The 60,948-nt window shown below is 38.7% G+C and overlaps 1 protein-coding gene across 2 annotated transcripts; it reads right to left on the bottom strand.

Annotated features, from left to right (window-relative positions):
• Positions 1 to 849: 849 nt before the first annotated feature.
• Positions 850 to 30,397, bottom strand: LOC145788642 (uncharacterized). Of its 2 annotated transcripts, XM_082874047.1 has the most exons (13): positions 30,099 to 30,397; positions 29,453 to 29,642; positions 29,295 to 29,369; positions 23,612 to 23,718; positions 23,043 to 23,103; positions 20,296 to 20,355; positions 20,128 to 20,202; positions 16,829 to 17,068; positions 12,088 to 12,142; positions 3,299 to 3,421; positions 1,607 to 1,827; positions 1,398 to 1,461; positions 850 to 1,102 (listed from the first exon to the last, which is right to left on the bottom strand). In XM_082874047.1, the coding sequence occupies exons 1-12, from the start codon at positions 30,128 to 30,130 to the stop codon at positions 1,438 to 1,440; spliced, it is 1,263 nt and encodes a 420-aa protein (XP_082730173.1). In that variant the 5' UTR covers positions 30,131 to 30,397; the 3' UTR covers positions 850 to 1,102; positions 1,398 to 1,437. The 2 variants fall into 2 exon arrangements, with proteins under 2 accessions (XP_082730173.1, XP_082730174.1); XM_082874048.1 differs by lacking the exons at positions 20,128 to 20,202; positions 20,296 to 20,355 and having other exon boundaries at positions 30,099 to 30,269.
• Between the last annotated feature and the right edge of the window lie 30,551 nt (positions 30,398 to 60,948).

Below are 60,948 nucleotides of genomic sequence, written 5' to 3'. Positions count from 1 at the left end.
AGTCCCTGCAGTCATTTTGAAGGATCACAATCCCTTGTAGGGGGGACTAAGTTTCAGCTAGGCTCTTAAAAGGTTGGCAATTCCGACACCGCTGAGGCTGCAAAATGGTGTTTCATACAGAATCTGGTTCCTCTGCATCTGGACAGCTAGGCAGCTCGTCAATACTCAATAGTTGGTTACACGATTGTACTGCTTTGCCAAAAGAAAAATGTTCCTAAAGAAGAATGTTCCTGACCGTTTCCATTCTACGAATATGAATGAAATAGCCAACCTAAAGTAGAGATTCAATAAGCAACTAGAAGGGGTTCAAATAAGGTGATTCCTAGTCAATGAAGATTAGACGTGACGCCTGAGTTTGAGTCTTTTATCACTACGCAATGCACTACGTAATGCAACTCACCGCCCCCCCCCCCCCCCCCCCCCCCCCCCCCAGTTTGTGTCTTTTATCACTACGTAATGCAACTTTCCTTTCCTACTGACTGAAAAAACAAATAAATAATAAGTTTGATAATTGCCCAAATGCAGGAAAGCCTAACATAACAATCCACAAAAGCAAGGGAGATATCAAGGTGTTTCAAGCCATGTTTCGAAAGCAATTCCTTTCCTACTGATTGAAAAAACAAATAAATAATAAGTTTGATAATTGCCCAAATGCAGGAAAGCCTAACATAACAGTCCACAAAAGCAAGGGAGATATCAAGGTGTTTCAAGCCAAGTTTCGAAAGCACATTCATGAGGAAAATTAATGTACCACATACCTTTATTACGTGGCTTTGGCTCAGGATCAATTCGAACGTCATTTATACATGACAATAGCGTGAAATCCAAGGGAATGGACAAACAATGAAATGATGAACCCGGTAACTGCTAAAATAGATACAAATTACATGACACTAATTTGTTTTGTTTTGGTGACTAATCATTTACAATATCTTTAATACAGTCATAACCCCCATCATAAAAGTAACCCACCACCCAAAATATTCAAGAAAGAGGAAAGAAAAAGAGCATACAACTTTAAATGCAAAAAAGGCTCCTATGCTTTTCTCTGGCAACAATGTAAGTAGTTCTTCCGCTTCCAGGATAAATTCTCCCGTTTGTGCTTCAAAAAAACAAGCAAGTTAATGAATCATTGCCCTGATGAGCTGTGTCTAATTTGTAAATGTTTTTTATTTCATGTTTTCCTCTTAAAGCTGTGTTTGGATTTAGGAAGAGATTTGTCAAGGGAAAAGAAAAGGGAAGGAAAATGTGAAAAAAGAAGCTTATATCTCATTTACATTTCACTTCCCTTTCCTTTCCTCCTACACAAATCCCTCTCTAAATCCAAGATCCGAACACAGCCTAAATGCATAAACTAGACAAAATTTCCCCACTTAATAAATAAATAAAGGTGGAACCTCAGGTTGTCTTCTGTTTCTCATCTTGTAGCCCTACGCCCTACAAGTTCACTGGAGGGCTTCCCTGAGTTTGGCAACAAGAAGAAAGAAATCAGTAAAACAAGCATAGAAGTCATTTCACAAAAAATAGGATAGTCCCTATATGCAAATTGGCTTTTACATAAACTAATTTCGGTTGAGTTTTTCAGAAGTTTTAAAACTGATCTGACCTTAAACAAAAGATCGGAAGCAATGTGCTCCCATGGTAATGATACAGACATTAAGCAGCACTTCAGAGGCATCATCTCTTCATCAGGACCTCGGGTGGCAGCAGCAGCCGCATAGGCATGCTTTGCTGCCACAGATGCAGCATTTGCTGCTCTACGAACAATTGTAGCAAATCCACTCTTAGATGTAGGTGAAGAAGGGCCTGAAACCTGCTTGCTTTGATCTGATGCAGTAAAGCCAAGGTTCGGAAGATGACAATCCAGAAAACACAAAATTTATAGCATCAATCTTACATAAAGCATCTAAAACAATCTTACATAAGACTTTCATATAGTACTACTTCACAATGAATCAGAACACCAGAAATAAATGTCTTCACTGTAGGAAGGAAAGATTTAAAATGTAAACCAGTCCAGAGATTGTGGAAGAATTGTAAAGAGAAAAAGAACAGAGGAGGAGTATTCAACCATCTAGAGTGCTGATAAATGAAAAAAAACTTTTAGATTATGTACTAAAAGATGTAAGTATATAAATTAAAGTGCAAAAATGATCAATAGATAGAAAGGAATCAATAAAAAGTAGCCACCGTGTTCCATATTAATACAAGGTATATATACACAAAATTCATTATTTCCTCTATTTTCTATTCACAAAGTACTCAACCAAGGAAATGATCATGGACCAACTGTTAAGTAACCAATTTTCCCAAATGCTTAAGCTATTAGGACATGAGCCCAGCAATATATATTATCAAGCTATTCAACACCCTCCCTCATGTGCAACCGCATCTTGCACGTGGACAGACAAAGAGAGAACCAAATAGAAGGAGAAGCAAACAACCAATCTGAGAAGAAGAAACCAAACGGCAACAGAATACCAAATGCCAACAGAGAGATTGAACCCAAGACCTCTCTCAGCCAAAGCTAAAATATAATGTTAAGTCACAATTTTCCCAAAAGCTTAAGCTATTAAGAAATGGGCACAACACAACAATGTATATCAAGCTATTCAACACCAACAACCTCTAGTTCTTACATACTAATCATACTATTAGACTGTCCTAGCAGTCATCACTCTAAAATGAGAAAAACTGACTAACCTCTGAAATGAAACGTTAGCAGGAGGGTTCAACAAATATTTACACACAAAAAGTACTTAATGAACGAAATGATCATTGACCAACAACTACTTCTTAGATACTAATCTTACTAGTGGATTGTGTCCTAGCAGTCTTGAAACCCAGTAGATTTCTGTTGCAACAGAAATGGCAGAAAACTCTGCCAACATGATCCATGAAGTACAAAATGAATAGTAAAAGATAAGCAATGTCACCAAAAGTTCAGTAATAAAAGATTAAGTACTACAAATTTAAACCGTAAAACCAACTGGAGGTGGGATTCGCTATATTTATTGAATAAGAAAGTAAGTTCAATAAATAATTTTAACTTAAATTCCAATGTCACAATAGGTGCCAAAAGAGTCAACATTCAGGCCAAAGCTTCATTATTCATCATCGAATATGAATCAATTCATATTCATGTAATCATGTCTAGTGACAACATCACCACCATTCATAATTAAGGGGGAGAAGAAAAGACCCTCTAATATGCTTTATGTACTCCCTCAAGGTTTGTGTCAGGTGGGGGGAATAAGATGAAGGGACCTGCATAATAAGAAAAAAGTTTGTTAATTACCTAATACACCGGAAACAGCAACTTCAACCTCCCCACGTCCACCAGGGCCTTTCATGTAAATTCTGTCGGCTTTCTCAGGGGAATGTCCAAGTGACAGGAAACTCCCAAATCCAGACTTCCCAGCTGTAATGGGGGGAGAGAGATAAGCACAGATAAAGAAAGAATAATGCTGATATACTATACAGAACATTTCAGCACAATACACAATCCATAAATGCTAACTAAATCAAACTCCTGAAAAGAAAAGTCATAACTAGTATTTTCATTTATATAATCGTTAGCTTTTTGATAAAAAAACGAAAATTTCAAATTCATTATGATATAAACTCAAGTGAGGTAAACTGTTAACTATTGAGTTTTTGATCAATCAAAGGAGCTGAAAGATATTTCCACATTGATGGGATAATAGGCTGTAACAGTGTTTTAAAAGGCTCTAGGCACACCGAGGCAATAAGATCTCCTATAGCCTAAGCGCGAGGCAAGGCGAGGCGCACAGCCCACCAAAGCAAGGCGCAAATAGTAGAAGAAAAGCAAAATTATAAAATAGACGAACTTTTCAACATAACAAATATATATAGAATTAAGTTGTGCCTTGCGTATTGTGCCTCACCTCGACCTATTCGAAGTGCAAGGCTGTGCCTCGGTGCGCCTCGCGCCTAAGCGTGCCTTTTAAAACACTGAGCTGTAAGCAGTTTTTCTAGTTTGTTTGTTTGCTTGGTTTTTTTTTTTTTTTTCCCTTTACTTTTCAGATGGACGGGTTAGAAGCTAAGAAGCATGACACTATTAAGATGTCAAGTCTGTAAAAGACCACCCCCCCCCCCCAACATGTGACGGACACGAATCCAGACATATCTTGTTGGCTTTGATTCTTGAATATTTTTAGACAGAGAGAAGCTTCAGAGACTGGGGGACAAGTGTCCATCTTCTTAGACACACAAGAAACACATCGTAAGTTTGAAGAAAATATTTTGAGAGCCAATAATTGAAACCCAAACAATGTGGATTTATACATTTTTTTGGTAAGATGATTTTTATTAACAACAAAAGAAAATTCATAAAATACAGCTCAAAACACATGCCTATAGACTCAACCCCAAGGCAATGCTCTCACAGAGAAATACACAAGATTCAACCTAGCCAAAATTAAATCCAATCACAGCCCAATTGGCTAGGCAAGGAAAGAAAATAAAATCTGCTATCACAAAACTAAACAATCATTTGACAGCATGCTAGAAAAACCCCATTACCTGCCACCCATAAAGATCCCACACACACTACCACACAGCATCATTCATAAACACATCCTAAACATGGTCATCATGATAAAATGAAACAAGAGTATAGGATGCAAAATAACTCTAGCAGCACCCAATCCTTTTAGCGCATGTAAAAACCAACACATTTACAAGCTCCCTGACAACAACAAAGCCCGCCAAACCTGAACAAGTTCAGCGGCACACAAATCGGTCCAAATAACTGGAGACCAGCTGCAATTCAATTAAAAAATCCCCAAGATAACTCTGGAAGATATCGCGTGTACACTCTAGTTAACATTTCTGGTCAAAGTCGAACAAGTACAGTACGCTCAGTCAACTACTCTCACCTAGACCTAGTTACACATGGTGGCAGGTCACCAGATTCCCCACTACCTACATTGAAATGGCCACAACAACTAAACAATCCAATCCAATCATCTCACTCCCCAGAAGGCTCCATTCAGCACTGCAGCTTCAAGACAAGTCTTTCCAAAGAAACTAATAAACAAAACAAATCAATTTGAAATCCAGAATATGAAGCACTTACTTGACCCATGGTTCAGAACTTTTATCTCAGAAGGATAGAACATTTCCCTTGCTACCGACTTTCTCCACAATCACAATATTGTCCACAATGTCATTCGCATTTACATTTTCTAAAATTTGATCAAGTGTTGGAATGTTATTTCCCACATTTTCACATCGTAAAATATTGTTCATTTCCTTTATAGACCAGCCCTCCACCTTTGATCTCTCTATTGGATGGGTTACAGATGGACAATGTTCCACACAAAATGTAATAGTGATCATTGCTCCAATCAAAGAGGTCAGCCTTCCTTTGTATAGAAGAGCTCTTGCAGCGATGATTTCCTCATTGATCTCTGAAATTCGAGATTTCGATCTGTGGGAACACGAGAAGTTGTACTGTCATGAGCACGTGGATTACTTGGACCCACATGCTCTGGTTGCGTCTACGTCCCTTACTCTGTTGTCTTGCAACTGGGAAGGAACAGGAGAGGCAGATCAACCATCGTGGCTAGCCCAACACCAAAACTTATTCCCAGCCCAAGCCCCAATACTTAGGGCAGCTACTGTTGCTATGGCTGTGCCTGTTGCTTCTCCATCCGCGGAGCTCTAACCTCAGCACGAGTAGCCCTTGTTGTTGCATCTTTTTGTGCTGGAATTTTAGCGGCTGACACAGTCTCACTTAGCCACACTGGTTCTTGATATTGCTACTCTGTTAGGGAGGTAGGAGAGTCGCTGAAGTGGGCACGTGGATTACTTGGACCCACATGCTCTAGTTGTGTCTGCGTCCCCACAACTTTGTTGTCCTGCAGCTATGAAGGAACAGGAGAGGCAGATTGACCATTGCGGCTAGTCCCAGCACCAAAACTTCTTCCCAATCCAAGCCCCAATACATGGGCAGTTGTTGCTCTTGCTGTGGCCGTTGTTGCTTCCTCCGTGGATCTAACTTCAGCACGAGTAGCCTTTGTTGTTGCATCTTTTTGTTAAGAAATTTCAGCGGCTGATACAATCTCACTTAGATTACTTAGCCCCATTGGTTCTTGATGTTGCTGCTCTGTGAGGGAGGTAGGAGAGTCACTAAAGTGGCTGGGATAAGTTAACTCAAAAATATCTACACCCTCTGCGCACTGCTCTAGCTGCAGCGGCTGGTGCGGTTGCTACTTCCTACCTTGATATCTAACCTCAAGTCTCATCGCTCTGGCTATTGCATAGTGTTGCAATGTTCTTGGTATTGCGTCCCTTCTTTGGGGTGTCTCTGGTGGTAATGCTATGGGTATTGCAACCATTGTTCGACGGGGTACCTTTATTCTCAGATATATTTCATGTCTGCGGCCACTTTGCACCATGTAGAGTGAGTTGACATGATCAAGAAGTGCATTCATAACTCGTACAGTGATTTGCTGGCAATGATCAAGAAGTGCGTTTGTTCTCAAATGCATTCACTTGGTTTTCAAATATACAAACCTTACAAGTATCCACAAGGTTTTGTTCTAGGTTTTCAAGTAAAACTCTTTACACACCAATACCTGGTTCCATTAAGTTGCATCACTCGCACTATTAGGAGTCACTTAGTTCATTTTCATATCTTTCAAAATTTTAGTTTTGCTTTGTACGTCATTCTTTAAGATCTATTAATGGTTTCTTCTATTTTCACTTCATCCTATTTTAAGTATATATATTACACCTTGCAAAATTTGAACTCAACAGCCAGAAAGCCATCCACCATCCAAGAGCTCTACCCGTTCTTTACATGTAACCAAGTTCATGGTCTCAAAGAAGATAATATATCTTCCTTTTTATTAATCCTCTTTTAGGGTTTGGTCTCATTTCATATAAAAAGGGCGACTCAGTGCACGAGGCAACCTAGCATTTTTCATTTCTTTTTAAGGGTAAAAAATCACACTTCTAGGCTAGCCCTATATATAACAATAGATATACAACACCACCTCCACTTATACAACTACCTCAGTTTTATACTTAGAATTTGATAACTTTTTCAATTTTTTTTCCTCCGTGATTTTCAAAACACACCCATGAAGTATCCACTTTCTAGTAGTTGAGGTACATAACTTTTGATACATAAATTTCATTATCATAACATTATTAAAATCAGCAAACAAGTAAACATGTTCTCTCTCTCTCTCTCTATATATATATATATACACATAGATACATGCATACGTTTTGTACAATAGCAATAATAAAGGTAAACAGACTAGCTGCCTAGAGATTGCATACACCTAACCATTTCATCCTGAAGTCAATGAGGTGGCTGATAGGAAAGTGACCATTGCAAGCAAATCGCCGTCCGAGCTATGAACACACTTCTTGATCATGTCAACCCATTCTACATGGTTCAAAGCGGCCGCAGACATGGAATATATTTGAAAACAAAGGCACCACATTGAACAATGGCTGCAATACCCATAGCATTACCACCAAAGGCACCCTAGAGAAGGGATGCAGTACCAAGAGCATTGCAACCAGATGCACTAGCGAGAGCGATGAGACTTGAGGTCAGAAATCAAGGTAAGGAGCACCAACCGCACCAGCCGCTGCAGCTAAAGCTGGGCGTAGAGCTACCACAGCACGAGGCACTGCTACTGCCCCAGTCGCTATAGCCAGAGAAGGGTGCAGCGCTACTGCAACATGAGGCAGCATATCTACCGCACCAGCCGTTGCAGCTAGAGCAGGGCGCAGAAGGTGTATATATTTTTGAGTTAACTGATCTCGACCACTTCAGCGACTCTCCTACCTCCCTAATAGAGCAGCAACATCAAGAACTAGTGGGGCTAAGTAATCCAAGTGAGAGTATTAGCCGCTGAAATTCTAGTACAGAAAGATGCAACAACAGGGGCTACTCGTGCTGAGGTTAGATCTCTGCGGATGAAGCAACAACAGGCATAGCCGCAACCCTAGCCACATCAGGCTGAGCCACAATAGTAGCAGCAGGAGCAGCAGTCCCAAGTATTGGGGCTTGGGCTGGGAAAAAGTTTTGGTGTTGGGGCAGATCGCGATGGTCGATCTGCCTCTCCTGCTTAGGGGGACGCAGATGCAGCCAGAGCACGTTAGTATCCACATGCCCACTTCAACGACTCTCCTACCTCCCTAACAAAGCAGCAACCTCAAGAACCAGTGGGGCTAAGTAATCCAAGTGAGACTATGTCAGGCGCTGAAATTCCATTACAAAAAGATGCAATAACAAGGGCTACTCGTGCTGAGGTTAGAGCTTCGTGGAGGGAGCAGCAATAGGCACAGCCACAACTACATCAGGCTGAGCCGTAGCAGCAGCAACAACAACAGTAACAACTGCCCCAAGTATTGGGGCTTGGGCTGGGAATAAGTTTTGGTGCTGGGGCTGGCCATGATGGTCAATCTACCTCTCTTGTTCCTTCCCAGCTGCAGGATAACAGAGTTGGGGGACGTAAATGCAAACAGAGCATGTGGGTCCAAGTAATCCACGTGCCCGTGCATCTGTCTGAATACAGGTCACCTATAACCAACTTGACTAATTTGTACAAAGAAATCCCTAGTCTATTCTCTTTACATTAGTAGGGATTGTAACAATGAGTTCATAAAGTATTGTGTCACATTGTTCATGTCTATCCTTGTTATTGAAGTTGAATTGCTATTTCTGTTTCTGAACTATAGCAATCTTTCTTCTTTATTCTTCTTTTTTTTGGTATACATTGATGATACATATAATTTGCTCCAGTAGCGGCTGCACTTGGTGGTGTCATCTTAGAATCTAGACCACATCTTGTGGATATAGTGACTGAGGTTTTTGCTTAGCTATTTGCCCCATTGGGACTAGGTTGGCATATCAATCAATGTTGGACAGTGTAGCTAAGGTCATTCATCGTTGCGTTGAAACAATTGGTACATGGTTTAGTTGTATAGGAGTCCAAGTACCTCTCTTGGCTTGATATTGTGCCCTTTGCTTGGTTGCTTAAGCATATTCAAGAGTTAAGAGAAACTTATTTTTAGTATTTTTTGTTCTTACGAGCAATTCATCTTAGGGGTAGAATTGTATTTTTCCTTAGCTACCACACCAAAGGTAGCTTTATTCACTATGTCAGTGGCAAGGGAGGCCAATTTGACCATTGATTTTTTTGTGGAAGAGGAATAAATTTTTGCTCATTTGGTGCATGTGTAAACATTCGGGCAGTGAATCATATATATATAAAGGCCCGAGAAAAGAATGGTTGAAGAGGAACAAAGCCGTGGCTTCATTTGTCAGGTTTAAATAACAAATCGTAAAGGCTAGGCTTGAAATTGTGAAGACCATTATAATTTTGCAAGTCCATTGTAGCGAAAGCTCTCTTTCACTAGCATATCACTATCATTTTAGGTGGCATATTTACATATTGGATTTTTTTAGGTTTATGTCAATCTTGGAAAATAATCGTGGTAGTTCGCAAAATGGGAATGGGGCATGCATACATAGGCCTTTGTGGCTAGAGTTTTCACTAATGAGTCAAGTCTAGTCATCAGCCGCACAACAAGACCCATAAAGGTAAAGACCAACAATTAGTAGCAACAACCACTGAGCCCACAAAAAATTGGCAAAAGGAAAACAAAACAATAAATGAAAGCAACAAAGAATGGACTCCACCAAAACCATACTCAGTCAAATATTCACCTTGAGCCTAAGAAGCACGGATACGAATACGGATGCGGATGCGGATGCGGACATGGGAACATGGCATTTCAAAAAAATGGGGACACATGACTGGGACACAACAATAAAATATATTTTTATTTGTTATCTAGATTAATATTACATCCACAAACTATCAATATTAACAAAACTAACTCCAATTCTATATATATATTTAAAAACACTTTTAAATTAACACTTATAATTTATATATATATTTTTTTGCATGATCTATAGTATTTAAATCTAAGAAAAAAATAATAAATATTCAACATCCAAAATTTATCAAAAGCACTAAAGAAAATGGGAGAAAAGACAAGTTGGCATGTCCCTAGTGTGTCCTCAACATGTCCCCTAAAAATAAATTAATTAAATAAAGGGACATACGCGTCCCTACCGTGTCTGCATGTCGGACACGGCTACAACATTTGTTTTGAAGTTTCGGTGCTTCACAACGTTGAGCCATGATGGTGTCACGCTTGAGACAGAACCTTCAAAAGCTACCCATCACCACGGAAAAGGAGAAAAGATGTACTAAATGGAGGAGACTAACAATAAGTACTAAATGGAGGAGACTAACAATAAGCACTTCCAAAGAAAAGATAGGCCATAAATGGTTAGTAGATCAAAGCTAAGTAGACCAAGATTCAGAATTGTAATCTCACCCAAATAATAAGAACTGAGGATAGAAGAGACCATATAGATGAACAAAAACACCCTAAAATGACCAAAAAAATAAGCTTTAGGGTAAAACAAACCATCCCCAAAAATAAATCAAGAATTGGGGAAGCGGGCAAGGTGGGGGCTCTCCATAGCAAAAGATAGACAGTAATACATCCATTTTCCCCATGACAAACAGCCGTGAAAGAAGCTTTAGGGAGAGAAGCTCTCAACTCTAGACAGAGAAACCCCAAGTGGATTTATATCTATTAATCCTTCCTCCTTTAATTTTTTAGAAAATAAAATATAAATGTATTTGTGACATAGAAAATGAAGAAATTGTTATTATTTTCATGTACCTATACAAAAATATATATTTATTTGTTGCCATGTCCCTGTTGTTACGTATCCTTGTTTTTTTGAAATCATTGTATCATGTGTCCACGTGTTGTATGGGTGTCCTGTGTCCATAGTCATGCTTCTTAGATTGGAGGAGAATTAAGTGGGGGGAAAAGTTTCGGAGCATACATTATTTGTCACTAAAGAATCAAGTTTCAAATACATTACACTAATCAATACTGCATTCAAAGCCTAAATGAGTGGTCTAGCAGTCTCGAGTAGTGTTTTAAAAGGCGCGATTAGGCACATGCCTAAGCGCAAGGTGCAATGAGGCGCAACCTTGCGCTTTGAACAAGTCGAGGCGAGGCGTAATACGTAAGGCGTAGCTTAGGCGCTGAGACGAGGGCTTTTTTCAAGACATGGGCTTCATGAGCTTTACCTATTTTTTTACTCATATTGATGATTAAGTGCTTTTTTTGTGGGCATACTCAATATAAAATTACTAAACGTGGTCAAAAGAGAGCAGAAAGTGATAAAAGATTTAAAGTTATGCTTTATATCTTTTGTTGGATATTATATTTCTAGTTTTTAGAAGACTGAATGTTATATTTAAAGATTATTGGAAATGCTTATGATTTTTGAATTTGGGAAGAGAGTTGGGCTAAAATAGCCCACTAAAAGACAAAATAGACTAAAATAGCCAATAAGATAAAATGTCACATCTAATCCATAATCATTTCACTTTTTTTCTCACAACCATCAAATCAACTACAAAAAAAAAAAAAGAACAACCAACTTTCCAAATACAACTATTTTAGCCAGGCTAAAATAGCCAAAAAGCTAAATAACCAACTAAAATAGCCAACTTCCCAAACAAGGCCTATCTATATTTGTTATGTTGAAAAGTTTGCGTATTTTATAATTTTGCTCTTCTTCGACTACTTGCGCTTCGCTTTGGTGAGGCACGCGCCTCGCCTCCCGCCTCACGCTTAGGCTATAGGAAACCTTATCGCCTCGGTGCACCTAGATCCTTTTAAAACACTGTCAAGAATTCTGGATAAAGGGACTTGTTTTGGAGTAATTTTTTTTTATTGCTAGATCTATCTTTTACAGCTTTTCAGGCTTAGTTGCTGAATTACAGCTATTGCTGATTGATTCAATCTCAGTATCCCTTTTGAGTTTTTTCTTCAATCATGCATCACAGCTGCTTTAATACAGAACCTCAGGACATGTTTTCACTAATTTAGTGCCCAACATATTAGATGATGAAGAAAGATTGTAATCAATAAAACCAATAACTGTCCTACGACCTGAAGTTTAAAATGAGTAGGATGATTACATAAATTTACCTTCATATGCATCTCGAACCATTTGATAGCTGACAAATCCTGAGAAAAGAGTAAGCTGCAACCACAAACTACCAATCTATTACGATGCTAGCCATTTTCCAAACACAAACGACTATTTTAGAAAAAGAAAAAAGAAAATATGAGCATTTTATGAAACCATGTAACCGATAATAAGATTTTAGAATTTCAAGTTGTGGCAAAAATGATAAAGTAAATTCTGCTCCTAAACACTCAAAAGTTGTTTTTTGATTAAAATATTTATAAAAATAACCGTGCCTAAAAAAAAGAGGTTATATCAATCTATCTATTATTATTTCAAATATCTTGATGTCCAAGTTCCTCACATAGTATCACAGTCTCAGTTTCCCTGGTTTAGCCGTTGAAACAAATACTAAGAATGAGAATGGTGTATTAGAAATCCTCAATGACATTGTATCATAATAGAGGAACAAAGTGTGTTCCCTTTCTATTGAAATGGCCAAAATGTTCCCATTTCATAGAAACTATAATCTATAAAACTCTTAGATCACCAATTATCCCAAAAGCTTAAGCTGTTATGAAATGGACCCAACAATGTATATCAAGCTATACAACACCCTCTCTCATGTGCAACCCCATCATGCACGTGGCGATGCAAACATTCACACATCAGGAAAAGAAAGAATGCAAATGAAGACCAAATGAAAAACAGAGAGACTTGAACCCAAGATCTCTCCCAACTGGAGCTCTTATACCATGTAAGCTTAAAAGAAGAGAAAAACCCTAACCTGGAATTGAAACATACTGCAATGCATTGAAACTATCAAAACACACCAAAATAGTAAGCGTTTTTTTCTTCTTCTTTGGGTGGTGTGAAGCAAAGTTCTGCATCACCTAGGTACAAAGGGGATGTGTAATGCAAAAGTGTATGGCACCACTTGCTTTACAAGCTAGCTTTTAGAGTTGAGTTTTACCCAAGACTATGTCACATGGTATCGGAGTTGGATATAGTGTGAGGATGGACAGGGTGCATGTCCCAAACCCTGCACGCTAGGTTTGAGGGAGGGTGTGAAGCACGGGTGAAAGGGGGGGGGGGGGGGTGTCAGGGAGGGATGTTGCCCTTGCAAGTATTTGAGAAACTTCATGTGAATATGCATGTGATGCAGTGATGTGCAGGTGTGTGTATATGTTTAGGCCCTGCAAAAAACTTTATGACCCTACAGAAATATAATTATCCCACATAGTATGGAAAAGAGTCAAATACATGACTAAGATCTTACAAAAGAACGGCCCCGTAAGTAATATTTGGTAATAACTTTTAATAAATTTTGTTAACGTGTGGTGTTAGAGCACGTGTTAAAATTTTAAAAATGTTATACATTTTGAATGAAATTACACACACTAAAGAATGCATAAATTTTTTAATCTTTCTAAACATGTGCTCTAAGGACTCACGTTAACAAAATGAAAATTTCAATTAGACCGTAGAAACTTTCTAGATTTAGATTTTATAATTGTATTTTTTTAAGTTTGATTACTTGGGAAATATATATATATATATTTAAGGCCCCGTTTGTTTTCAGAGGTAGAATGGAGGGGATTCATAGTGAGGGGATTAATAATGAGAGGATTGTTAATGAGGGGATTGATAGTGAGGGGATTAAGTAAAATTGTGTTTGTTTTGATGATAGTTGTTAGTGTAGGAATTTTTAAATTATTTTTATCTAAAATAATAAAACAAATAAAAAAATATAAAAAATTAAACATTAATGTTTAAAAAAAAATTCCCAATATGTAAAAAATAAAAAAATTTATAATCTCCTCACTATTTTTCTAATACCACCTCCACCTCCACCTCCACCTCCACCTCCACCTCCTCCATCCAATCCCCCTTCCAACCTCCATCTTAATCCCCTTCTTCATCCTAATCCCTTTCCCAACTCTACAAATAAACACAACACTAAGGTCAAGTCTGGCATGAAGTCAAAAAGTCAAAAAGTCAAAAAGTTACTTAAAAAGTTAAAAAATTAGCACTATTGACCAAAAATCAAAAAGTACGGCTACATAACTCCCAATCCTAATTTTTCCCTACACATTAATTTATACAATTTTTTAATACACATTTTTTCATAAAAAATCAAAAAGTTAACCCAAATAACTATATTTTTTTCCTTAACTTTTTAGCTCAAAAAGTCAAAAAGTGTACTTATTTAGGGCATCTCAAACAACCCCTAAATAACCCCACCTCCATCCTAATCCCCTCCCATCCATTACACTCCAAAACAAACGGGGCCTAAGAACAATATTATACATAATCTCATTTATTCCCTCAGTTTTCCATACAAAATAATGGGGTGCACATTTATAAATGAATATGAGACCCACTCACTTGTGTCTTGGAGTAAGAAAAGAAAGTAAAAAATAAGATTATATGTAGCATTTTTCAATATTTAAGTTTGAGACAATATTTTCTTATTTGGACCATTGTAAAAAATTAAAAAATAAATAAATAAATAAAATTGTTGGCCAGTTAAAATTATTTTAATTTGCCATATAACACGATCTGTTTTATTCTTGACTTCCCCACCCCCCCCCCCTCTCTCTCCCATATTTACAATCCTGGCTCCGCCCCTAGTGTGAAGGGAAGTCCTAAATCACCCGGGCACAAAGGGAATCTGCAATGTATAAGTGTGAGGCCAACCTTACTTCACAAGATAACTTTTGGGAGTGAGTTCTATCCAAGACTGTGTCACAATTTTGACACCCATTAACGAAAGTTGCTTCTATTTTCCTTTTTACGTTATAAAAAAATAAAAATAAAAATAAAAATAAAATTCAATTGAGAATATTAAATATTTTTGTTCTTATTTTCAATATATTTGTAAACCTCATTTAGTTGGACCCTTATCTATGTCTAGAATCACGCATACTTGTGTTTGATAACATTGATTTGTTTAACCTTGATTTAGAATTTTTCGTTCAATATAACATTAACATGTCCTTTATGTGAATTATATGACAATAAAAAATGCACCCAGTTAAGTTCCCCATTGGATTGGGGCCTCAGAGGGGGTAGAATAGATTTTAGTTTTTGTCTCCAGACATTTCCTTTGTGATTTTTTTAGATTTTTGCTTCTCTTATGTTTCAAAGTGTTTCTAATTCCAAGCTAACCAAAATGACACATTGAAATGAAATTTTAACGCTTGTGCAGTGTATATGAGCAAAATCCATTCATTTTCAGAGAATTAAGACGCAAATTTAATGAATATTCATCAGTAGGGAAACCGAAAATTTTAGACAACAAATATTAAAAAAGCTATAAGTTGGGTTAAACCCCATGTAAGTTGAGAAAGGTAATGTGAACAAAGCTGTGACTGACTACTGAGATATATATTCTATGGAGAGAGGGGACAACTGCTACTGAAACTATGTTATTTAGTCTATTAGTATCCGTTGCCCGTATTGACGTTCAATCATCGGTGCAATGGATTGCCCCAATTTTTGGAAGACAATAAATAGAAGATTCCAAGGCAAGACACTAGATTGGAATGTAGTACATTGTGGGTACTTGTATCAAGCTCAATACGTGGCAAGCCCCACAGATGCCACATCACCAAAACCCCACCCACGTGGCAGACCAATAAGGCACCACGTCGGGCATGTCGTATGTTTGATACATGGCGAGCCCTACGGGCGCCATGTGCTAAGGTAACCAAGACTATATGCTTAGCCTAAGCGGGAGCATATATACAAGCCCAAACATATCTAGATATGAAGAGTCCTGCAACAGGCAGCACCATGGCCCCACAGAGCCCATGGTCCTTCATACCTCGCTCCGAGACCAAACAACAATACAATCAGCCCCCGGTTCACTTGGACTTGGACTGATAAACAATGGTCTCCTAAACATTGAAATAAGCTCCCCGCCCATTCTCCTACTTGGTCGCTTAGAAGCGAGCCCCTCTCCTAAACATTGTGATAAGCCCGCAGCCCATCCTCCTACTTGGTCGCCTGGAAGCGAGCCCTTGGCTCTCCTAAACACTAAGGTGGGCCCTAGCCCATTCACCTACTTGGATGCCTGGGTTGGGAGCAGGACCCAGGCACTACTGCTCGGGATCATCAGAGGATACTGGACTGGCGGCTGAGGTCATGGGATCGTCGAGATGGTTGTCTTATTGCTAAGACAACTCCATCTCGACTAGGCTTGGAGAAGAGGCAACAATGACTTTACCTTCATGTCATCCGATGCATATATAAAACGTTACTTTCCACCTGCCATGAAACGTTGCTCTCTGGCTGCCGTTGAGCCACAGACGGCAGAAGGGCTTATATCACTCCTGGCAGAGTTGAGGAGAACGAGCCACTTGTCCAACAGTTTGCTTGGGCTCCAATACTCCTGTGGCTTATATAACGTATCGTATATGCAACAAGAAACAACAACAATACAACCAAGTCTCATGCTTAAACACCCCCTTTCACTTCACATTAGTGTTCAAGTTCTATCACTGCCAACCTCTCCCTCTCCAAGTTTGCCTTGATCTCCTCCTCTCCACCTCTGGTGATCTCAGGCTATTGAAGTGCCCGCCATCTTCCCGGACTACCTCTAACCACACCTCTCACCCACATACATCTACTTAGTTTGTAACAAAGAGAGGGGGAAGGGGAAAAAAAAAAAAGAGAGAGAGAAAAAAGTACATTTAGATTTCAAGAAAAAAGAGAAAGAAATACTGTGATACAATTACACTAATGAATATATCAAACCTTTGTTTTGTTTGTCTGTTCAGAACCAGTGTCCGTTCTCAAAGATGATATATCACTAGAACTGCAATCTTGTGCTGGCTTTTCACTAGGAAATGCTGCCCCACCATCTGCACCAGTGTCCGTTCTCAAAGATGATATATCACTAGAACTGCAATCTTGTGCTGGCTTTTCACTAGGAAATGCTGCCCCACCATCTGCATTTAGAAGTACACAGTAGCAGTGATCTGTATCTGTCAATACCTGTCAAATAAAAATTCCAGATGATAAATGAAAAAATGCATGAATGAGTACTTAATTCAAACATGTAAATATATAGATTTCAATCTTGAGCTCATTTCTTTGTACCCTTGAAAGGAGACACTTGAATAACTTAGGACTCATGTCTTCATAATGAATATAAAAACTTCGTGGTTAGTAAAATGAACCAAATAAATGTGGACTCCCAACAAATTTTTAAAAGGAAAAGGCCTTAAATATGCCAGATCGGCCACAATCAGAAGAGCATAGAAGTTATAAAACCTCTTTGTCATGACATCCACTAGTTCAAGTGGTATGAAATCCTTTTTATTTTTCCTTTTATTTCATATTCTCTTTTAGAATTTGCATATCAATAACCTATGAAGCATGGATACTCCAAAATGGGCAGTGTATGAGTATCGGATATGGATACGCGTCCAATACGTTGAGATATGTATTGGATACGGCAAAAGAGTAACCAATTTTTTTATTTTTTTTGAATTTCGGATACGTTTTAGATACGCAAGGATACATTAGAAATACGTTCCGGATACTTTCGGGATACGGTGGAGCAAAAAAGGTGAAATTTTTTGTGGGTCAAAATGTAAATAATGCAAACTTAAATTAAAAAACACAAATCAATCAAATCCCTCAATCCATATACAAATCATAAACCAGAAAATAGGTAAAAAAGACCCTAACCTATCCTTCTTCTTTCTCGGTCATCGAAGAAAAGAAGCAAATTTGGCAAGGAAGGAAGCAAATCTATTAAGGAAGGAAGAATTTTAGTCGCCCAATCTCGTCTCCATCTCAATTGACCACAACGAACACCGTCTATCTCACTCTTCTCACTCTCTCTCTCTGAATAACTTTCTCATCTCAGCTTAATTATCAAAAAAAAAAAAAAAAAAAAAAGAAAAAAAAAAAAAGAAAAAAAGACTTTCTCATCTCAGCTTGAGATCTCAGGGAAAACTGGTCCGAAGGAAACTCCATCAACATCTACCACACGAAAAACTCAAAGATGGAAGTTAAAATGTTCATTTCAAAGCCCTACAAATTTATTAAATTGTTCTAATTGATTTGGGAAAATATTACCAATTGATTTGGGAATATGTTACTAAGCCCACAAGCCAACACATTACAAATTTATTTTCTTTGCACACACGTTAGAGAAGATCTTGCCATTCAATTCAAGAACAAGTTGTCAAATCCTTGAGTCAAAATTCTTGAATAGAAAAACCAGAAGATCATTCTCTTGTACAAGTCCTCCAGAGATTGCACTTGTTTTTCTTTAAATTAATATATTCAAAATTGTCATTCTATTTTTCTGTTTATTTTGTAGACAAGAAAAATTTGAGAAATGGAGTAAGGTTGCGTAAATCTTGCTCTCCCTAAAACCTACTCTAATAGGAGCCTTATGTACTAGGTTGCCATTTTTTTATTTTGCAGACAAAAAATTTGTGTGTAGACATGCTATGGTTCAACTCACATTTTTCTTATTTGATAACTAAGAACTATGGTTCAGCTCAAACCCCAGCACATAAACAATATATCATCTTTATGCACAACATATCAAAATTTTGAAAGGCCTTACCGAGGCTCACCTCAAGGTGAGGCTGTGGCAAAATGCATCAAGACTTCGATTTTGGTTATTCTCCCCAAAGGCTTGTGCATCACAGTTTGAGGCATGCGCCTTGTACTCCTTTTACGCATAATCACATGAGGAATATGCATATGAAGAGCTTGTCTTAGGCTCTTTTTAACTTAGTCTAGTAGATGTTTTAAATAATATATACTTAGTCTAGTAGATGGTTTAAACTGTTAAGTTACCAATTTTCCCAAAAGCCTAAGCTGATTGGAAATGGGACCAACAATGTATATCAAGCTATTTAACACCCCTCCTCATATGCAATCCCGTCTTGAACATGGAGAGACAAACATAGAACCAAACAGAACAAGAACCAACCAACCAAATAAAGAGGAAAAAACCCAAACGGGTACACAATACCAAATGCTAACGGAGAGACTTGAACCCAAGACCTCTCTCAACCAGATCTCTGATACCATGTAAAGTAATCAATTTTCCCAAAAGCCTAAGTTGTTAGGAATGGGCCCAACAATGTGTTTCAAGCTACGTAACATAAACAATATATATATATACTTTACAACTATATTTCATAGGAAAAATTAAGTAGATAACCAATCAAGAAAAAATACATAGTTAATGCTCAAGTGAGAAGCTCGATCACTAAAGCTAAGAATGTCGATTTACTTTCAATGAGAGCAATCTTCCTTCTCTGCATTGCAACTTCCAACATCTTGAGAAGAAAAATATTTACACATTCATATTTAATTTTTTTCCAATTTTTTAAAATATTTAATTTATTTACTAAATAAAATTTAAAATTCAAAATGCATGCACCTCGACATCTCAAGGCTTACACACTTCGCCTCACGATGGGTAAAACACCTGATGTTACACATTTGCCTTAAAATTTTTGCAAAAGATGCACCAACGAAACAAATTTTAAACATAAATTCTATTTGTCTTGCCTCCTTGTAATCTCTTTGAGTACTAAAGAGACCTAACATTCTTCCACAACACAACCCTATCCCGCCTCAATAAAATATTTATAAATAAAAATAAAAAGGAAATATTAATTTCATAAAGTAGATATGAGAAGAAAATCAAAGTTGTCTGCTATAGGCCGTCTATTCAACCAGGGTATGTTGCATATCATTAGACCATGCAGGGTGATATAGTTTACAAAAGATGACACTGTTTGGTTCAGCCGTTAATCTCTGCTCAAGAGAAGTGCTTCCATTCTCTTCAACATGTGCAAATGAGAATTTCATGTAGACCTTGGTTCCTTCTATTTAATGGACTAGAATAGACTTGCATGAAACAGTGTTAATACTCTAAAAATCATCCTCTGGTGAAGCCATCAAGGTTCTAATTGATACAACTTTAGATGCACAATGAGAAGAACAAACACATAGGAAGCCAAAAGGACCATATACCACAATCTTCTATCATTGCATATAATGGATAAACATATTACCACTGCATCAAAAGTAGAATCAAAGTCATCAACTGCAAAACATATATCTGGATACGCAGGTGTTGTTTCTACTTCCTGGATACATCGCATTTACTGTGTCAGATTAAAAACAAGAAGAAATTAAAACATATACAAGGAATCCTGGTCATGTTAATACCAGAAACTTACCTTTGTCGAGTCCAAATGAAAATCAACTCGACTTGGTGATGCATAAACAGTCTTTACAACCTAAGAGATAAAGCCATGGAACATCCTTAAAACAATGCCTTAAACGCACTGAGATTAGCTTTCAAGTTTATCAAGAAATTCAAAGAAAACAATGTGACATAGACAATGATGGAGTTGACGTTGCTAGACATTGGATGTAGTGATAAAATGGTAAAAAAAAATAAAAATAAAAATAAACTAAAAGATGATAACATGTTCATGTTTTTCATTTTAATTTATATTATTTTTTTACAGATGGACAGAGGACTCATGGAGTAGTATATGGGCATGAATGAAGACAAAAATCCATTGTGTGTTTGGATGTTTGCATTTTGCTTCAATAATCGTAAAGTGGACAATCGTATATGTTTTGTATCTTAAATATTGGTACCAATTTGGACTTTCTTTTTGTTTAATGCATTCATATTAATATTTTGGATAGTTAAATCAAATGTGTACAGGCTACGGTTTTAGTTCAATTAAAAAGACTTTGTTTTGTAAAAGTAACAAAATCTGTTAAATAAGGGTAATAAACTGATACAGAAGACGCGTGAGAACAAAAAGGATGATAGGCAGTACAAATTTGGAAATTTTTTAAAAGATATTTTATTTTCAGGATGATCCGTCACACTACTAAATCACATAGACATTGATATATTGTCAATTTGTCATAGTTAGTATTAGTACTTTTCCTTGCAGAAGAAATCCACAAGCAACATCCACAAGATATGAACAATATATTTCCTTTTTTTAATTTCTTCTTTATTTCCTTAGGGGGTGTTGGGAGGTTAAATAGATGGCATGATTGAAAGTCAAGATTTGATCAGACACCCGCTCCTCACCCTTACAGTTGACTGCTTCTAGGACTTGAAGTACTCGAAAGTTTGAAACTCCCCTGATGAGGTGCAATCTAGGTACCACTGAGTCACAAAGCCTGCAACTCAAACAAATTTCTTCCTACAGCAAGACCACTCTCTCTGGCTATGTTGGCAAAAGAAAGATCAAAACTGCAACTCAAGCTCATCTTTCTTTTCTTTCTTTCTTTCTTTCTTTTTTTTAAAATAATAATATTTCCAATTAAATATTCGCGGTTATAAATTTATAGGGCTTCATTTAAAAGATCTTTATAAGGCTTGCTCCTTGCAAAGATTTTTTTGGTCAATAAATGCTAAAACAGCATCAATGCATGCAGAGAATGCAATCAAACTTTATTCATCATGACGTAATCTCACAAATCTAAACAGATTAGTGTTCAGATCAAATAACATGTTTGTAACCTATTACTAAGTACAGCATGTAAAAAAAAGAGTAAACTGTAAAAGGGATTTATTAATAATAGTATGGGGGTGAGCAAGGGATTGGAGTTCGGCTACAATGAAAATAAAATTCAGCTCCTATAGGATCTTATATCTTGATTGTAGAAACCCCAGCCATGTATACTAACCACAGAAAGGAGGCATGCACATTGCATCTTACAAGTCAATCACAAAAACTTCTTCAAGCTACAAAAACCGAGTATTAATGGAGAAGACTTAAACAAGCTCGATGACAGATTCCTCTCTAATTTAAGTTACAAATGGTCCCTCTAGTCTAGGCCTCTTTATCAATAATGTACATTCTTTGAAAAATTTGCTAGATGATTGAGTGGATAGATGCTCATTTCATAGGCATTGAAGATAGTCCATGGACCACAAAGATGAAAGAGGCTACAAATAGTGCCAATCAGGAGTAGTGAAGTTGCACAGCACTTATAAACACTTTGGAGAGAATTTAAACTATATTCTAAGAGAAGTTACTGAACTTAAAAACATTAAATTATAGAACATTTATGTATCCCGCTCTTACTCTTTATTAACTTGTGATTAGTTGTAGAAAGATGACTGAAAGGTTTTGTTGTATAAAGATGTTTAACCAGCTGCATAAATGAGGACGAATGTCAATCCATACACAAATGCTATAAAGCACCGACACTTCAAAACAAGTGTCATATCCGTGTTGGACACACGGACACTTCGGGGACACGTATCTTGCCAAGTTTTCTTTTCCCACATTTTATTTGAGTGATTTTGATGAATGTTAAATGTCTATTTTTTTTTCTTAAATTTAAATACTTAATAGATCATCCATAAAAAAAAGATATAAGTGTTAATTTAAAAGTGTTTTTTTTCTTTTTTTTTTTTATAAAAAAAAAATATAGAATTTGAGTTAGTTTTTGTTAATATTGATTGTTTGTGGATGTAATATTAATCTAGATAGCAAATAAAAATATATGACAACATATTTTATTGCCGTATCTCCGCCATGTCCATGTCCCTATTTTTTTAAAATCGCCATGTCCCGTGTCTATATCCGTGTCCGCATCCATATCCGTGTCTGTGTTTCTTAGCACAAATGTAATCAGTGTGTCATCATTTTAGTTGTAGCTTTCTTCTTGTGTAGCCTAGATTTCCTGCTACACGTTGGAGCAAATGATTCACACTAACAGAAGCTTTTTTATTTTATTTTTTCTTATGATGGTAACAAAAGCTTGTTTATACAGATTGAATACATTTGTAAACACTAGAAAACAAAATGTTGAGAGATTGCTCAATATACACACTTTCTTTTTATTTTTGTTTTTGGTCTTGACACATACACACACACTTCTCATATCGGGTAACTTTAGACATCTTTTTTAAGGATAAAAATTTTAAGTTAATTGCAGATACCTTGTATATAGAAGACAATGGTGCATCTTCGCCAGACTGGTGATTTCTAAGGACCTGATGACTAGAAAAAATAATGAAATTTAGAAGAATAAGAAAATGGAAACTATTGCACACCAAAAAAAAAAAAAATAGAGACAACCCTTAATCATAAAGTTCTGCAGCACAAGCCATGTTTCTGATGACGCAAAATAAGCAAACTGGAATCAGCATGCCAAGACACCAGAAATGAAGCAAGTTTAGCATCATCTTCCACAGAATCCTAGATGTTTATGATTATTCAGCATCCTTCTCATCAATCAAAAATACCATTGACTGAGACATGAATTTTTTCCACAAGGATTCTAAACCCTCAAACCAAAACCAAAGGAACGGTCATGACAAAATTCTCTATATTTTAAAAGATTCCCAACTTTAACTGCACCTACCTCTTCCATTTAAGAATGAAGGTAAACAAAAATACACATCAAAAGAAAAAAATGTGTTTGTACCAAAAAAAAAAAAAAAATGAGAAAAGGCTTTTGTAGTCGGAACAATTACATGATGCAACCAAAAAAGAAAAGGAGACTTACCTGCAAATTGCTACAGTTACACTGAACGAAGTGTGAGCAATCAAGTTCAAGTAAAATGAGCGCCTCCAATCCACATCTACTGAATTCTTATCGACTAAATCATTAAACTGGTAGAAACGAATATAACGTCATGGTCTTAAATGAACAGTCAAAATATCCAGACAATTAATATAAAGTTTGCTCTTTCATTGCAGATATATAAGGAAGACAAAATGTTACATGGTTTTAAATGTCCTAAAAGTTCCATTAATTAATCTCATTTTCAGAGTGGCATAAATTCAATCCAAAACCAAACATTTTCTTTTGCTAACTAGAAGTTCAATATCAAAGCTAGCAATATAATCATCACGCAAGGCTGTCATTTAAAATTTTATTTCCAGATTGATGCACTATTTTCAACCAACTTATCAAGTAAAAAAAATAAAATAAAATAAAAAATAAATTATTAAATACTATAATAAAAAAATTTGAAAAATATAAAACCAAAGGTGCAGAAAGCAGACATACAAGCACTAAGAGCTTATAATATTTGAGTAAGGAACTAGGCAGATGAGCGACAGCTGACATCATAGAATAATAAAGAGATTTACCTACAAATTATAAACTTTGTTACTAATCAAGGTATCACTATAATTAAAAGAAATCCTAAGCTTTAGGCCAACTGTAATTTTTCAAAATGAACTAAAATGCAAACAAAATCTAAAAACATGAATTTTCCATTGAAAATTAGTAGAGGTTTGAATAAAAGGAATAAGAGAAGAAGTAAGGGAAGAAAAGAGCATAAAACAAATTAGGGGTTTGGTCTGAGAGATCATTGACTCATCCCAATACCCATATTTATAAAATATAATTTCGTCAAATTAGTACTCTTCACCCTAAAACAATAATGAAATTAGCAAGATAAAACTCCTTTCAAGTTAGAGCATAGATATCTCTCATGGCCAACTTGAAAACAATGGGGTGAAACTGTGAAAGACTTTACTTCTAAATCCTTTGATGAATATATTGCCATGAGATCTTCACATTGGCATCTACAAACATGGCACCGCATGTCAACCTTATAAGGTGGTATGCAAGCCTATGATGCAACTCCATATGCTCCCATTTGGGGTCAAGCCACATCAACCAAGGATAGCACACAGTGCCATAGCTCTAGGCTTAAGGAGATGAGACACCTGTCACATGGCATATAGCACCCCCCAATTTGGCTAAGGATTCTCTACTTGAGTGTACTGCCTCTCTCATGCTCAACATGCTCAAAGTCCCCTCAGTCTAGGCAAGCAGCCAGACCAAGTGTGTTCCAACTCCAAAATTGTGTGCTCTCCCTTCAAACAAGCGCCTTCTCCATAATGCGTGCTCAGTCTACTTGGCTCGCATAAATAGCCCCACCGAGACACCCTGATCTCATTTATACTTAGTTCCAAGAATGAAATCCTAATAACAACTATCTACACTAGAAGCAAGCTCTAGCTACCTCCGACTGAGACCACTAGAGAACTTGTGGCTTGGAGGTTAGAGCTTGGAGGTTAGAGTTAAGGAATTGTCAGGGTTGCTTAGCCTGCCTCTCTCGGGGCAGCCCTGCCTTCACCAGTCTTAGAGAGAGATGGAAAAGCACAAGAAGACAAGCTATTGACTAAGACATCACACCTAATAAGGAAACTCTCCTAATGCAGCCCCCAAACTTAACATACCTACCCTCTGGTATCTTATGATACAACCCTCAAGGCCTAATCATGGTGCATAAGGTAGTTGAAAAACCTCCTGATTGCCAAACCAAAGAGGTTGAGCCATCAATCAAGGACTGAGCTGTCCCCTGGCTTGACCATCCTATATAAGGGAACTTTCTCCATGCATGCAGAGCAACCTATCATCATCATCTTTTTTATCTTCGACAAGAAGAAAATATTTCCATCTGCTGCCACTCCTCTCTCTCCTTGACAACCTTAGCAGCTTAGATTCAACCAAATTTTTTTTATTTCCTCCCCCTCCAATGTCCACTGAGTCATCTCAGTGCCCATTATCTTCCCAAAAGGTCCCACCAAGTCACATTAACTCCAACACCCATGTGAGAAATAATTGACTCATCCCAGTACCTATGTATTTGTATCAAATAATAATCCCAAAATTAAAATAGTACGCTTCGTCGTAAAACAAAATAATAAAACTAACGAGAAAACAAATTTAAATCCCATTTGTCCTCAACTAAGTGCTTAACTTGTAATTAAATATATGAACCAACATTTCAGATGTTAAAATAAAATTAGCAATGTACTTCTCTATACATCCTAATTATATATGGGATATATAAATTGCAACAATGACCTAGAATACATCATTAGATATACTAACAAGGTTCTAAAATTAGACTAAGAGGGGCAGTACTAGACTTGTTGTCTGTATAAACGTGAAGATTTTCATTTCAAGTGATAGTGAGAAGATTGAGAAGAACAAAAGAACTTCCTCTGAAACTTAGAGCAATGTCAAAACAGACATTATTGCATTCAAAGCATGACAAAAAGAACAATCAGATGTGGAGTGAAGCTAGAAACCAATTGAAGATTAGTAATTAAAAATGGCACATCAACATGTAACAAGAACATCAAACATTATTGGTACTCATTAATCCAGGGTGCTAGGAGGGGTAAGATAGAAGACAAACCTAACCTCTGCTATTATTAGGCAAAGAATTCTCACACTTGGCAAATAAGCACATATTATCATTTTCATTATTAAAGGCACTTTTCTGGTGGTTTGATTTCATTTAATATCCTGTGGTTTCTTAAACAATAATATAAAAAATGCATCATCTCTATTTATAACCCAAATATCATGTTATAATGGTACTTAGGGTTGCAAATGAATCGAGTTGTCGTGAATAACACTGACCTTCAAATGAGCCAAGCCTGATCACTATGTAACATAGACATAGATATGAGATACAAACACTACAAAGACACGACACAAATATGTTGATGCAAGAAATCTATAAAAAAAATAAAAATAAAAAAAAGACACAACATGACAACATGTTAATATGTTGTGAATATTTTGTGTATCTTTCATAAGAAAAACATGTAATATAATTTACTATTTGTATATTTCTACTTAAAATTGCAAATAGTATTTCCAAAAATATTAAATATATTGCATACTCTAATTGCTTGCTTTCTTACTGCCTTAGTTTATTAATGTATTCTTTAGTGTCAAAGTGATCCATCACATACTTCACTTCATGTTGTTCATGAATGTCAAACACTGTCATATTCAAATATTCACCAAACAGGCCATGCCCAAAAGGGTCTGAAAAGTGTCATCGAAGTTTCCAAAATTACAGATTTTTTATTTTTTTAAATAGGGCACATTGAAGAAGTATCACACACGTTTTAAAGATTTACAGAGAAGTGTCAGTGTCTAACATGGACACAACTCTTCCCTAGAAGTGTCCATGCTACTTAGTTTGAGCATGATTTTCAAACTTGATAATCAAATGAGTTTAGGTTAGTTATGGTTGGCTCCTTTAATTAGTCAATAGCATGTCCCCAGATTAATGGCATCAAGCCATTTAATGTTATTAATACTTTTAAGAACTGTGGCTGACATATAATATCTTCACTATTAGTATTTCATGGTAATATAAAATCTTTGATAAAATTACTCCCTCCATCCCAAATTGACGCCATAAAAATATATTATTTTTAAGTTCTCATTTTCCTTGTCAAACAAACAATTTGGGATGGAGGGAGTAATAAGTATGGAAATAAGTCCTAGATGCTAGTAGAATACCAAAAGCTGTTGTTTTTGCGTTTCTTCATTAGTGAACTTCTTGGGCACTGGTTCACTTGCATTGTTTCCTGTCATCTCCTTATTTATTTGTTAATTCATGTATTTCCTCTTAATATAGTTTAAATTCACAAGATCTAATGCTTTTCTGGTCCAATTTTTGTTAAAATTCATAAAAGACGCATACAAGGTTTCCTTGGGTATAGGGTTAGTTGATTTCTCATATGTTATCTTCGTTTTTCTTCTTTAATGTAAATGAGCTATATCAAACCAACCTTAGGTTCACTTGAACAAAGGTGAAAGTGAGCTTAAACCAAGTTTAAGCCAAGCTTACCCATTTTCCTTCAAGCTCAAACACCATTCCACTTGTGCTGAGCAAAGCCCAAACAACTAAATATTTGGATAGTCCCTGCTCATTTGAGCCCACAATGAAACTTGTTTTTGTCTCACCTAAGAGAGAGAGAGACTTTACCTAACATCAAATTCCTTTAGAACTAGAAAAAACCAAAATTTTTATTGAAGTTTCAAACAGTGGATAACAAAAGGATTTTCTATATATGTTTATACATGGAGCACAAGATCAAAAGTAGTTGCTCGGATCAAAGCTTGTAGTTCCAATGCTTTCATTTGCAGACAACTGTTTTAAGTAAATATAGGTCCATGTGCAACACAAGCCCAGCTCCCATTTTCTATTCATGTCATTCTGTGAAGCATTCTTGTTGGCACCATAAATTAACTTCTCTTCAAGTGATGGATTGTAGGAAAAGTTTGGGATAGGGAATCTAAAGAGAATAATAGTCGAATTGAACAAGTACCCACAAACAAAGTAAGTACAGTCAAGTTCCATTATCAACAATAAAGCTTAGGCCTCGTTTGGGAACAGGCTAATTTAGTAACTTTTTGGCTTTTTAGCTAAGATATGAGCTAAAAAAAACTAGTATGTTTGGGATAACTTTTTGGCTTTTTACGAAAAGATGTGCAAAAAGTAGAAAGAAAAGAGAATCTTTGACTTTTTGGTATGGGTTGTTGGCTTTTTGGTTTTTTTAGTGACTTTTTGACTTTTTGGCTAAAAAAGCCACTTGCCAAACGAGGCCTTAGTGATGTTACTCAACACATGATGCTGAAAAGTAACAAAAACGGGAATCAATTGGATGAAATCCTTTCCGCTTGTCTCATATTGATGACGTCCAACAAATTAAATAATTGGCAGTAGAATGAAGTGCAAGCCCCATTCAAATAAAACATCTTTGAATATAAGAGATTAGAGAAGAACCATGCAGTTAAGAAAATAACAAATTTTGAGATTTTGCAGTACTTGCCAAGTTTTTTAGATATCCATTATTTATAAATCTAATAGTGAAACACCTTAAGCATTCAAACCATAGTTACTCAAACCATGGGGAAAAAAGGTTAGGTTAGTTTCTTTCAAAAGTTAGTTTGCAAATTAATCCATGAGGAATTGGTCGTCTTGAGTTACATGTACTTTATGCAGCCTTAGTGAGAACATTTTGGCAACCCATTCTTTCTATGCCAAATTACCTACTTCTCCCTGTGCTTTCAGTAAGAGGGCCATAATAAGGCTATTGTGGGTATCCTATTTCTCCATGTATTTTCAATGAGAGAACTATAACAATTTATGTACTTGGAAGCAATTTATGAAAAACATATCTCATTGTGATACCTACTTTGAGAAGACATATATGCATTTTGAGTCATGCAAGGCTAGTGTCATGCACACACCACGAGAGAAATAAAAAAGAGGGATAATATTGCAATTTAATTAGACTACGAAGAATTCTAAAACATGTATACAATCATATCCTGTAAGTAGTTAAGCAATTAATACAGGAGTTCATTCCAGCATACAGGGTAACCCTTGAATTAGTATACATGCTGCTGTTACCTTAGGTGCCCACCTGCGCACAAAGTAAGGAGAGTTGCCTTCCATATTATCACTGAAACCATGTCCATGCAAGCTCTGGAATAACATAATTCAATCAAGGATAGGCAAAAAAGTCATTTTACAGTGAAACAACGTGCCGAAAAGAAAGAAGGGCATACCATTTTCCGAACAAAGAATACAAGGTCATCATCCTGGCGACCCCTCGACTCCCTACCACAAATGAAATACAAATCCATGACGTCATGCCAAAAGCGTGGATCTGTTTCAACATCTGAAGCATCTTCATCATCTACATTGGTCTTCCCTAACAACTTTGAGTGCTTCTTCACCATACTCAACAGCTCATACCTGTCAAACCAACAGTTCGCCCAAAAAAAAAATATTACAAAAATAAAAAAATCAAAACATATAGAATAGAAATAAGACCATCAAAATCATCCCTGAGCTGAACTTCCACTTTCGAATTCAAAGTTGAACAATTATTCAACAGAATGTTTTCTGAACATAGTAAACCTACAGAGATCAAGTTAATCTTTTTTTTTTTTTTTGAAACTAAACAAGGAAATTAGGGTTAATAGTAAAGCGCATTGCATGGAGGATCAATTTAATCATAGACACAATTGTTGGCATAATCAAATTTATGAATGCAATAAGTTGAACAATATCGATTTAGTGCCTAACAGTTATTCAATTTCGAATTCAATGTAATAAACCGTCATTTGATTGAAAGACCAAAATTGCAATTCACATACGAAATTAAACTGAATGAAATCGAGAACGAATCGAAATGAATTGGAAGACTACCTAGTAGGAGTTTCTTCTCTATCACCGAACATGTCTTCTTGGCCTCTTGCTCCTCTTTCTTTCCAATTCAATATTGGGGGGTTTCAGTGATCAAAATCTCCAATTTTAGGGTTTAAAAGCCCAAGAACTGACGAGAAAGACGACAAAGGTTTCTGCTAGGCCAACCGTCAGACTCTTGGAAGGGGAGTTTTTTTTTTTTTTTAATATTCAAAAAAAAAATAATTTAAAGAATTGATCAACTTTTTAAATTATTTAAGAAATTAACTTACTTTTTTAAAATCACATTTTTAAAATGCGATTTTAAATTAAAATCACATTTTTAACATATAATTTTAACTTGAAATTGCATGTTGAAAATGTAATTTTATGATGGCATACACTATTATCGTGGCAAATTGAAATTGTATTTTCAACATACGATTTCAAATGAAATTGTATCTTCAACATGCGATTTCATCAGTCATGCAATTTCAATTGTTAGGTACCCGTGACTTGTGTTTGAAATTGTTAGTTACAACATAGCTACTTCAAGTTGCTATAAATATATACTAGTATGTGAAAACTAACTTAGTTGTATCCACAGATTGTTATAAGATTATATATAATAATTCACTATGAGATACATTGTCAGTGACTTATATACCGCAGTAGGTCGCCATTGGGTTTCAAATAATGATTTTGAATATCTATTAAACCCTAATCTTCGTTACACAATGGCCACTGTGAATACCATGAGAGCAGAGTGGCAATATCAGTCTACTTAGACGAATATTCTTTAGGTGTTGTGTGAAGAAAAAGAATATTCGAATTCCTCGTAGGAGGTCGAAGAACATGTCCATTGATACTCCACAATTGCTACAAAGAGCGCTACACAACATTCGTGAAGAAGTTAACAGAATGTCGATGCGTTTAAATCGTTATCACTTTTGTCAACTCACAATTGAGCGCGTTGAACATGGGTTAATGCATGAAGCATAATTTTACTTGAATGCAAGTATGGTGGAACAAGTATTATTCGATGTTGAGATGTCAAATGAGGAATACAAATAATAAAATTCCTTTGTAATAATCCTTCAATCGAGTTATAATATTTTGAATATAATCGTAACTATTCTATGTGTATGTTATGAAATCTTTTTATATTATTTTATGAGTTTCAATATATGTCTACATCATGTTCGTATAACTTAAAGCCATAGTATTTGATCGATATTGACTCCATATATTTAATAAAATTTTATATTACATAAACAACTTAAAGTACTAAATACTTAATATAGGGATTAAACACAGAATATAGCACTAAAAAAAAAAAGTACATCAACATACACAATAACAATTTAGAAATGACACAACAAACAAACATTTTCTTAAATAGAAGTTGTTTAATTCTTCATTCTTCATCTGACATGTAGTAGTCGAAGAGATATTTTTCGTTGTTTAGGACATTGTTGCGCTCGATTTTTGTCAATTGTTAATTGCATGCCTCTGCTATTTTGGTGGCCAATTAAAGCATGAAATGTCGACATATCCACATCAACATTCTATTGTTCTCATTTTTTATTTTGTTAAGCGTTTTTTCTTAGTTGCCCATATTTCGTCTAGACATGGTTAATGAACGATGATGAGGTACTTTTGCCCCTAAATTATATAAACCATTAAATAATCTCTCTTGCTCTGCTAACCTAAAAGGCCATTCCGCTTGAATACCAGCATAATAGTCCTTTGGACTTGAGTATGTTTTGCTCTTATATTCATAAGTGAATGGAGATAGTAGCCAAGTGAATGATGATGTGAACTGCCTGAGCTTTTGGAAGACATTGTTGATATAGAATATTAGACTCAAGATATACAACTAATGTTATGTTTTCATATATCATAGTTAGGGTAGCGCTATTTATAGACACATATAAGAGATTAATATTTAGTGGCTCATTTGAAATCTTATGTTGAAAATACAATTTCAATTGTTACACTTTTATATTTCTTGTATAGAGAAATTAAATAATAAAAGAAAAACCCCTTACAATTTGATATTGATAAGAATTCAATGTTACCAATGAAGTCACATATTGATAATATGATTTCAGAGTTTCAGGCAGAATTATCATGAAGATTCAATTTCACACAAAACTACTACATACAGTGTACTTTGAAATCACTGAAGCAATTCACGGGTAACAATTGTAAAGCAACAAGTTAGCTTTGCAAACAGTGTATTTTAAAGTCTCTGGTGTAAGTTAGGGGGATGTCCTGAAATCGCATGTTGAAAATACAATTTCAATTGAAGTACCATGTTTAAAATGCAACTTCACTTGAAATTGCATTTTCAAAATGTGATTTCACCTACTAGGTAATATCAATTGTTAGCTACTCATGACTTGCTACAATGATTCCAAAGTATGGTGTTTGCAATTGTTAGTTACCCATGACTTGTTTCTTGTTGTCTATATAAAACATATATACTCATTGAATCATAACAACTTAATTTACATATAACTATATCCAAGTTCCATACATATGGATACAAATAGTTATCGTAAACAATCACCCAATCTAGATTATGCAGATGGCTACTTGATTCTTTCAGAGATCGACGTTGTTACATGGATAGGTTCCCGCTATATAGTTTAGAACGTTTGCGGGACTACGATTGTACTCCTTTCAAAAATAAATACATGGCTAGATATGCAGGAGTTTCAACTGCCTTGTTTGCAGAACGAGTCAAATATGAACACCATTCTACCGTAGTTCTGACTTAAATATTGAAATCAGATTCTCAACATATGACTTCATTGGTAATATGTAAGATTCTTGTCAATGTCAAATCATGAGGGTTTTTCTTTTATTATTTAATTTCACTGTAAAAGAAATATAAAAATGTTAAAAAAAAAATATGTATGTGTAATTTTTATTTATATGGCATTTTTTATGTTAGTTTAAATCTCATTTTGAACATGCAAGATCATTGCGAAATTGGATTTTGAACATGTAATTTCAATTCTCCCCTGTGACTTACTACAACAATTTCAAATTACACTTATTAATAGCTTTGCGTGAAACTGAATCTTTATGGTAGTCATTCTGATCTATTTTGACTCAAACCTTCAAATTAGATTTTCAACATGGGAACAAATAGTACACTATTTGTATTAGGTGAAATGAAATTTTCGTGATAGCCATTTTATTATAGTTCTGACCTAAACACTGAAATCAGATGCTCAATAGTGACTTCATTGGTAATATGCAAGATTCTTGTCAATATCAAATCATGAGAGTTTTTCTTTTACTATTTAATTTCTTTGTAAAAGAAATAGAAAATATATAAAAAAAAATTATGTATGTGTAATTTTTATTTATATGAAATTTTTTGTGCTAGTTTAAATCTCATTTTGAACATGCAAGATCATTGTGAAATTGGATTTTGAACATGCGATTCAATTTTCACCCATGACTTACTACACCAATTTCAACTTACACTTATCAATAGCTTTGCGTGAAACTGAATCTTTATGGCAGTCATTCTGACCTAGTTCTGACTCAAACCTTCAAATTAGATTCTTTATATATGAACAAATAGTATACACTATTTATATTACTTGAAATTAAATTTTCGTGATAGCTATTCTGCTCTAGTTCTGAGTTAAATACTGAAATTAGGTTTCCAACATATGACTTCATTGGTAACATCCAAGATTTTTATCAATGTCAAATCGTAAGGATTTTTCTTTTATTACTTATATAACTCTCCAAAACAATGGTGAACCAAAACATGCCAAACTCAAACTCTTCAGCTATTTAATTTTCCATAATTTCAACATTTTCCTTCTACCAACACTGTATTTCAACATTTCAAGAGACAAAACTTTCACGAATCTTTTTCATGAACATTACATTGGTAGAATATTCATTTAACGAAAAATCATTTATTTTTATTTTTTGTATATATATATATATATATTTATTTTTTGTATACATTCTTCAATAATGTTTTGTGTTCGACGATTTTATTTTTATTTTTATTTTTAATTTTTAATTTTTTTTTAGTTTCAGTGGTAGGAAAACAATACAATCTTGCAATATACTACAATAGTGGAATAATTAATGATGAGTGTGGAATTGCATATGAGGATCCTGATCCAAAATGGGTACAAGTTAATCGAAATATTTCGTTTATCGATTTTCGCAATCAATTAATCAATGCTACAAGGATAGACCACAATGGTGGGAATGTCCTGATTACATTACCTCATGCTGTCTACTACAAATTACTTGAGATCACAGATGACGATGGTGTCGAGGGTATATCTGATATAATTGACTCAACTCCTGCTTACAACATTGCCAAGTTATATATCACCGTGGAATCCATCAATGTTTTTCTTTATACATATGTTAATGTTAATGTGCAACTGAATAGACACCCATGGATGTGTATTTCTCAATTAATACACATGACCATCACTTTGAGCCTACTTACTTTGCATTAACCGATCATGACTCCTATGGTGATCATTTGGAACCTACTTATCGGCATTGACTCTGATGGGGTAGAAGATATTCAACCACGGTCTACCAATGAATTGTGTACAACAACCACATGTACTGTACAAGAAATGATTGCAAATGACATCCACATCCCATTGGATGATGGTTTGGATCTTGAAGACGACGATGCTGATGACGGAGTTGGTTTATCAACTGAAGGGGAACAGATTGACATGCCTACTTTTCATTAAGCCCCATCTCCAATGTTTACTAAGGATACATGGTCAAATGTTGATGATCCCTCCATACCGTTGGTAGTTGATGTCACTGGTTTATGGGATACAACAAAGGAGTTAACCAAAACGTTATTATTTCAAAATAAGGAAGACTCGCAAATTGCAGTAAACCATTACAACATGATGAGAAACACTTACCATGTAGTGGTGAAGTCAACAATAGACTTGTGGAAATTGCATTGCAAAAATGGGTGCGAGTGGAAGCTTAGAGCATGTAAGCGTGTCAAACATGGTTTATTTAAGATCACTAAATGTGAAGGACCTTACACATATGTATCTGCAACGCTTACACAAGATCATGCAATGTTGAACACAAAGTTGATTGAGCACGAAGTGCGAGATCTCGTAAAGGCAAATCCATCAATCAAGATCTCTGTACTGAGAGCTGGTATTAGGCAAAAGTTTGGTGGTTTCTTACCATCTTATAATAAGGCCTGGAATGCAAAACAAAAAGCCATTGCAAATATCTTTGGAGATTGGAATGAATCATACCACATCTTACTAAAATGGATAAAAGCTATGATGGATTCCAATCTAGGAACTATCGTTTCATAGAAAACAATGTTGGCAGATGCTGCAAATAACGTTATATTCAAATGAGTGTTCTACGCATTCAGTTCTTCTATTGAGGGTTTCAAACATTACATGCTAGTCATCAACATAGATGGAACCTTTTTAACTGAAAAAATATAATAATAAGTTACTAATTGCAGTTTCATGGGATGCAAATAATCATGTATTTCCAGTTGTCTTTGCTGTTGTGGAGGAGGAGAGACTAGATACTTGGTCACGATTTTTAACATGCATTAGGGAGTGCGTGACACAACGGATTGGCCTTTGCCTTTTATCTGACGAACATGGATGAATCTTATCATCTGTGAATCGCTCACATTAGCGACACCATCCAAATGGTTATCATCATTATTGCATTCACCATCTTGCCAGCAACTACCATGCAAAGTATAACAATGTGATATTGCGAGACATGATCACTTCGGCACCTTATGAGAATCAAAAGAAAAGGTTTGATTAGAAAATGAAATCAATTAGAGACTTAAATTCCAAAGTTGCAGATGGATTTGATCATGTACCACTTGAACTGTAGGTGCTAGCACATGATGGTGGCAAATGTTATGAAGCTATGACTTCCAACCTCTTTGAAAGCTTCAATGGAGTGTTAAAGGGTGCACAACATCTTCTAATCACATCGTTGGTACAACTAACCTTTTATAAATGTGTTAGTTATTTTCAAGAACGATGTAACAAGACCAATGTTGAAATGCATGCTAGTGAAGTTTATAGTGCTTTATGCAAAACAGATGCTTACCAAATGGGAAAAAGTCCAAGGGTCATTTAGTGCGGAGTTTCAATATGAAATTGGGTATTTTTGATATTCAAACTACAGTGAACCCCTTATATTCAAATCGAGATTTGCATCTTCACGTGCCCAACTTGATGGAAAGAACATTTGATTGTCAAAAATGGCATAATTATAAAATTTCATGTTCTCATGTCATTGCAGTATGTAAATTTACCAGCCTTGACCACTTGTAGTATGTTGATGAATGTTACACACTGAAAGCACAAATAATATGTTATCAACACTCATTCAACCCTGTAGTTGATGCTGATTATTGGCGAGAGTCTAACTTTCCAAAACTCCATCCCAAACTAAACCATCGTCCAAGGATAACACGACTTCAAAATGATATGGATTGGCGTGAGTCTCAAACTAAACAAAACTGTGAATTATGTAGGCAACAAGGTCATAATCGGAGATGTCCAAATAACAATGTAACAGCCTCAAGTAGTAGGTCACATAACTAATGATTATCCAAATCGATTGTATCATGTGTTGTATTTCAATATTAAATGTAATGTTATCAATCTTAAGTTATGTTGTATGTTGTATCATATTTCTTAATATAAAAATATGTCATAACATTTATATTTTTATGAGTAAAATGAAGTAAATAATAAACATTACAATTGACATAGTTGTAGTTTTATGTAGATAATTGATTCAAAGATTTGTCAATTGACATAGTTGTCACCAACGATGCAAAATTTAAAAACAAATACATTAAGCCTCACATTTTTCATATAATTATGCTAATCTCCCTTTTAATAAAGTTAAATAGACCGAAACTAATGCAAATGTTGTGTAAGCACAAAATAAATAACGTAAAACATACAATTTTGTTTAAAAAGGATGACAATATTATTTTTTCATCCATATAACTAAAAAAAATATTAATGAAAATTAAGTATTATACAAATTAAAATAAGGGAACTCAATATAATTGTGTTAAAATTATAGCGTTTACTATATTACGTTAAAAGACTTCTTATCTTTTCTCAAAATTCACTTCAATATATAGAAAGGGGGAAAAAAAAAAGAAGACATACAAGGAGTGATAATTTGACATGAATGAAAATTTATATGTACTAAAATAATATGAATAGTTTGGCTATATATGTTAAAAAATGTTGAAATGAAAGGACTTTTATTCTACTAAGTAATTGTTGAATTTCAATTTCAAATGTCATTTTCAGAATGAGTTTTGTAATTTTGCAACTTAAAATCGCATTTTTAAGTTTGTATTCTTTTTTCTCTAGTTTGTATTCGAAAATCTCTGTATGTATAGATGTTTGTATCTCAATATAAAAGACGGGTTGCATGTGAGGGAGGGTGTTGTTTGGCCCATTTGCCAACAACTGAAGGTTTTGGAACTAGTGGTGATACAACACACTTTTGAATTCTTGCATCCAGACCTTGATCCATGTTCTTTGGTTAGATATGTTTTTTTCCAAGCCAAATTGCTCTTTAATGGTTCTAGTCTAGTCTTAAAGATGACAAACTAGCTTATTACCATCCATTGGTTTCATTTACAATCGTGGAACAGCATTCAAATTATCATTTCAATGCTTAATGTTGTTCTCTGGTGTTTGATTGCTAGCTGTTAAGGAGACCCATATTTCTCCATGTAGGGCTCACATTTGTTGATGAGTGCGCAGCAACTAATAAACCTCTGAATTTCAATTTTAAATGTCATTTTTAGAATAGGTTTTGTAATTGCGCAACTAAAAATCACATTTTCAAAATGCGAGTTTATGTTGAAATTGCAATTTCAACTTGCCACGCCAACGCAACAGAAACCCCGTCAACTTGAAATCGCATTTTCAATATGCGATTTCAACTTTCCACATCAGTGCGTTGTTGTCCATGTCGACTTGAAATCGTATTTTGAACATGCAATTTGAAAATGCAATTTGAAGTTGAAATTACATGTTCAAAATGCGATTTCAAAAGTGGGTTAGTTTCTTAAATAATTTGAAAAGTGGGTCAATTCTCTAAATTATTTTTTTAGAATATTAAAAAAAAAAAACTCTTAAAGAGGGAGCCTGATGTACCCTTAGAAAGGGAGTCTGATCGTAAAATTTCATTTTGAGGAATTATTGGATGGGTTTCAGGTATAGGATTAATGAGTAGAGTCGCCCCATTGAAGGATAGATGTGAACCACGAGTCTTTCCGATGGTTTTGATTTCATATCACAGCGAAAAGTTCACAACTGAGCCGGCGTGTGATGAGTTATGAGTTGTGGTGAAAATTGTAGCAGGCAACTAAACAAGCTATTTGGGTCCCAAACAAATCACCCAAATTTTAAATTTGGGTAAATTACACCTACACTCCTGAGGTTTGGGTTTAATACATATCACTCTATGATGTTTGGGAAATTACACTGACCCTCTACCAGCGTAATTATTTAGATGGAATTAACTTTAGTATCAAAAGATATTTTTGCTCCTAAACCTTTACATGTAGAAATTAATAAAATAATGTAGATATTTGTTGCTAGGGTTTTAGGGAAAATGACAACTGTTGTGATTGGGCCATTTTTTTATGGTATATTGGTAGTTTTAAATAGGATATAACGCTATAAAAGACCTTTTAAGGTCCCAGAGGGCAATTTAGTCAATTTTTCTTACTTTTTGTTTATGTCATCAAGATTCTCTTAACAGGTCTAACATTTACTTCACGGCATGGGGGATTGTGAAATAAGACTATTAACCATAGGGGTAGAAATGTAATTTCTAGAATGTCAGGGGGTGAGAGGTAATCAGACCAAACCTTAGGGGGTGCTAGTGTAATTTACCCTTTAAATTTTATGCACCTAGTTCAATATATATAATTATAGCTTTTTTGACTATTATTTTAGTTAATTTTTAATTTTTTAATAAAAAAAGATATATAGAAAAAAAAATAATGTGATAATTTATAATAATTTTTTGATTTTTTAACCAAATGCTAAACGAGATCTCATTACGTTTGGAAATCTATTACATCTAAGAAAAATAGACATGTGTTTGTACCGAAAATGACTGTCCAACCGGATGATGCCATGTGGCGATGGCCATGCAAATAAATGGATGTGCATGGTAGCTTTATTGAATTTTAGGTAAATTACAAATACATCCTCTGAGGTTTGCTTAAAGTATAGATCGCCCCCTGTGGTTTGAAAAATAATAAATATCACATTGTTAGAATTTTTTACTTAAAATAATTAACTAAAAAAAAGAAATTTACAATTGTTCTCCTATACAATAATAAAATTATCTAAATTATTAATTGAAACATATTTCTGACATCATTAAAAATTGTTAATTGACTTGATGATTTATTAATAAAAGGGGCAATTTCTTATGAAATTAGAAACCTTAGGAGTGGAATGTAATTTCCAAAATCAAAGGGGGTGATTCGTATTTTAGTCAAACCTCGGGAGTGTATTTGTAATTTACCCTTGAATTTTTTATATTTTGAAAGTTTGATAAAACTACCTCTAAGGTGTTTTTTCAAAAGGCACAGCCAAATTAGAAGATGACACATGGCGAGGTGACCCATGAAAGTGGAGGTGTTTGGTAATTTTATCAAGTATATCTGGGGTGATAGTTTCCTAATATATAGGAATTAGTTTAAAGATCTTGTCAATATTTCCAGCAGAAGGTTTTTCTACGTTTTAGAAGATTGTTGTTGACCATTATCCCCATTTGAACCACCACATAATTACAATTTTGGGATTTGGCCTGGTGGTTACGACATGTGTCAATCATGCATCACATTTAGAGTCCAACTACCTATGATCCAATGGCCATAAAAATGTCACAACAACTGAACCTCCTGCAAATTAGTAAATTCAACACATGCAGGAGATTATTCAGCATACTTTTTAGATATTTGGGCATCAATACTTGGTCATGGGACACATGCCAATCATCTGAAGTAGAAGTTTCCACTATCTATATCATCAAATGGCTAGAATTTGAAGGCCTTAACAGCTCCTACAAAGGAGGCGTGAGTTGACCAAGCATGAGGCACTTGGGAACCATCCAAGAACCCCACCCACCATCCAACGGTTCATATTTTCAAGAGGATCTGTCAACCCTACTCATGAGGAACTACCCAATCACCTACTGAAAAGAAGGAAGCTGTTGGAACAGATGTCACTGCAGGAGGCAATCCAACACCTCATTTTTAAGAGATCATGAGGGATTTTCAGGAGGTTGTTACATATTTTCAAAAGGTGGCTGCGATTTTTAGGAGGTTCCAGCATCTATAAATACAAGAATTGAAAATGGAGCAAATCCCAATCAATGCAACATTCAACACAACTTAGTACATAGTCCAACGCTATTTATCCTTAGTTTAGGTCTATTTCAACTTAGGAGTAGACTTGAAAGGCATCTTTGTCATAGATGTAGCTTTAGTTTCTTAGTTTCCATGACATTCGTGTCAAATTAATGATTTTTTGGCCTTCATAGGCATTGTTTTGGAACTTAAATTGTGTTTCAATTCCATTTTGTAACTCAATTTCATGTTTTCAAACTTATTTTTATGCTTTTGTAATTTTCAATCCGTTGAATTTATAAAAGTATGAGTTTTGGTGTTCACTTCCCTTTATTTATCTCTCTTTTTGATATTAAAAACTTCATAGAGATTTTAAGTCCTCTTAATTTAGGCAAAACAAGATCCAAGAGGTTTTTTTTGCCTCTTTGAGCCTTACATAACCTCCATTTTCAGAAGTCAGATTTTTTCAACATTTCCACAACTTAGGCATTGTTGCCTTGGCACGCCCGCAAATCACGCAAAACCTCATGTTCTTAGTCAAAACTTGTGTTTTAGTCAAAAAATATATTTTTGTATTTTTTTGCACGAACAACATGGAATATGAAATCGTGTCTAAATTGCTCTAGAGAAATATAGTTAAATAATCATAGCTTTTTTTTTTTACTTAGATTCAATTTTTATGGAGAATTATTTAAATTCTTTGTGGTGATTCCTTTTTTATCATTACTAGTTGGATCCCCATGCATCGCATTATTGTTACTAAAAATAATACAGTAAGGCAAAGAAACAATGTTGTTTTTTGAGAAAATCTCCAACACAAAATACATAATATATATATATATATATACATTTTTTTTTTCTATCTTGCCAATTGTAAAACCAACAAACAAATTGGATCCTTGTTGTCTTAAAATAGAACTCTGTGGGTTAGCTAATTGGAAGGATTACTTTTTGTCATCTCTCTTTTCCTTCTGTGGGGAAGTGGTTTGGAAATACTCTTCAGATCCTGGGGGACGCTCATGATCCTCAGCTAGCCACTTGAAAAGGAATGAACACTCCGGTCGGGGGTGCCGGAATTAGCACTCTGACGGATAAGTTAGTGTATACTCTCTTGATTGCTTGTATTTTAAGTTAAGTATACTGGTTCTCACATACCTCTCTTTGGTTGTTGTTCTTCTATTTATATACGCTCCTGGTCTTTTAGGTAGGGCCCGCTCTTGATCTGTCATGTACTTACTCACTTGGCCCTCCCCATTTAATCGGTCCCCTGCTTGGCTTATTCGGCATCTGAAATGGCAAGGGCGGGGCCGAATACATACTATACACCGATTGGGAATTTATGCATTGCCTATCTGCATTTGCAATTATTCGGCCACCACAATTGCCCTCCGAACACCCCACTAACTCTGTTTAGTCGGCGTGTTTGGTTTCGATCTTAAAAAGTCAAAAATTCGGCAGTTAACCTCATTCCAAAGCGTACCAGAACGCACACGTTTTCTAGTCATCATTACAAGTTCCCGCCTCTTCGTACACTTCCTCCATTTAATGTGGTTTAAAACTCTGTCTCTTCGAATGTATACTTTGAATACTCAAGATTTTTTGGTTCGCCTTCTAGTACAACTCCTCCATCTCGCGACCTCTGCAGCTCTCTTCTGTCTCTCATTATCCCTTCAGCTCCCTGTAAGTTCTCTTCTCTTTCACTCCCAATACCATTTTCTCGTTCACTTTTAGTTTTGCATAACCCTTAGGCTGAATACGATGGCAATAAATTTGAAAGCACTTCTTTCTTTGGACTGGATTTCCGGCTTCCGATGCCATTGTTCCATCCCTGATGACGTTTACTTGTCACTCGTGGAAGATAAAACCACTGATATGCAGACGACCGGTGAGAGCACAATCATCTTTCCTCTCCTATCGATTGTTGAAGGCGGCGTCCGTTTTCCCATTCATCCGTTTCTGAGAGTTGTCTTTCGACATTGGGGCCTAATCCCTTCCCAGCCTAATGTGAATTTCTTTTGCATAGTAATGGGGATCATAGAGTTAAACCGTCGTCTTAGGATTAACCTAGGCATTCCTGCGATTCGGCATTGCTATGTCTTAGCCAAGTCCACTGGTCGTCTAGGACGCTATTTTTTTAGGGCCAAGGACACCGACCATCATTTAGTGACCATGCTTTCTAGCTCTGGAAAGCGTGTTGACGACGTGATGGTCGTTGTTCGAGGCAACTGGGAATTCGACGAGGGTGAAGATCGCCTGGATCCCATACCAAGGCGAAAAGGCGATCCAGGTGGCCGTATAGCTTATTCTAGTTGCTTATATTTTCGCATGTGCATTCGACTCTTCTTTCATGTACTTACCATTTTGTTTGCGCAGGCAACGCGTTGAAGAAAGTGCTGGTTTCGACCGACGACACTGTACTTACGGATATTAAAACCGCTCTACAATTCATTGGCCGTCCAAATCTTCAGAAGCAAGGAAGGGTGGCCCATATTCTCTTGCGCTACGTGTCGTCCTACGCAACGTTTTCGGCAGCTGACCATATACCAGTTCCAAGAGGCGAAGATCATCTTACAGCCCTCATCTTTCCCAGCTTTAAACACTTGAAGGAGATCAGTTTAGAAGCCTCCGATTCGGAACAGGCATAAGAACAAGTAGCCGATTAGATCGTCGAGGACCCAGACCAATTGGGAACCGAGGTAGACGAAGCACTCAATTTGGCATTTAAGGAGGCTGGACTGAATTTGTTCGACCCTTCATTTACATCCGGCCGAAGGGACGTCTTTGAGGACATTTTTACGAACTTAGGAGATCTCCCCGACACTTACCCAGAGGATATGGTTGGGGAATCACTTCAGCAACTTGCACGAAAGAGGAGCACCGAGAGGATGGCCGCTAAGTAGAGGGCTGAGGCCGTCCTGTTAGAAACTCCACCTGCCGTGGTCGCTGAGTCTACACCGGCAATGGAGGCTGAATCTACTGCTCCGGTTATTGTTGAAAAGACGGCTCACCCTGAAAGGGCTGAGATGGAGGAGGTGTGGCAGGCCAATAAAGGTGAACAAAGGGGCGAGAAGCGCCCCGCCGATCGAGAGGCCGAGTGCGAAGAGGACCAAAGCGATAAACGGCCCCGAGTTGAGGAGTTAGATTTGGTCCTTCCATTCACGATTCAACCAAGGATTAGAAATATGCCGATCTCTTTAGGCTCCTTGGCTTTGAGGGACTCGGCTGTGGCCTTGAGCATGGCCTCCTCGATATCTTTGCCGGTCGACAGAGCCGTATTTCAAGCGGAGCTAGATCTGATACTAATTGCTTCGGCCGCTCAGTCGGCCCTTTCGGTACGTTACTTGTCTTATTTGCAATCTTCCGTCTTTACGCATGCACGTTTGTAAATGTCTCTAATTATTTGTTTATCGTTTCTTTGTTTTGTAGGCGGTGGGCAGGATAGCCGAGATCGACCGCCGTTAGCACGACGCCATAGAACAGGTCGGCCTATTGAAAGCTGAAATTGAAGATAAACATAAAAAGGTTGTGGCGGTCTCTGAAAGGCCGATTATGAGGCAGCACAGGCAACGGCAGAACGTGCTAGAGCCGACTCTAAGGCCGAGCGAGCCAGAAACTTCAAGCAGTTGAGGCTTGCCGCCAAGGAAAAGGCAAAGGGCAGCGAGGAGGCGCTTAAGTTAGCCCAAGAGGCAATCACCAAGCTGGAAGCAGACTTGGAGGAATTGAAGAAGGCTAGGAAAAAGGCCGACTCCGAGACTTCCAAGGCGTTCCAAGCTGGGCAAGAGGCGGCCTTGGAAAGCTATGCAGAAGAAGCGCCGAAGTTTGAGAATCGGGGCTTCAAGCACGGCTGGGTCAAGGCCCTCGCTGCTGTGAATGTGACATTGGCACAGCCGATTCTGTACGAGCAGGTGGACGTTGACCCGCTGGCGTCTGAACCTGAGGAATGATTAAGGCGTATTTTCGTTTTTTGTAGGCATCTTAGATGCACAGTTTTTGGTTAGTTGATTTTCATCTTTTTTGGATTTTCATGTGTAATATGTCCGCTGTTAGCGCCCAATTTATGAATGAAAATTTTCTATGCTCTCAAGTTATTGCTTGTACTGTTTGTTATATGAGTACATAATTAAAAGAATCAACAGTTAGAACAAAATGTCACGACTACGTGAGACGGCAAACTTATTAGCTGATTAAATTAATGAATTTGATTGATGACTGAATAAAATGAATTCATGAAGTGTTGATAGATCAGCTCATAAGGTAGCTAGGGTACATAAGCCGATTAGCTTGACGAATCTGCCTTTAGCTGGTTCATGAACTAGAACGCCGAATTAAATGAACTTATGAATATTGTACTGATAAATCGATTTATGGAGCAGCTGGAGTACTCAAGCTGACTAGATTGATGAATCTGCCCTTGCCCCAGCTGGTTCATGAACTAGAACGCCGAATAACGAAGGTTCATAGGGCGGCTGGGGCAAATACACCGATTATATTGATGAATCTGCCCTTGCCCCAGCTGGTTCAGGAACTAGAACATTGACTAATTGAGGTTCGTGGGGCGGCTGGGGCAAATACGCCGATTATATTGATGAATCTGCCCTTGCCCCAGCTGGTTCATGAACTAGGAAGCCGAATAAAATGAACTCATGAATATTGTATTGATAAATCGATTCATGGAGCGGCTGGGGCACTCAAGCCGACTAGATTGATGAATCTGCCCTTGCCCTAGCTTGTTCATGAACTAGAACGCCGAATAACGAAGGTTCGTGGGGCGGCTGAGGCAAATACGCCAATTATATCGATGAATCTGCCCTTGCCCCAGCTGGTTCATGAACTAGGAAGCCGAATAAAATGAACTCATGAATATTGTACTGATAAATCGATTCATGGAGCGACTGGGGCACTCAAGCCGACTAGATTGATGAATCTGCCCTTGCCCCAGCTGGTTCATGAACTAGAACACCGAATAACGGAGGTTCATGCGGCGACTGGGGCAAATACGCCGATTATATTGATGAATCTGCCCTTGCCCCAGCTGGTTCAGGAACTAGAATGCCGAATAAAATGAACTCATGAATATTGTACTGATAAATTGATTCATGGAGCGGCTGGGGCACTCAAGCTGACTAGATTGATGAATCTGCCATTGCCCCAGCTGGTTCATGAACTAGAACGCCGAATGACAGAGGTTCGTGGGGCAGTTGGGGCACATGACTCAATCGAAGCCGGGCTGTTGAGGTTTTAATATTAATGAGATCGCCTCGGAGGTGTTGCCCCCGTAGGGAATAAATGGGTGTGTACTTCGTGCATGAAGGTCCTATTTATATGCTCAGAGTCAGTAACTCAGTCTAGTTCTTTGAGGAAGGTTAAACAAGTGCGAATGTCAGATAAACTTTTCTTCAACAGCAGAGGAGAAGCGAGGACATTAGCTGAGCTGGGAGGAGATATGAGTCGAAGTGGTGAACCTTCGCACACGGGAAGTTGGACTTCGAGGGATCGGGAGAGACACCAATCTCCTCGTCGTTGAAGTAGGTCACCCAGGAGGGACAAACAGCCATAGGGCAGATCTCCTCAACCCCGTTCTAGAAGGGAATCTGATGTGACTCCACGCCCATTGAGTTTTGCGGTCTTCGTGGGGAATAGACCAATGACAGAGGCGGACTTGATCGTTTGAGATCCAAATGTGGCAGTCGAGTTCGTTCGACAGATTTTTCCACCTGAAGTCTAGCAGTCGATGGTAGGTTGGCAGGATTTCGAAGTGTTTCGTGAAGGTGTTCATGGGGCGGTGAAGGGGCTGTACATCGCTTATGAAATCGGCATGCGTCTTCGCGCCGCTTGGCGCGATATAGAGCAGAGAGATGAACGCATTCGGAAGTTAGAAGCTCGCGCGGAGAAGGTCGAGCGTGAGCTAAGGAAAATCAAGTCTGCCGAGTCTCAATCGGCCAGCCATCCTAACCCAGTTGTGGAAGAGAGGGTGACTTAAATGCTGATAAGTAATGCTATTGTCGATTGGAACACGGCTAGCATGTTTGTAATTGAGACTACGAGGACTGCGGCCTGTGAAAAAGGCTTCCATGACGGTCGAAAGGTCGGAATACAAAAGACCATGGAGAAACTTGCCGAAGAAGTTTGTCGATGTGAAAATCGTGGGTTTAAGCACGGCTGGATCAATACACTTCAGCAAGTTGAGGCTCTCCAGGAAGTAGGTGTGAATTCTGCGTTGCCACTGTACCAACAAAATGATTTCTCCTTTTCTGCTTTTGAAGTTGAGAAGAGTGATGATGAGGGAGCCGCCGAATAAAAGCATACCTTGTAATACTCATGTAGATTGAGTGCGAAATTATGTATTTATTGGCTAATTTTAATAAAATGCTTCATTTTCAATTTGTAGCGTATTTTCTATTTATATTAGTACACTCGATGCTAATCGATTTATCTAAGGACACATTTTATTTTGAATGTTTGCACATTTAAGTCTACGTTTATACGGCTTGTCCTATTTCATTTTGAATATTTGCATGTTTCAGCCTTTGTTTATACGGCTTGTCCCATTTCATGTTGAATGTTTGCATGTTTCAACCTACGTTTATATGCCATGCACTAATGGGGTTTCGAATTCAGAGACTTGGCCGATCATGATATCAACGAAGGGCGCTTCGAATCTGGAGGCTTATTCTGTCCAAACGTGTCATGCACTAATGGGGCTTCGAATTCGGAGACTTATCTTGGCCAATTGTGATATCCACGAAGGGCGCTCCAAATCCGGAGGCTTAATCGGCCCAAACGTGACCTGCACGGATGGGGCTCCGAATTTGGAGACTTATCTTAGCCAATCGTGATATCCACGAAGGGCGCTCCGAATCCGGAGGCTTAATCGGCCCAAACTTGACCAGCACGGATGGGGTTCCTGTAACAACCCTCATACTGTTTACCGATTAATGACTGATTGATTACCGATAACCATCGATTACTGTTAAACTGAATTGATTATGACTGATAATTGGATTGATTAAAGTACTGAACTGACTGACTGGAATCTGGAATTAATTGACTGACTGTATCTGTTTAAATGCATAATCTATCTGTTTGACTGTTTGATTATCTGTTCGTGTTTTATGTTTAAACTGCTAATTGAAGGCCTTATCGACGGCCGAACCAGAAATTGATTAGTGTTTTATGATCATCATAATTAATGTGATTTTATGGTATAATTATCTGAAAACTGATTAGGTATGATTAAATTAGATTAAAATGAGTTAATTATATGAATTGGACTTATTTACAACCTTGCCCTTGAGTGGGCCACTACCTATACACCTTTGAGTTCATTACACTTAAATCAAAATGTTTTCCTCAGCCTTCTTCCTTGCATTGCCGACCATAGAGAGAGAGAGGAACTAGAGGAGTGAATTTCATCTCATTTTGCTTGTAAATTGCTTGGTAATTGAAGGAATTGGAGTATAGGTTGCAAATTAAGCTTTCCCACCTTGTAATTGAAGCTCTAGGTAAGGATTTCAACCCCTCTTTGTTGTGTTTAAGCTTATTCATGCAAGATTCTTGAGCCTTTAGTGAATTAAGTCTAGAATTGGTTCATTGTTGTTGTTATAGAGCATAATTCATGCATGCATGTTAGTGTTGTTGGAGTTTGAGTTGAGTTCATGGCAAAATATTGCATGCATGTTCACAATTACGTTCAAGTCCATGATTTCATCATGTTTTGGAAACAATTGGCTCCTTAGAGCATCAATTTGGAACTTCAAAATGATTTGAATTCATGCATGTTTGCATGCTCATATTGTTCTTGAAAAATGGTTTGAAATTGGGTTTCAATTAAACACCCTTGGGCTTTGATTTCTCAAATTGAGTTTTGAACTATGATATTCTATATGTTTACAACTGTTTTCTGGAAATTCAGCCCAAGAGGATTGGTTTTGATGCTTTTGAACTTGGTTTTTGGCTTGGAGGTGCAATCTGGAATTTCCAGATTTTGCACTTCCGCTCGAGCGGGGTAAGAGCCGCTCGAGCGGGGAATCCGAGCATCCAGTATCTCTGCACTGTTTTACAGTCCGCTCGAGCGGAGTATTGGGCGCTCGAGCGGAGGCATGTGTCTCACGATCGAGCAGGCGTCGAGCGCCCGTCGAGCGGAGATTTCACCCATCCAGTGCTTTTACAGTACGCTTGAGCGAGAAAGTTGACGCTCGAGCGTGTACCTTTGTTGCATGACCGCTCGAGCGGGGAAACCTGCGCTCGAGCGGGACTCTGTTTTTCTGTTAAATTCTGAAACTGCTTTTTGAGTACATCTTTGCATCCTCATCCCATTCTAGGCATTCCTAGGCCTAGTTTAAGACATCTTCTTGAGGATATAGATGTAGAACACACCGAGGCAAATTAGGGATTAAGTTGTTATCTTTCCCAACTGTGTAGCTTAGTGTGTGTTCAATCTGTTAACTGTGTAGGGTTGGCGACTGGGGAGACGCGCTCTAGCTTACTGTAGCCCAAACTCTGTGAGTAACAATTGTGTAAAGATATGTTCAACTGAGAATGTTTTCTGACTGTTTAACGAAACTGTTTTCTGAAGTAATTATTGTTAATTGTTTGAATGTATGTCCTATATTCTGAAATGTATTGTGGCATCCTTAGCAACTGTTGTGTACTGTTACTGCTACTGTTACAGAGATCTCTGTCGGTTCCCTCGTGGAACCACTACTGTTTACTGATTGATGGCCATCATTACTGTTCGGCCTTTAAGACCTACTGTTTACTGCTATGCTAATGGATGTACCACATATGATTGAATAACTGTTCTGACTGAAAGACTGAAGTATTGTTTGATGAACTGATTTCATTACTGTAAGGACATTTCATTCTTAACCTCCTTACGCATTATGTTATTCACTGGGCTTTAGCTCACTGTTTATATATATATGTAGGTGTACAAGCACCAGACCGCGGCTAGGAGCGTCAAGGTTACTCCAGTTTTGTCAAGCCAGCCCATGTGCCTCACTGCGAGGTTCCGAGCCTATCTGTTAAGGCTTAGGGGTGTTTTAGATTTTCCCCTTCTGTACCGTCTTACTGTTCTGTATAGACTGAAGGTTTACTGTACTGTTATGCAGGGATTGAGTCCCTAGTCTGAATGATTGTAAATATTGTGCATACTGTTCTGTACTGTTTATGTATATATGTATGAGAAGTCTTTTTGCATACAGACTGTCACAGCTCATTGGGCATTGTTCAATTACTGTTTTGGCTTCCGTCAGGCCCTGTACTCTGTTTTACTGTACTACTGTTCTGCAGGCCTTTGGTAATCTCGGATTACTGGCCGGTTACGGTGCTAAACCTATAGGGCCGGGTTTGGGTCGTGACAGTTCTGAATTCGGAGACTTATCTTGGCCAATCGTGATATCCACGAAGGGCGCTCCGAATCCAGAGGCTTAATCGGCCCAAAAGTGTCATGCACTAATGGGGCTCCGAATTTGGAAACTTATCTTGGCCAATCGTGATATCCACGAAGGACGCTCCGAATCCGGAGGTTTAATCGGCCCAAACGTGACCTGCACGGATGGGGCTCCGAATTCGGAGGCTTTTTCTATTGGCCAATCGGGATATCCACGAAGGGCGCTCCGAATCCGGAGGCTTAATCGGCCCAAAAGTGTCATGCACTATTGGGGCTTCGAATTCAGAGACTTGTCTTGGCCAATCGTGATATCCACGAAGGGCGCTCCATATCTGGAGGCTTTTGTCGGAACACTTTTGAACTGGATTTCGCAGTGAGTAAACAGGGATCTTTGCATTACAAAAGTGGAATGTGTACATGTTGAACCATTCAAAACTAGTATCATTCCCCATAAGTCGGGTTTAATGATAGAATTTACGCAAGTGTGTTGAATTCCAAGGTCGTGGCAAACTCCTTCCAGACATGTCTTTGAGCCGGTACACCCCTACTCCTACGATCGAATCGACCTGATAGGGGCCGTCCCATTTAGGACCCAATTTTCCATCAGCCGGTTTCCTGACAGTTGGAAGTACTTTCTTCAGGACCAACTGTCCTGGTGTGTAGCGGTGCAGCTAAACACATTGATTGTACGACTTAGCGAGCTGTTGCTGGTGTCGTGCCATGGACGCAAAGGCACGATCTCGTCGTTCTTCGATCAGAATCAAATCCAAAACCAGCATCATGTCGTTTCAGCCCATATCAAAAACTTGCAATTTTAGGGTTGGGTGGCCGATCTTTAGGGGTATGATCGCCTGGGTTCCAAAGCATAAAGCAAATGGCATTTCTCCAGTGGATTGCCTCGGTGTAGTTCGATGAGCCCACAACATACTCGGCAATTCTTCAACCCATTTGCCTTTAGCTTTCTCGAGCCTCTTCTTGATGCCGTCCAAGATGGATTTGTTAGAGGCTTCGGCTTGACCATTGCTTTGTGTGTAAGCCGGCGTGGAAAAGTAAGACCGGATACTATACTTACTGCATAGCTCACGGTAGACGCCACAATCAAACTGGGTGCCGTTGTCAGAGATAAGTGCTCTTGGAATGTCGAATCGTGTTATGATATTTCTCCATATAAAGCGCTTAACATCAGCATCTTGAATATGCGTTAATGCCTCCGCTTCGACCCATTTTGTGAAGTAATCTGTCGCAACGATCAGGTATCGCTTGTTCCCTAAGGCCCTCGGCAATGGTCCGACTATATCAAGTCCCTACTGGGTGAACGGCCAGGGATTGGTGATAGAGCTTAACTCTTCAGCAGGCAGATGGGTTAACGGGGAGAACTTTTGGCACTGTTTACATTTTTTCACATAACATTCGGCATTAGTTCTCATTGTCGGCCAATAATACCCCTGTGTTATAGCTTGATGGGCCAAAGAGCGCCTGCCAAAATGGGCACCACAACTGCCTTCATGTATTTCAGTCAGGAGTTCCTCGACTTTATCCGGATGAACGCATTCTAGGTATGGACCAGAAAGGGATTTTTTATAAAGCTTTCCTTGCGGATCCAAGTAGTATCGCAGGGCTTTGTTTCGTAGCTTGTGCGCTTCTTTCTTGTCCACTGGGAGCTGTTCGAAAGATAGGAATGCAGCAATGGAGTCCATCCAACTCGGTCCTGACTCTATGACATTGACTTGGATTTCCTCAGAAGAGCCAATGCTCGGCTCTGGGATGAAACCAACTTCAATGGTCCGTTTAATCTCTGAGTTGATGGTGGAGGCTAGGCAAGCCAGGGCATTTGCATGTGTATTCTAGTCACAGGTGATTTGGTTCAATTCATGATGGTCAAATTTTGCTAGCAAAGAATTTGCTGTTTTCATGTAAGCGGCCATACGGTCGTTTCTTGCTGCGTACTTCCCCTTTAGCTGATTGATCACCAATTTTGAATCGCAAAATATAAGCAGACATCGAGCACCCAGGAGATGTGCATTCCGCAAGCCGGTTAGTAGGGCCTCGTATTCGGCCTCGTTATTTGATGTTTCGAAGTCGAGTTTGACAGCCTGCTCAATTATTGCCCCATCGGGAGCCATTATCACTACTCCGGCCTCGCTGCCGCGTTAATTGGACGATCCATCACAGTACAACTGCCAAATGTCCCCAACATAAATTCTCCAGTTCGGCTTAGGTTAAATTGCATCAGACTTGAAGTCGGCAAGACCCCCGGTGAATTCGGCCACAAAGTCGGCAAACACCTGTCCCTTGATTGAGGTTCTAGAAAGAAACTGGATATCGTACTGGCCAAGTTCAAGAGCCCACTTTGAAACGCGCCCTGATGCTTCTGCACTACGGAGTACCGACCGGAGGGGGTGGTCCGTTAGTACCCCGATGGTATGCCCCTGAAAGTAATGCATCAGCTTTCTTGCTGCCATGACGAGGGCCAGAATGAGTTTTTCCAACGGAAGGTAGAGTGTTTCGGCGTCAACCATTGCCTTGCTCACATAATACACTAGCCGCTGCTCCCCTATCTCCTCCTTTATCAGTACGGCGCTGACGGCTTAGTTGGAAACCGCCAGATACAAAATGAGCGGGTCGCTTGGCGAAGGTGTTGTCAAGAGTGGAACTGGTCGGAGGTAGGTCTTGAGGCTGTTGAAAGCGGCTTCACACTCGGAGGTCCATTCAAAAGCCTTGCCCTACTGTAGAGTGTGAAAGAATTGTCAGCAGCGATCTGTGGGCCGACTGATGAACCTGTTGAGTGCGGTGGCCATTCCCGTCAACTTTTGAACCTCTTTCACTGAACGAGGGGAGCCGAGCTCCAAGATTGCTGTGATTTGCCTTGGGTTGGCTTCGATTCCTCGGTGGTTGACAATATAACCCAAGAATTTGCCAGAGTCGATCCCAAACGCACACTTGGAAGCGTTCAACTTCATTTTGTATTTGTGTAAAATGCCAAATGTCTCTTCCAGGTCGGCTAGATGAGTTTGCTCTTTTTTGGACTTGACCACCATATCGTCGATGTACACTTCCATAGTGTGGCCGAGCTGTTCCTTGAACATGGCAGTGACTAATCTTTGGTAAGTTGCCCCTGCATTCTTCAGCCCAAAAGGCATAGGTCATACGCTTATAGTAATAGGTTCCTCTTGGGGTGAGGAATGCAGTCTTGTCTTGGTCCTTCGAATGCAAGGCGATTTGATGGTAGCCTTTGTAAGCATCGAGGAAGCTCATACGCTGATGGCGTGCCGTCGCATCTACAAGTTGGTCTATACTAAGGAGAGGAAAACAATCTTTGGGGCAGGCTTTGTTGAGGTCCGTGAAATCAACGCACACTTGCCAAGTCCCATTTTTCTTCTTCATAACCATAGTATTAGAGAGCCATGAAGGGTAGGTCACTTCCTTGATTGCCCCGGCGTCAAGCAACCAGTCAACCTCTTCAATTACGGCAGCAGTGTGCTCTGTGGCTGACCGCCGATTTTTCTGAATAATCAGCTTGCATTTGGGGTCAACATTTAAACGGTGCTGTGAAACAGACGGATCTACACCCGACATCTCATATGGAGTCCATGCAAATACATCAAGGTTGTCAAGTAGGAAGGAAATCAGCTGCTGCCTGTCGGCTTGATTCAGGGAAGCACCGACCATGAAGAACCTGTCTGGGTTTCTATCAATTTCAACACGGTCTAGGGCTTCCGTGGCCTTTTCACTTGGGAGCCGCCCAACATCGTCGAGGCTCTCTGTAGACGTCCCCCGAACGCCCCGGGAGGGTTTAGCTCCCGTTCTGTTCATCTGGGGTCATTACAGCTCGGACTCCTTGATTGTCACGGTTCCTAATCTGAACCAAAGAGTCCAAATCCGGCAAATCGTTTTTGAGAAACTGATTTTTGAAAAAGTAGTGCCAAACATGGACTGCTTTGCCAGATACAGAGTCGCCACCTAAATATTTTATTTTGGGAAATTTAGGAAACCCTGACTCGGTGCCAAAAGGCCACGTGTCCGTCATCACCAAAGTTGCCTCGGCTCGGGAACTTGGGTACGATTGGGGAAGGTCACTTCGTGAGCACCCCCGCTCGCCCGGTCATAGACCGGCCCCTACTAAGCATGATATCAATTCTTGAAAACATTGTGAGTTCTTATCCGGTTTATTAGCCTAGGTTACTATGTGATGCGCACAGCATATAAATATAGACTGGATCGCCCGAATTGGAACAAAACATTTCATGTTTGTTTTTGAAAGTGGTTTGCTACCCGCAGGTAAGTTTAAAACATTTGATGATTTATTCCAATTTAAGTAACTCAGCCTTCACCCACAGGCATTCAGGCAGTTATATCACATAAGCATATAGCCTCATGGTAAGCATGCTATCATGGCATTCACTCACACGCATGCAAGGATGCTAAAGCATAAAAACTTACCGAGTACTCCAAGCCAAAATAGACACTTATTAGAAATCATGCATGAATCCTAAGTATACAGAAATGCCTAATGCAACACATGCAAAAATGCAATTATAGTAGGCTCGGCTATTCTAAGATGGTATATGAGATGCTACAGCTATCATGTATTCAACTTTGAAATTGAAAGTACAATGCAGTTAGTATGATGCGCCGAGCCCGGTGCATGCAATACAGATGAATGATGCAAACGTGCTGCCATACTGTATGCTAATTTAAACATGCCCTAATCTAACCATCAAAAGCGGATAAATAAAAGGGAAGAAAGACGTGGGGTTGGAAGACATACATCACACTCACCCACACTTATTACAGTTGTGCCCTCACTCGGAGGGTCCGAATAAATATACAGTCCAAATATTACAGTCCCGAATAAAAGAATATTACAGTCCGAAATATTACAAAATCCTAATTAATTAATGAATTAACTAAGAAAGCAAATAAAACTGGCGTGCAAGCCAGGGACTGCCTTGCTTCTGATGGATGATGCATGTCCGGGTTGTCTTGCGCGGAAATCCACCGGAATGCCCCAATTAGCCTCTGTTTACACCTGTTCTTGAAATGCGTGCCAAGTTCCAAAAGGTTGTTGATTCCTGATTTTGCTGCAACAGAGAGCAGGAAAGGGGCATAGCAATGTATTTGCACAGATATATGCATGTCTCGATCCTCGTGCCACCAATCGCGCATACCGAGGCATGATGGCCGAAGAATCGAAATGCACAACTCAATATAGGATGAATGCATATGAAACTACAGCTAAAACCTAACTCCATCATGGATAATCCGGAGTGTCGGTGACTGGGGAATTGAGGCACACTCCGTCACTCGGAGTACGAAATGTACCTCGTTTCCCGTGCCCCGGCTAACTCCTATTCCGGACATGATGCAATATGCATGATATGCATGAAATGCAACTAAGATATAATCCTAACATACAGAATGCTATGGAAATGAGATGCCTCGAAATGCGTGCACACGGGCACGCAAACCGAGAAAATGACAGAATGCTGAAAATGAGATGCCTCGAAGTGCGTGCACACGGGCACGCAAACCGAGGCGGTGACAGATACAATGAAAATGAGATGCCTCGAAGTGCGTGCACACGGGCACGCAAACCGAGGCGATGACAGATGCAATAAAAATGAGATGCCTCGAAGTGCGTGCACACGGGCACGCAAACCGAGGCGATGATACATGCAATGAAAATGAGATGCCTCGAAGTACGTGCACACGGGCACGCAAACCAAGGCGATGATAAATGCAATGAAAATGAGATGCCTCGAAGGCGTGCACACGGGCACGCAAACCGAGGCGATGATAAATGCAATGAAAATGAGATGCCTCGAAGTGCGTGCACATGGGCACGCAAACCGAGGCGATGATAAATGCAATGAAAATGAGATGCCTCGAAGTGCGTGCACACGGGCACGCAAACCGAGGCGATGATAAATGCAATGAAAATGCGATGCCTCGAAGTGCGTGCACACGGGCACGCAAACCGAGGCGATGCTAAAATGACATGGAAATGACAAATGGGCTTATACCAACATGAGTGAGCCTCAGCCACACTCACATCGGATGCCGTCGGATAAAAATGGGGTGCCTCGAAATGCGTGCACACGGGCACGCAAACCGAGGCGATGCTAAAATGACATGGAAATGACAGATGGGCTTATACCAACATGAGTGAGCCTCAGCCACACTCACATCGGATGCCGTCGGATAAAAATGGGGTGCCTCGAAATGCGTGCACACGGGCACGCAAACCGAGGCGATGCTAAAATGACATGGAAATGACAAAAATGATGTGCAAGCATACTAACAGAATTTCAGCAACAAAATGTAGGGGAAAACAGTCCCGAAATGAAGCGAAATGACATGAAATGCAAGGAAATGTCCCGAAATGCAACATTAAGCACCCGAAATGGCCTATAGCCATGCCAAACATGCACAATACGGACATGCAATGCAAAGACAGAAGCTAGACAGTCCCAAAAGATGCACTTTCACAGTTATAAACATGGCCAAACAGCAAGCATAGATAAGGGAAACATAGCATGCAAGAATAGGGGCCAAAAGAGAGGTAATGAAGCAAGTGGTATAAGCAAAACCCAAACTGAAAAAATTCCTTCTACAACACTGAAGATGGACCAAAAATATGAACATTTACAGTATATGGCAGACCTCAAATCAGTATACAAACATGCTAAAAATGTTATGCAAAACAAGGCTCAAAAGGTGCTATAACATGAAGTATATAAAATAATCACCAAACAGAAAAAAAGTGTGAATGAAACATGAAGTATAGGCCAAAATAAGACCACTTTCAGTTCGGACCAAGGTCCAAAAACAGAAGCAAAGAGGGCTACTAATTTATGCAAAAATGGGGCCAAATAGGGGATATAACTACAAGTGACATATGGAAACACCAAACAATATTGAGCCCTTCTCCAATGTTGAAGAGGGGCTCAAAATATGCCTCATATCAGTTTACAACATGCTCGAAAATAAATTGCTCATGGGTCAAAAATAGCATGCAAAACTATGACATACAAGATGATCAATGAAGCAAGTGTATTATGGAGGGCTCAAACAGGGTTGAGCCCTTAATGAGAAGTGAAGATGAGCTCAAAATATGTCCCTTTTCAGTTAGGGCCGAAGCTTGAAACCAAAAAGAAATGAGGCTTAGAAATAGATCAAGGAAAAGGGTCAAAAGGATCAAAGTGTAACTTACCCTTGAAGATCCAAACTTTTGTTGCTTCTTGGGTTGATTTGCAGCTTCTTTAGCCTTCAAGAATCCTCCCTTGCTGCTGGAAATGAGATGGTGGTGGTAGAGCTTGGTGGTGTAGAAGGAATGAAGGTTAAGAAGTTAGGGTTTTTTGAAGAATTGAAGAAGAAGACAATGGAGTTTAGGGTTTGTGCTTGGAGAGGAATTTTTCTAACCCTCAAGAAGAAGACCCTCAGCTGGTTATAAGGTCAAGAAAGGGGTGTAAAAGGGGGGTGAATTGGAGAGCATAACTCTCTCCCAAAATATCCCCCGGATACAGAAAATATCTGGGGGATATTGCCCCACAGCTGGAAAGGGTACAGTGAGAAGAACACGGCCGGCCGCTCACTTTTGCTGGAGGTGGCCGGCCGGCCACACCCCCTAGCCGGCCGGCTAGGGGTCAAAAGGGTCAAGGAGCTTTTCTGGCCGGCCAGATATTGGGGAGGTAGCCCTATGTGTGTACAACACGACCATGTAATTGAAATTCCAAGAAAGTGGGCCCAAGGGGTTCAACAATGGCTCGGAAAGAGGGGGTCAAAAGGGTCAAGTTGACTTACTGGCCGGCCATGAACTTTTAGGGGCCTCTCAGGTGTGTACATCACAGATATGTGGTTCAAAGTTCAAGAAAAAAGGTCCAAGGGGTTCAACATTAGCCCAGAAGAAAGGGGTCAAAAGGGTCAGGTGACCTTAATGGCCGGCCACCAACTTTTAGTGGCCTCCCAGATGTGTAGATCACAGATATGTGGTTGAAAGTTGGCAACACTAGCTCTAAGGTATTCAACATTAGCCCAGAAGTGCGAAAAACGGGCGCCGGGAGGCTCCGGAAGAGAAATAACCGGTTGCTGCAACAATTGCTGGCCTCCCACCCTCCAGTGACCTTCCCTGTGATAAAACAGAGGTACCTGCCAAAAATGAGCGAAAACCGTTGCAAAACGAATGTTTCGGAGCCAAAACACGCAGTTCGGGGTCCCAGAAATGGGCTGTTGAGCACCGAAAATGGTATTCGACCTCGAAGTGGGTTTCTCAGCCCCCAGTGTCCCTCAAAATGGATGAAATAGGATGTATGCCAAAAATCAGAGCAATAGGAGATGGTTAAGCGGTCCCGAACCGAGGCACACGGCCTGACGGCTCCGAAAACCGGGAACCGGACTCCGAAATGGGCAAAATGGCCTACGGCCACCAAATGTAGCCTACGGACATTGAGAGATGGTCTACGAGACCTCTCCCTCCCTTCAGGAAAAGAAACAGAGAAAACCGAGTCTGGTTCGTAAACCGAGACAAGGCACAGAAAAGGGTTCGGAAGTCCGGAGGCAGGGCTTACGGCCGCGACTCTGAAACTTCTGAACGAGCACATTATGCAACATCACCAAGCGCTCAATCGGTGACGTCTGAGTCTTAAGGTCGGTCAAAAATGGGGTGTCTACACTCTCCCGATCCGTTACCTCAATAGAGTTCACTTGCAAATCCTTTGGCTTCTTTTCAGCAAGGAGATAACATGCTTGTGCCGATTTTTGGGAGCCACAGATTTGCTCAATGTCGCGTTCTGTCGGGAAGCGTAGCAGTTGATAATAAGTGCTTGGCACGGCCTGCATAGTATGCAACCAAGATCGCCCCATGATGAGATTATACAGCGATGGTAACTTGACAACCAAGAATTCCACATCCACTGTTTAGGAGCCCGTTCAAACGGGTAGTGTGATTTTCCCTAACGGGTATTCTGGATTGGCGTTGAAGCCGAATAGTGGATAAGGAGCTGGAGAAAGGTCCGATTCAGAGAAGCCGAGTTTGGTGAATGTCTTGTAATACATAACTTTCGATGTGCTCCCTGGGTTTATGAGTACGCGCTCAACGGTGAATCGGTTTTCGCGTAACTCAATTACCAAGGGATCAATGTGGGGAAGTGTCACTCCGACCAAATCTGAATCATCAAAAGCAATGCTCGCAGCTTCATAGGGCCGTTTAGCCGGAGTGAGTTGATTTTGAGGGTCGGGATTCGATTGAATTGTATGCACTGCGGATGACATTGGCAGGCTGTATGTCATGTGGATCACGTCGATCGGAGGTGAATTCTGTCTTAAGGCTATTGCTTTGGTTAGGCTGCCTTTTCGGACGTACTGTTGTAGCTGACCATCTTGTACTAATTCCTCCAGGTGATCCTTCAATGCATAACAACTTTCAGTATCATGGCCATGATCCTTATGATACTCGCACCGCCTATCCCGTCTTCGTGTGTCGGGAGGTCCCACCATTTTCGATGGCCATTTGAAGAACGAAAGGTGTTTGATTTTGGACATAACCGCTTTGATTGGCTCTGACAACTCCGTATATTTCTTGTCGGCGCGCCTTGTGCGCCTGCTATCGACTTGCAGTTGTTCATTTGCTCGGTGGGAGCATTGGTCGCTTGATCGGCGAGAATTCCGTCTCTTGTCTCGTTTAGCCCGATGCCGTGGTTCAGGGCTCTGAGGTGGTACAGAATTTAATGGCTGAGCAATTTTAGAAGGAGTCATCTTATTGGCCACGTTTCCAGCTTTAACCCGCAAGGCGTCATCTTCCACTTTACAGTATTCCTCAACTTTCTTCATCAATGACCAGACTGTTTTTGGGGGTCGTCTGGTCAAAGAGCTGCGGAGGGCACTGTTGGGATGTAAACCCATCTTGAAGGCGGTAATGGCCATGGAGTCATTGCAAGCATCATTTACCAGATTAAAACACTCTCAATACCGCGTCGCATACGCACGAAGGGTTTCCCCCGGTTGAATCTGCATTGCCCAGAGGAAATCGGCTTGCTTTGGTTGGACCTCATTAGTGATAAACCTTGCCCTGAAGGATTTTTGGAGTTGGTGGAAGCTCTTGATCGAAGTCGGCTCCAGTTTATAATACCACCTGACAGCCAGTGGCCCCAAACTGCTTGGAAATATTTTGCACATGAGAGCCTCGTCGTCTGCATGCAGCGTCATGGCTTGTTTGTAATGACAGATGTGATCGGTGGGGTCTAATTTACCGTTGGACAAGGTGAATGACGGTGCTTTGAATTTCTTGGGTAGTACTGCCCTTGCAATTCGTCGTACAAAGGGATCGTGCTGGTTTTCTTCGTCTGAACTATTTCTTCTTTGTTTATGCCTTATACGTGGACTCTCTTCAGATGAACTGGTAGTTTCAAGTCGTCCTTTCTTCTTGGGCTCCGAGGATAATGAGTTGGAGTCGCTATTAGTGTCTTGTTGTCGGGCTCGAGGTCGTCGACCACCTGCCCTCAGAGGTCGTTCCAGATCATGGCGTACAGCTTGTTTGGGCTTCGCCACTTCCAAGGCCAAATCCTGACGAAGACGTTCATTCTCAGCAATCATGTTCTCCAACCTCTGTTCGTTTTGCTTTGCTTGTTCCATGATCGCTTACATGGTCTCAGGCACTGAAGTTAAGGGCGAGGCAAAGTTCAAGGCGCGTCTTGCGGCGATAGTCTCCGGTCTAAGCATGTTTGTTGGAGTGAAGTCGTCTCTCTGTGTGGTTTCGTCAGTGACTATCGGAGGGTCTTTCGTTACGCCCGCCATGGATATATTTGAGTATTCCCATAGACGGCGCCAATTGTGGGGAAGTGGTTTGGAAATGCTCTTCAGATCCTGGGAGACACTCGTGATCCTCAGCTAGCCACCTGAAAAGGAATGAACACTCCTTTTAGGGGTGCCGGAATTAGCACTCTGACAGATAAGTCAGTGTATATTCTCTTGATTGCTTGTATTTTAAGTTAAGCATACTGGTTCTCACATACCTCTATTTGGTTGTTGTTCTTCTATTTATATATGCTCCT

This window comes from Camellia sinensis, chromosome 6, assembly GCF_055761805.1.
Source record: "Camellia sinensis isolate YWXY chromosome 6, ASM5576180v1, whole genome shotgun sequence".
Lineage (NCBI taxonomy): Eukaryota > Viridiplantae > Streptophyta > Magnoliopsida > Ericales > Theaceae > Camellia > Camellia sinensis.
Note: the sequence above shows the minus strand (reverse complement) of the source record. Positions and strands in the feature narration are given on the sequence as shown.

What these genes read in the sequence shown, in the direction of transcription:
- LOC145788642 (XM_082874047.1), bottom strand. Translation starts at nt 30,130, where the DNA reads ATGTTCGGTGATAGAGAAGAAACTCCTACTAG. An exon ending in TTCATTTGGACTCGACAAAG is followed by an intron (nt 20,203 to 20,295) that starts GTAAGTTTCTGG and finishes CGATGTATCCAG; the next exon opens with GAAGTAGAAACAACACCTGC. An exon ending in AACAGACAAACAAAACAAAG is followed by an intron (nt 12,143 to 16,828) that starts GTTTGATATATT and finishes TTGTGGTTGCAG; the next exon opens with CTTACTCTTTTCTCAGGATT.